Raw genomic sequence first — 68,338 nt, 5'->3', positions numbered from 1 at the left:
CAGTTATAGGCTTGCAGCAATAATGCCCACTCATTGGACTGTCACTACTACTATCAGCATCCTTGTTATGTTTGTGATGCATGGCCTCACCAAATGTGAGGAACATTGATTTTTATATCCCTGCTCCCAGCAAGGTTTGTACCACCTTTAGTCTCGCTATCTGGCCTTGTTTCTTTGCAGGGACAATCTTAATTGAGTGAATATGGTAATTAGGCGGTTAGCGCTTTCTGATAAACATTTGATCAGTAGTATGATAAACTGTTTCCCCTTCATGGAGTAAATATCCATCTCTATTCTGTTCAGTTAATTCCTGAAAGTGGCTTTCTTATTGCTGTCTTAATGGTTGTTCAATTAGAGTTTCCATCACTTTGAAGTGAAAGTGAATTAGCCCAATGATGTAGTCTATGAACTGCAGTCAACTCTTTACAGAGGGGCCATTCAGGACATGAAAATGGGTTTTACCTCCAGGATGAAATCAATGGGCTGTTACAACAATAATAAGAGACTCAACAGTTTCATCCACACATGGAGTGAAAGTCGAGGGACTACTGTATATGTGGACTCCAGAATGCTTTACCAACTCATGGATTCATATTGTCAGTTGATGTATGGTCATTTTCAAACTCTTTGGGTTTAATGTAAAACATTACATAATTTTGGAATCTATTTCAATCCTATAGAATCTTATTAAGATTTCAGAATAATCACAAATGATTGAATAAGTCTTTCTATTTGTGTCAGCTGTTCCTTCAAAGTTTTGTTATGGCCATTAGAAAAAAAATATTATTTTGATCCTATGTAGACTATAAAGTGAAAATCAATCTATATATTTAGAATAATATGTATTGGCTGCTGGTTTTATTTAGTTGTGTAAAGTTTTCTTTTCTGTGTCTATAGTTATGAAGTAGTATGTTTCTGTGAATGTATCTGTACAAGGAATGTGTTATTGTCTATGTATCATGTCTATTACCATTCAGTGAGTGTGCCTCCATTTTAATGTCACAATGGCTTTTACTTGTGGAGACAAAAGCAGTTTAATTTGATAGGACACACATTTTGAAGGTAAAATGGCCAAAGAATTTGTTATTACTCACTACATCCACTTTTGCACCATGAGGCCACCACAAAATATGCCCAGTGTTCCTTGAAGATTTCAAAGTAGTTCAAGCATCCCTTTAATAGCATCTTTACTGTAAGTGATTGTGTCCATCCCCCAGAAAAAAAGACCAAAGACTTCTTTCTAGAGTCACCACTGACATTCAGGGATAAATCTATTGCAGAGTAAGTAAACAGATCAATTTAACTGTAGCCTCAATGGACCTGAATATAATGCAGCCACAATTTTCATCTTTGTGGATGAAAATGTGGGACACAAGAGGTTTTTTTTTTTCTTTTTTTGATATTTCAATCAATGGCTCCACAAATCTGTGGCCAGCAGAGGCAAGGCCTGGATGATACATCCATTTTTGTTTTAGTTGTTGTAGAACTCAAAATGTTAATTGAATTGGTGCGCACATCAGATAATTAGAAACAGCAACCTTAAAATAACATATCAGTATGTGCACAGCAAAATTCTCAGAGTTAATTTTCCACTCTGAAGCAATGAATTTAAAATATGGAGTTGAAATGACACTGTTAAAAGCTGATTTAACGGCAAATGAGTTAATTGTGTGAGAGATGGCATCACAGATGTTCTATTTTATTTTATTTTATTTTATTGTACTTTATTAATCCCAAGCTGGGAAAACACACACACACATGCAACATACAGCAAGGGGGGGAGTGCATCATTAATCACTTCACCATACCCAAACTTTTCCTGCCAGTCCGCGGTGGAATCGAACCGGCCACGGCTGCTTGTCGTGTGACTTAAAATTTTGTCTCAATGAGGTTTAAAATAAAAATTCCATGCAGACAAAACTCTGCATTTAACTCTTCTCAAAGATTAAGTCAAATAACGAGAATGATGGTTCATCATGCACAGCACTATATGCCAGAGTACTTTCATCAGTAAGGAGTATGAGCTGTCTCTTACCATATCTCTCCTTTACTTCCACCCAAACTAAGTTCATTTTCCTTTTTTTTCCATCACCGTCTTTCTCCCTCTCGACCCTTCTGCGATATCCATCTATCCCGAACTGTTGAGGGACACACTCATTTCACAGGTCAATTAATTTTAATCAGAGTGTGTCAATTTAATCTGAGTTCAAACCGCTAGACGGACACTTTGTGAAAATCTCATTAACCTTCCCATTTCCAATCTGCTCACTTCATCAGCAGGGCAGAGCAGTGACTCAGTCATTTTCAAACCCGCGCTTTTTCTGTTGGTAAACAAACTCCTGAATTTGGATAATGTCATGGGAAAAGAGACGCCCGGGAGGGGAAACATCCTCTCACACCAATACTGACACTGACATTGGCTTAGTCTCCTCACGTAGGTGTTTTAATAGCAATAACACCAGCAAGAAAATCAATGTGATGTCAAGATAAGGTTAAGGTTAAATGATTGCAATGAGGATAAGGGATGACTGCAGCAGGAAGAATATCGAAAGCTCAACAACGAGAACATGTATTGTAAGCTAATGCAAGACATGGTGCAGCAGCTTAAACAGCTCGCACATAAAATTTGTGTTCACATCTGACTAAACCAAGAATTCTATACTGGCCTATACTATGTACACACTGCAGATCAAACTTTCCTTCATGAAACACATCTGATGTCTTTTTTACTATTGATTGGGGTGCTTTCCCACTTCCATCTAACACCCTGAATCGCACAGACAAGTGTTATTAACACTGTGTCCATTTGGCAAAAAATAAATACGAAACGTACAAACTTAACAGGTCTCTTGTTTGCAGAAATGTATCTTGGTGACTGGGCTTGGAGTCTGTACAGGCCAGTTTTAGTCACCTAACTGCTGTGTCAGCCTGCCTGACCTTTTGCCAGTCAAGCAGTACATCCCTTTTGAAATCACACAATGAGATCTTTCCAAGCATGACATTCTCTCTGGAATGCCATCCATCCAACACACTGCAGTTATAGACTTGCAGCAATAATGCCCACTCATTGGACTGTCACTACTACTATCAGCATCCTTGCTATGTTTGTTATATTTATTTATTACATCAACAAGTCAGTTGTCAGCCACCAGATAGACATCAAGCTCACAAATATAATCAGCATTTGTAAAGACTCCTTCATTGGAAATAAATTATAAGGGATATCTTTGAGTGCTTAAAAAATTGGAAAAACTAGCATCTAGATCTGTTTACACTAGCACTACTGAACATGGTTCACTGTGTTTAGCAGCTGGTCGTGTGATCTTGGAGCCAAAATGAACTCTTTCTGTTTCATGAAGTCTGTGGCCGCCACTACTGGATTTGATTGTAGTCTTGGTTTAAGCATTTGTGGTGCAAATCAGGTTCCCTCAGATTTAATTTATCCAGATACAACTATGTTGTGTTCCATGATGCAGAAATGTGATGTAGTTAACTAGGTCCTGTTGTGACAAGCACGTCTCACATCCCTGTAATACAATCTGGAGAGAAAAATGTGTGAAGAAAATGTAAATGAGGTGATTATACTGTACACCAGAGTCTCTCAAAATAACTAAAAAAATGCAGAATTAAACTGCTGCGTGTTGACCCCTGTATTTTTAAAATCACATTATCATCATTTTTATTATTCAAAATGGAGAAAAAAACAAATTCCCCTTTGTTATTAAAAAAACATGAGCTGTATTATTATCATAGCAAATACAGCAGAGCAGATGTGCATGTGTAGATAATGACCTCTTCATTATCATATTCACAAATGAAACAATACAGATGTGTATAAGGTTGGTCCAGTACTGTGCTGTTAGTACATGATTGTACTGCAGCTTTCAGTTGGTGGTCCATAGAATTTACACCAGACTAGAAAATGAAACTCTATGACACTACTGAAAAATGCTGTTGAAATATTCTGAATCTTTTATTCTGAATCTGCATGAAGATTAGATCTCCTCAGTGGAGGTTACACACACTTCATTAAGCCTGACTCTCAATGCAAATACGGCTTAGCACTTTTTATTCTAGAGGTTTCAATGGGCTTGACATACCAAATAAAGTGCATCAAACCACTATAGAAAAGCATTCATTATTTGGACTTGTCATATAGAGCTGATAAGATGCGAGGCCATTTGCATGAGAGCCGAGACACCCTTTAGAAACCACAGAACCTCTCACGCCAGCCGCTGTGGTCAGCGCTGGCCTGTCATCTCTCTCTGTCTCCTTTACTCTTTTGTTGCCTTTCTTCACGCAAACATGCACCCACATAGCCAGGCGCAAAAGAGTAATAGTTACACACTCCAAAAAATGACAAGATGAGCTAACAATTTTAAACGGCATTCAAGCCTGTCAGTCTCATTTTAAGATAGTTTCAGTCAACTCAGTGTCCCACAGTCTCCCAGCATAATGTGAATTGTTTCAGGATATTTGCATTAAAAAAGAGACACTGTCTCTGAGCTGTTGTTCGGAGACATGACGTTGATTATTTCTGAGAGAGGTCATCTGAAGTGAAACTAGTGGAATTCAAGAGGATGAGAGGCAGTAGAGCGGCAAGAAAATACCCTGAAGTAAGAGTGATAATTCTCGCTCCAAAATACAAGCCCATGCCAAGCTTGTAATTTTTACAGTGCTGGAATATGAGGACACGAACACTCACAAGTACATTCTCTCTCTCTCTCTCTCTCTCTCTCTCTCTCTCCCCCTCTCACTTTATCTCTCTCTTCCACATAAAGGCGCTCTCTGGCCTCTTTAGTATTCTGATGTGGTTCCTGATTCTCTGTCAACATTTGACTTCACAGGCGGTGGGGATCAGATTCATACAGAGAGAGGCCAACCGCCTGTGGCTCGCCACTGCAGAGGACTGTTGGTAGGGATTGCATGGACAGAGAAACAAACTGACGGAGTGACATACGGACAGACAGTGACTCTCTTTACACCTGGAGTTAAGGGGCATTATGTAATCTTTGACCTTAAATGATGTCTCTTGTCAGCTACAACAAAAACAATAAATAAAAAATAAAAACAAAACTGCAAGAAACAACTACTTGAACTGTAGCACAAATTTTTGACCCCATCTCCCGACACCTTGAGTTACAGTGGCCTGTCACAAAACCATAAAGGCAGATCACCACAAATAAGCTTGCTAATTACAGCAGAGGCCTTTATCAAAGCCCTGCAGATATATTACAGTCATTTTGTGCTAGGAGGCTGTAACAGTTTTGCTTATAGCCCCTTTAATATTCATCTCACACCCGGTTTGCTTCTGGATATGATTCAGCTGGAGTACATTTAAGCCTGACATTAAAATGCGGCTGCGGTATACACAATGAAATTGGATTCCTCTTTACCTCACCTAAATGCAGATTGTGTCCTTTGCGTCCTTCAGAAGTGACAGTAAATATCTCATCTTGCTTGTTGTTCACCCACAAGTATCCCATTTTTGACAAGTAGTTTACAATCTGAGCCGTCTGTCAGCAGTTTGATTTGTTTTATTTCTGTCTGTAGTTGGCTGTATGTGGAAAGGAGTTGTTTTACATTAACTATTTAGGCCACCTCAGGGTGCCTGGGAAGGGACATCCTGCACAAGCACACACAGGCTGCTCAGAGAAATACATTGATATGCTGGTGCAGGGGTATCCTGATAGTAGAGAGGTTGATAAGTAGTAGAGCTTGTGGCTAAATGTTGAATATTTGAACATGCCACATGTTTACTAATGGTTCAAACGTCTCGCAGAGGGTGAAGGGGACTGAATGGCGAGCACACTTCTTCCTGCACTTTCTTTCTGCCACTGAAGTGTCTCAGAGCACGGTACTTTGACGTATCTGGAGCAGGTTCTAATCCTTGTTATATTGCAAACTCACTTCTTATTGCAACCTTCTCAGTTGTTAGCTCAGTGGCCATGTTGACCTCTCACATCTGCTTCTTTTCTCCCAACTCATGCTTCTGTTAACTCATGGTACATAGCAAATATTGCAGACAAAAAGCTATGAATCTGAAAATATTAAACTATAGGCAGCGGGTAATTAACTTACCTTAGCATCTAGACAGGAAGCAGGGGAGACAATTAGCCTGTTTCTGTCCAGAGTAAAATATGTCTATCAGCACCTTTTACTAATTAAGGCAGAGCCTTGCTAGTTGTTTCCTGCTGCTTCTAGTCTTTATGTGGTGTCAAGCTTTCATAATCCCTTCCTGCCACTAGATTTATATCTAGTGTACAGACATAAGACTGCTATCACTTATCATCTCATCAAACTCATTACAAGCAAATGAAGCATGTTTCCCATATTGTTCAGTTATTCCTTTGAGGGTCTGGTAAGTCAACAAGGACTTATGTAATGCCCTCCAAACTGATAAAATCAATTTATGCAACAATTTACAACTGAACACACATATGCTGTTATAGTCTTTCAAGTATCAACTATCAGTCCTCTTTGTACCACTTTGAGTTGTTTTTTTAAAAGTTAATACATGGCTGCGAGACAAAATTCAACTAAATATGGCTGCCTTGACAGATATTGCTCTCTTAATTAGTTCAAAATTAATTATTTTTTATGTGGTGTGGCGTAGTGTGGTGTGTTGTGGAGATTCTCACACTAAATCGGTCACTGTCGCACTCGACTGAGCTCTGATACTTTTGTACGTCTCAACCTTTATTTTGTATCTGAGCAGCATTGGCAATGGGAATTTCCACCTTATTCAAGTACATTTACAGAGAAACTTGTGTAAACTGTGCCTAGGCTCAGCTGGCTAGATAAATGAAGGGTTTCTCTTCACAAACCCTTAAACAAAGTCTGCTCTCCTTTTTATCTAATTGACAGAAGTTAATCTTTTAAACCCGCAGCATTTAATGTTGTAGGGCACTAATATGTGTGCAAAAAATTCCTGAACTGCTAATCCTGCTATCAGTTCTCTGTATTGTGGGAATTTGATTATGTGAGGAAGCAAGAGTGAGAGAAACATAAAGAGAATATCAATGGGAACAAGAGATGTGTACTACATTGTGTTCACCCTCACAATTGTGTATGTATGGGATTTTTCATGTGTTTGCATACACATGTGTGTATGAGCTAATGTTATTTAAGATAAACAAAGCTTCAGGGACTTGATTGTGTGTGTGAGTGCTAACAAGGGGCAATGGAGGATGCAAAGGGATTTCTTCAGTGTTGTAAATAATTCATTAAAAATATGAGATAATAACATGATTTCAATCATCACTTGTGACTTGAGCTTGCCTCTGAAATATAATAGAATAGAATAGAATAGAATAGATACCTTTATTGTCATTGTAAGCACAGCAAATAACGGAACTGGGAGAGTAGCTCTGTTAGGTGCTTAAGAGCAAGCATAAACATACAGGACACAAAAACTAATAATAATAAAAATGTAGAAAACATACCCTGAGCATAATAAATGATTAGCAGTCTGTATTGCACATTAGCAATAAGTACTAAAGAGAACACTAAAGTTTAAAGTATGAGTCTCTGTAGACTGACTCATTCTCTCCTAAGATGAGACCTACACTGACGCATCTTCTCCTGAGATGAGACCTACAACAGTTGTATCATCTGCCAATTTTATGATGATATTTGATGAGCACGTGGGTGTACAGTCATGGGTGTACAGTGAGTAAAGAAGCGGACTCAGCACACAGCCTTGGGGAGCTACAGTGCTGGGTTTAATGGAAGCGGATGGGTGGGAGACAAGTTTAATACACTGGGAGTGGTTTGCCTGAAAGTACTTTATCCAGGTGCAAATGTTGGGGATAGGGCCCAAGTGCAGTAGTTTGCTGACTAAAGTGTCTGGGATGATCATTTTAAAGGCGGAACCAAAGTCAATGAAGAGCATCCGCACATAGCTCTGCTGGTGTTCCAGGTGGTTCAGTGCGGTGTGAGTTGCTATGGCGATGGCATCTTCAGTTGAACGGTTAGTTCTACAGGCAAACTGATGGGGAAATGAAAAGAGGGGAGAAGATTACTTTAATGCAATGTTGGACCAGTTTTTCAAAACACTTCACTCTGGTAGGGACTCCAGTGAGCTGATTAGCACAAGTCTGGAGTACTTTGCCTGACACTTCATCAGGTCCAGCAGTCTTCTTTGTATTTACTGATCTTGCAGCGTGAGTGTATGAGTGTTGGAGGCGGGTGGGGGCAGTGATACTGAAGCAGTCCTGCTGACGTCGGGTGGTTTAGCTCCTCCGCCAGCGAGGCATCAGCATCCACACTGTTGTTGCTGCCGTCTTTGTAATAGGTTATCTGTTGTATCCCTTGCCACATCCCCTGTGGGTTGTTTTGTGTTTGGTGGTCCCCAGTCTTCCTCTTATAGGCTTCCTTTGCCTCCTTGATGCCTATCCTGACAAAGGTTGGTATTTTGTACAATATTTAATATGCCATCTATCTATCTATCCTGTTTTGTTTTTTTGTTTGTTTTTTTCCTGCTTACTTGGGTACAGCAGAAATAAGTGAACACATCACTGACATTACAGTCCCATCATCCTGAGCTCTGCTTCACAACTGTCTCTGTGGAAATTTTTAAATGTTTGCATGCAATAATGTAGTATGTTGGCACTGTCATCGTGAGCATGTTAGCATGCTCAAAGCTCAAAGCACCACTGGGTCCAGTACAGCCTCACAGAAACCATCACAAAGTGGCCTCAAAGGGCTTTACAGTGGCTGCACATCTTACAGCAGCCTTTACAGCCTCTACTCTTAGACATTCTGAGACCTTGATTCAGATCAGAGAGAAAAACAACCTACATTGTTTTTTCTACATGAAGGTGTTGTATCATTGTGTCAGGCCGCCGCTTGCTGTATTCTCTCATGAATACCAAGGCCTTCAAGGCTGATCAGTGGCTCTGTGACTTTAAATTAGGTTTCCACTTACTATACACAGGGATTAGCAGATTAATTAATTTAATTAATTTGCATGCCTTAAAAGAATTGCTAATCCACCTAAAACACTTTCATCAGTATCAGTTTCATTGGAGAGTATCATATTTTATGGACTCTCTCTCTCTCAGTGTGTGTGTATGTGTGTGTGTACAAGCTGCCCCTATTATCTACCCCTGGTCAACTACCATCCAAAGGGATGGACCACCACAGCACATCATAGCCATCATATTCATAATGGAGAAAAAATTAATTTGCTTTCCCCTCCTTTCTCTATCTCTGCCTGCCACTCTCCACCTTGTCTATCTCTTGTTTCTTGTTCTCCCTCTTTCTTTCCCCTCCCACACTGTTCCTACATACATTTGTCTCTTAAGTCGACGTGGCTTGCTTGGTGCCATCTTCTCTCTCTCTCTCTCTCTCTCTCTCTCTCTCTGTCTGTCTGTCTGTCTGTCTGTCTGTCTGTCTCTTTCTCATGCTTTTTTTTCCCTTTATCTCTCTACCATGTTATAGCAGGCCAAACAGCAGAGCTTCCAGCCTCTATCTGTGTCAGGTTTATGGGCAGGGGGGATTTGCTTATGCATTATATGAAAATGAGTGTTTTCTAATCAACAGCTGTTTATATATAAGTTAAGAGCTGCACTATGAGTCTGAAGTATTTCACCCCTGAAAGGGATTGCCAAATATTCATTCAGTTCCTTAAGCCTGAGTAAACTTTAGTCACTGAAAACTTGGACCTTTCTAAGTTTCAGCAGTGAAGATGTGCATGAGATGAAAATGTATTGCTGCTTCGACATCATGATTGCTGACTTCACTAATGCTGAGAAAGTACTTGATTGGATTATCTGGTACAGATAACATTATCCGAATAAAATGCATGAGTGTCCGTCCTGAAGGAAAATTCCTCATTGGGTAGCTGACAGAAGTATATGCAAATAGTTCTCTTACATTGATGTGAAGCTCAATTCTGAGGTTGCTCTATAAATTGTTTTTAAATAAATGATAAATATAGCAACTTCAGATCTATATCAATTTCAAGCTTAAAATAACTTCGGTTTAGTCCTGACTAGTTCTGGTTTGAGTAACACCCACTTCTGGATACAGATGGAAATGTTACAGATAATAGTGTACATACTCATCCCTTAGACTTGACTAATTAAACTGACAGGTTAGGAGATCTTTTTGCTACACTAAAAACAAATTTACAAAGAATGTACTGCAGCCTCTAGCAGCACCATGAATTGTGACTCACTTGCAGCTGCTATCTGCCCTGTCTAAAGGTCTGATTTAAAAAAAGGGCACATCTTAGTATTTGTTTTATTTAATATTCCATATACTCGTAATTTCTATTAAGAAAATCAGAAGCTGAGCACTCCATGTTTGCTAAAGTAAATAGGGACCCAGTGCTGCCCCAGCACATTTACCCTTTTGCATCTATAACTGACTCTCAAAGGCTTCTGGGGCTCGCTGACCACTCAGGTAAGAAGGGGCTGTTGTTATCATCATCACAGAGTTGTTTTTTTTTTTTTTTTTGATGTGGATCACAGTCAGATACTTTTAAAAAGAGCATTTGATTATATGCTTGACCAACTTGTCAAGAATTTATGACAGTGCATTCATATTGCAATCATTTAAAAATGAGGAAATAATCAATGAAGACTTGAATTCTTGACGATATTCCAAATCAAATATAGCTCAAATAATGGCCTTTATTGTTATGTTGTGACATTGTTGTTTTTTATAAATGATACATGATCCAAGTGTCCTTCGTCTGCTCTGTTCGTCTTCATCTGGTTCCGCTAGTGCGGTAAAGAGCAAATAAGTCGTGTCTCATCTCCTCTTCTGTGTTCGTGGAGGGTTTTTAAGTTTGTCATAAACAGCCTGTGTAATATACATCTTGTTCATTAAACTGTGGTTCTGGCTTTGTGCATGTGTTTACACTGCTGAGTCCTGTCCTCTGGTACGCATTTTAAAGGAGATGCTTATTTCCCCAGTGTACACGTTTGCACACACTAGCCAACGTATTAGATGTAGCATGTTGGATAAGCAAAGCAGTGATATTCAGCATGTTATTTAGTTTGAAAAAATACTAGGATACTATGTTTGGCACAAATCCTTTTTCAGTCCTAAGATATATACTTCATATTCTTTTGGTGTGAAATGACAAATAGTTCCAATTTGGTGTTAATAATTCATCAGGATAACCTCTGGATAAGCCTCTTTTTCGTAATCTCGAAAAGAATGTTTGGCATAAGATTCCTGTGAGTTCAGATTAACTGATGTGTTCCTGAATTGAACAGCCCAGTATCCTTAACATATACTTTTATATTAGACAAATCTGTAACTCATGATTTGCATCCAATGCATAATCTTGGTGGTGGTTATACACATTCAACTGAGATTTGTATCCAGTCACAGCAGTTAATGGTCAGTGTTCAATGATCTTTAACCAAGTGATATTGCTACTTGACTTTTACAATATAGTCTTATTTTCCATAGCCATAATCTTTCCATAACCTCATTCATACTGTAGCTGTTACACACAGATATTGTAGAATTACATTTTAAAAAGTTGGCACTGGATGTTAAAAATGTTGAATGTAATTCAGGATTTTGCAGAATTGTCCAATTGCAAAGATAATTTCTGGTCATAGTGTCAAGGTGGCAAAACAGAGGAACTGGTTTGTGTTTTCTGGCTTTTCTGTGTTTTCTCAGTGATGAGTTTCCCCACCTCAGTAAGTGACATTGCACCCTCAAGAAAAAAACAATTTGTTGTAGCTTGTCTCCTCTGTGGTGAAACTAATGTCAGTATCCACTGACTTTGTGTGATTAGTGAAAGCTAAGGTTCCATTTACAGATGGCCCTGATCTTTACTCATGTATTGTAAGCCTGCTTCAGCTGAGGGCTTGTGGTTTCCCATTGTTATGAATCTACTGCCTTCTTTTTTATTACATCGTCCTTGAATACAGTTCACTGAAACACTGTTATGAACCTTCACAAACAGACGAGTGGTAAGTCAAAAGATTCCACTTAAAACAATAAAGAACTATCTGACCACCAAACTGTGAGGTGGAGGTTTTAAACTAGTAGTATGTTTCCATCCATCCTATTCCTAAACTAGCAGAACAATTCTGACTCACTGGAGGGTAGGAACTCTTCCTAGTGACCCATAAGCTGGAGAAAAAAAAATATGATATCATGTGGCTGTTGAGTAACAAAAACATGATTTACTCTGATTGAAAAAGTCTGCTTTATTAAAGTCAATACAAACCATGTCAGCACAGGAATCCTTTTGTGATCACCAACTAAAACAATCAAGTGTAATTGTTGATTTTAGATCTCTGTTGGAATAAATCAGGTTTTTGTCGCTTTAGACTTTTTCTAAATCAAATGGTTGACTTGCTGGGAGGATGACAGAGAGTTGATAGCAAGGCCTACTCCTTGTCCATCTACAGAATACCACTATACTTCATGCCTGAAACAACTACCTATCTATCTAATCTATCTATCTATAACTTCTTTGTCTTGGGTTGAGGAGATAGCTTTGAAGGATTCTGATGTGATGCACAACTCAAATCTTGTCTGAGCGGAGAGAAAATCATTTGATTGTACAACTTGAGTTGGCGAGGGGAAATGATAAGGGCAATCGGTCTTCATCATCTCTCCCTCACTCCTTATATAATAGCATTGCCATTCTGAATTTTGAGCACACTTACGTTAGCCTCCACAGCATGATACAATCGCACTGACCTCATGTGATTTTATGCAATCAGCCCTCACAGCTTGTGTGAAATTGTATTGTTCTGTTTCAAAGGAAATGGGGTATGATTCTGTAGCAATGATCCTACAGCGTCGCCCCAGAATAATTCTGCAGAGAAATGATGAGGGGATGTCATTAAGCAGACAGTTGCGTATGAAAAGCTTTTGGCTCCTTCAGGGATTGTGGAATGTGTTAATCATTGTGTAGAACAAAAGGGATTTGTAATAATTGAGGCTTCAAAGCAGCTGCGACAGGGCAGAAAATTCAGTTAGTTGATTTTTAGGTTTCTGCTTGACTGTATTTGACATGTTTATATGAAAATATATAAATATATAACATTTTGTTAATCTATAACACTTCAATTAGAGATTATTTGATGCCTGTCTGTGTCCTCTCTCTAACATAAAGTATGTGAAAGAATAGGAAAGATGATATAACATTACACAATAATGGTAATAATAGCTCTGAATGTTTATTAAAATATTTCACAATTTCATGAAGTGTACTTTGTGTGTATTAATTTAGTGATACATTTATTTATTACGAAATGTCCTATTTATTCATGTATTGAATATTCATCTCCTTGTGTCCCAGTCATGGACTACACTACACATCTGTAACAAATTTCTGATAGCTAAGAGGGTTTACCATTTGTTTTCCACCCTTTCATTAAATTTGGGCGTATTTATTTCTGCACAATTTTATGACACTCCTCTATCTTTGAAAAATGCTATGCTGTTAACATGATTTGCTGTGCCTAGCCTTTGATTTTGCTTGCATTTCAATTGCCATTACCAATCACAGACATTAATTTACCAGTTCTCATACTGCTCTTGCATTTAACTATGATATATTATACTTTACATGCCTTTTCAGAGCAGGCATTGTGACTGGTCAGCCACTCAGCCACTATAATAACATTAAAGGTCTATTCAAGTGAAACAGCAAGCCATGACAGCATTAAAGTGAGTCTTTATGCACAATACCTGAAATTGAAGCAGTTAAAGGAATTCAGTCATTCTCTCTCTTATTTACATGTGAGCTTTTTGCTACTATTTCATGTTAAATTGTCATATGTAAAAAGGGCCTACTGATATACAACTTTTCTTATCAAGGCCGTATGTTTCTGTAAATTTCATGCACACATTATTGCTTGATGTTTCACTACAGTCTGTGTCTTGTACTGTCCAGGTTTGTCCACCTCAGATAAACATTGGCTCATTGTTATTTCATGCAGCATGCACTAGCTGCCTTTCCATCTGTCGGCAACACTAAACATTTAATTATAAGCCTGATGGTACACAAAACCTGTGGTTAACACACACAATCTTAATGTAAGTAATCATTAATTTTTAAGATCAATTTAGAATTTTTTGAAAATATTGATCTGATGTGATCTAATTTTCCTTATTAAATATAAACAGAGAACTAGTATAATGTGTATGAAATTCATAAAATGAAGGTTGTCTGTGAAAATGGTAACATTTTAAACGCAAATTCAGTTGTCAACATCATAAAACGCTTTCTCTCTAGTTCTCTAAATCAAGGCTTTGTATTCATATGAAGCTGTCTCCCTTTTGCTAACCTTGGGATTCCACATAAATTTGTCTTTCCAGCCCTCTTGCTCTCTTGCATTCTCTTTCACCCTGCTTCTCTCGCTTTCCTTTGATCAAGTGCTTTTTCCCTCGTGTTTGCTGGGATGTCAAGCTTGACTGCTTGGCAGCAGCCTTCCTTTTAAATGTTGTTTCTATTGCTCCACTGTCACAGATCACTGACCAGAGACTGGAGTGGCAATGGAGGCTTCTACACCATGCACCACTTATACATTTCCCAATGATGCTCATTGAAAAGGTGATTTTCTGCCTGTCTGGAACAATAAGCCAGCTTGGCATATACAGCTCTGCTGGTATGAATACAGCAAAAATGAATCGCTTAAGACCAGGATTTCATGTGCAAAGTCTGATGAGGAAACAGTCATGTCTAATTTATCCTGCATCATTAAGAGGGCTTATTTCAAGATTGGTGAATAAGCTGGAAGGATTTTGTTGCAAGAAAAACATACTTTTCTCAGCTTGTATTACTTTGAGTAAAACATGCAGTGTGACAATAGAATTCTTTTAGAATGCAAACACATAAAATAGTATAAAAACAGATATAAACATATATGATATATGACAGCATAATAGGTTAACATATAGACCAGAGTATGACAGCAACATTTCTGAAACATGGTATCATAGAGCAGTAAGTGCTGACCAGTACAAGGAGTGGACACAGTAATATTAAGCCCCTCTGCTGTACTGTACAATGTAACATCTTAACTAACAACATCCTCAAAGGTAATATTCATGACACACCTATATTATAGTTATTTATTACTATTATTTTTTTATTTTGCTATTTATTTTCCTTGTACAAACCAAAGACTGTACAATAAAAACTGGACAGACCCGCCATGACTGAGGTAATAAATCAAGTGAAAAGTAGGGCCATTTGCTCATAAGCTTACATGCGTTCAGACTTCTTTTTGACACCAGTTGAGTTGCCCCCCACTGGCCATTAGAAGGAATGCATGTTCAAGGCACTTGTGTTCACTTTTCAGACCCAGAAGCTCCATCCAGTTATTATTCTGTCTATGGTATACAGTATGATCCCACACTCAGCCTGCCTGCTTGACCTGTCCTGCTCTTAGCGTTTGGATCAGTGCACCCACAGTTTTTTTCCAATGTCATATAGGCTACTCTGCCTACTAGAAAATTTGTTGGCCTCTATGTACTTCTAAATGGCTAAGTAGTTCATTGTTCCATGTGTGTTTTTATGAGGCCCATAGAAGTGAAGTTTAAACTGTAAATCGGAGCTCCAAATTAGGAAATCAGACTTGCAAACTCGACTGAAGCACATCTGTCTATGTACATATCAGCAGAGCTGCCATCTCTCACACATTGGGCGTGAAACTCACACAGTTGACACAGAGCTCTCTCTTATACGCCACACGTCGTTTCTCTGCCTCACTCCTGGGCGCAGCACTTTCCACGGGTTGTCCGTTAACGCACCATCTGAACCGCAAACAAGCAGTCAATGCGATGTGCGTTCGGGTGGTGTGCTGGCAACTGACAACGGAGGCGACTCACCGTGTATCATGTCTCAAATGTATTATTCCTGCTTTCTTGTCATAATGTAAATAATGTATTAGAGCTGTCGGTTTGACATCTCCTAATTAGCCCGATGAGACATCTGTTATGATACGTGGTCAGAAAGACAAAAGACTGATTTGGTCCCTTGTCTAAAGCCATTCTGTGGGTGTCTGTGATGGGAAGGGGATTTTGGGAGCTTTTAGAAGGGTCAAAGTTTATGGACGATTTAACATGTATACACTCTTTATATTCACTTTTTGACTTAATGGAAGGGGTATATTATGCCCATGCACACGGTTTGCTGATTTATTTGCCAAATCAATAATATTGTTTGATAGAATAAAATATTCATGTGATATTGTGTGACCACACTTTAGAGATACAGGCATATATATATATATATAAGCTATAAGCTATAAGCTATAAGCTATACTAGCTATACTAATTCTTCTATAGTTGGAGAAAGTAATCTGTGATTGAGATAATTCTGGGTATATACTTAAAAAAATAATAATAAATAAAAGGCTTCAGGAAAAGGTATTTACTGGTATTTTTTTCTTTTCTTGACTTTACCAGTAAATAAGTTTGTACTCTAAGAAGATTAATTTTTAAAAAATGTAATTTCTATTAATCAGAAAAAAGTTAATGGTTGTAACTCGACCCTGACGGATAAGCGGTATAGAAAATGGATTGATGGATGGATGGATGGTTGTAACGCTGTGTCTTGGGTAACAGTCAAAGTTTACGACAGTGTCTTGCTACGACAACAAACACAGTCGGTTTACGGCAAGCATGTGTGTTTGTGGAAAGCTTGTTGCTAGCCGGGATAACTGCTGAAGTGTACGCTTTCACTTATTTCTTAAGCTTGAACAAACATTTTTACAATTAGGTTTTTAACCCGAAGAAATGGATGTGGGAGAGCTCCTCAGCTATCAGGTAGATATTTAAATTTGCTCCTCTGTGTTAGGGAGCTCTAGTTCATTCATTGGGCTACATGCAGCAGCAGTGCTAGCAGTCGCTGATGAACGCAAGCAGACAGGCTTCAGTCTCGTTATTTACTTTTCTTTTGTCTGTTTACGATAGGTAACCACCCGTAAATCGCAGTTAGTCAGCTCGTGTAGCACGCCACGATAGGAGATCAGCCTAATTCTAGCTTTCGTATATCATTCAATAACATTAGCACTTAGCGCGCTAGCTGGAAAAGCTGCTAGTTATGTGTATGGCGTGAAAGAAGAGGGAGCCTGCGACACACACTTAGACTTGATAATTTAGACAAACATGTATGCATCTGTCCACCGACTCATTGTTTTGTCATAGACAACCAGATTATGTATCGTGACTGAGCCTGTCTGGTCAGTAGTAATTCTCGTAATTTATTATGTTTAATTTACTACACGTACACGTCAAATCACATAAAATACATTTTACAAATGGTTAGTAGTAATTCGCAAATATGGCACAAGAACGATCCTCTAAATAACACTTTGTTTCAATAAAAAATCCCCTTTTTACATTAGCTCAAACTGATTGTTGCAGCTTCTTCTGAAAGTTATTATTTTCCCAAAGTAACGAGTCACTTTACTTTAATCAGTTCGGCAGTTTGGCAGAATACATTTCTACTTTGTAGTTCCATACCATTTTATATGATTTATTCAGTTTAAGATCTGACAATGTGTGTCCGACAAGAGTAAATCATTACATTTGACCATCTGCTGTCATCTCGTAGCCTGACAGAGGAGCAAAGCGTCCAAGGGAGGAGGATGGAGGGGCAGCAGGAGGAGAGGAGGACTCCAGAAGAGGGAAGCAGCAGAAAGGCCTTGGTGCCAGGGAGCTGTCCAGATACCGGGAAGCAGCAGGAATAGGAATTGAAGCAGGTGGTGAAATGAGGGAGGCTGAGGATCTTACCGGAGACAAGAAGAAGATCCTGGAGAAACTGATGGACCAGGATGAAGAGGAACCTGAGGTTGGTGAAATTCTTCATTAAATAATTGTTACATTTGTTTTCTGTAAAGTGTTGTGTTTATTCAAAAACAATAATATCTAGTCTTTATTTGAAAATGTCTTTACTCTTTATTTTGTAGTCGTAAACAGTATATTGATATTGAAGTACAGCACCGTAATAGCTTGCTACTGTCACTGTCATCTCAAAAAAAGGAACACACTCACTCTATGATTTATTTCCACTCAGAATTTGTCTCGGCAAGACCGAATCTTTCTCTCATAAATAGCATTTATACTGTTGTCACAGGTATTATTTTATTTTTCCAGGTTTTTTATGGGGCAGAAATAGGATAGCTTTGAGGTTGAATTGTCAGCACTCACTTAGACTCATTATCATACCTATTGTTTCTTTTATAAGAACAGGCACTAGCTCATGTATGGTGCAAGGTGTAAAAGTTAATAAATGATTATTACTTATTATTAGAATAGAATCATTTTATTTGCAAGGGTATTTAGTTGCAGTATTCTTCGAAACACCACCGTGTGTTACCAGAATTACATATCTGTCTATCTGTTGTTATCTATTATCTAATCCCTATAAATTGAGTGAAGTATTTAAAACACACAGATGTGCTCTAATGAAACAAAGGTTAAATGTCCTATAAACAATTTATTTCTGCTGGCAAAATTTCAGTTCACAACAAAAGTTATCTCATGACACTTTCCAATTAGAACAGGTCTAGACCAAACTATTTACCGGTAATTAAATTGTAAAATAGAGAACCCAACATCCCCCCTTGAGCAAGCACTTGGCGATGGTGGTGAGGAAAAACTGCCTATAGAAGGCAGAAACCTCGGAGCAGACCCCGGCTCAAGATGGGCGGCCGTCTACCTTGACCGGTTGGGTTGAGAGAGAGAGAGAGGGAGAAAGAGGGAGAAAGATAGGCAGATAGACAGACAAAGGGGGGCGGGGCGTGTTAGAAGGAGCACACAAGCAAAGATGTATAGCAGCAGTAATAATACCAGAAGTATTAGTTTGAGTTCAGATCTGAAGCACTGCAACACTAGCAAAGTAAAAGGCACTGAAAGTAGAAAATCCACCAGAGACATCTGGACCATGAGCATTTCCGTGTGATTGTCAGTGCCAGTGTTGCCATGTTATGTCATGCCTTAGAAAACTGTACGTTTATTTTCCAGTTCTCATTATTCACCCAGCAGCCTTTTCAAGTATTCAGTGTGTCAAGAGCTACTCGGAGCAAAGTGCTGCTCTGTTCCATAATATCAGACAAGTGTCATTTCCTAACCTGTCATTATCTGTCCAGCACTTCACAGGCTTTTAAGCCGCCAGGAGGTCAAGCACATTCCCTTTCCAGTGACATGCGCTCACATTCCACCTGATTGTAGAAAATTTCTGGTTACTGTGCTCCAGTCACATAATTATGGTGACACTGCTATTTCTTTATTGTTATTGCAGCAGTTCCCTCAGTGAAAGACATTGCTTTCTTTCTCTCTTCCTTTATTAACCTTCTTCTGCCTTCTGCTTCCCTCATGTACTTATCAAACAGGCTGAACTGGTGGATGAGAGTTCAGTGAAGAAAATGATCCTGACCTTTGAGAAAAGGTCATACAAAAATCAGGAACTGAGGATTAAGTTTCCAGACAGCCCAGAAAAGTAAGCCCATTACTGATGTTTTTTGCTCTGCTGGTTGTTTATGTTAATAAATGTCGCATTGTATTTGAATTAAATGAACTTACTGAAGATTTTCTCAAACTTGTGCTGTGTGCTGTACATGACATTTTAAATGTGTTTAAAAAAAAAAGTAACCAAATTCAGTCTGAGTGCTAACATGCTAACTAAAATTTCCCGCTCCTTAAACCAGGTTCATGGAGTCTGAGCTGGATCTGAATGACATCATCCAGGAGATGCACGTGATCGCCACAATGCCAGACCTCTACCACCTGTTGGTGGAGCTAAATTCTGTCCACTCACTGCTGGGCCTCCTCAGTCATGAAAACTCTGATATCCTTCCACTACCAGATTGTTTCAGACTGTGATCAAAATGATCCATTCACCATATATAGAGTTTGATATTTCACATTGGTTTTATTGTCTGTGTAGCCAAAGCCTGATATAGCTTCTTTCTCTGTGTCATAGAGCTCCAAAAATGATGAAAAACACATCATGTTGAACTGGGTGACATGTTCCTTCATGATGATGAACATAGACACTGTGAGTTTTGAGTCAGACCCACATACAAGCGCATGGCATTGTAAAAAAAAAAAAAATCGAAGTCTGATAAATTTCCCGAAGCGACGTCAGTTAAGTTGGTTGGGTCTGAAGACGACTAGTTCGAACATGAAAAACATCTGGAGGAGTGGAGTTAAAAAGAAGTGAGCTTAGCAGTCCTCTGTGTGCCACCCTTCACCTCTGCTTGAGGTTAGTGGCTGAAGACTCAAGTGGCTCATTAGCCGCTACAAACATAACACACCCGGATCTCAGACTGAACTGCGCTTATTATCCTTAGCCTGACCCACATGTTGCCATAGCAGTGGTGGACCTGCTGCAGGAGCTCACAGATATCGACACACTCCATGAGAGCGAGGAGGGTGCTGAGGTACTCATAGATGCTCTGGTGAGTACATCGTTCTTTGGTTAAATTGATGCAGCAGTGCTGTGTGGAGTCTGGGCTCTTAAACAGGCCAAGGGAATTGATTAACTCTATTAACTTTTCAAAAACAAGGTTTCAGATGAGTTTTGGTGGCTGAAAGACATGCAGACATTTAGAGTAATTTGTATTTGGGCTACAAGTTTCTATGATGTTGCTTCAGGCCAGTGTTTGTCCACATTTAAAACAATTATATTGATACTTGATACAGTATCATACTTTCATACTTCATATGCAGGACAAATTATCAAGAGTAGAATGATATCAGAATAAGATAAAATGTAACATTATACAAGTTGTTCTTTTACAGGTGGTGTTATCATAACAAATCGTCCATTAACTCTTGAAACATCCTGTTAATTTAACTGGAACACAAATGTGCAGCCATTTTGTCCTTTTTGTCATAGATTAGATTATTATTAATGCACTTTTTAGCTATATGTCAGCGTAAGCTGTAGCTGCAATTAAATACATTTGAGTTTTAATTTACAAAGTGACAAGAATTTAGTCAAGGGAAAAAGTTAATTTCAAAGTGTAATGTCAACCATATAGCATTTCCTCTCGCTCCCTTTTCGGTTTTTTGAAAGCTTTCTTTTGTCACCGTCCATGGCGTCGGTTTTATGTTTAACATCCTCTCTCTCTCTCTCTCTCTCTCTCTCTCTCCTCTGTCTCTCTCTCTCTCTCTCTCTCTCTCTCTCTCTCTCTCTCTGTCTACCCCTCTCCCTCGTTTTTGTCATTGAGCCTGTCATGCTGTCTATGAACCAGGGAAGATTTTTGATGCCCCATTATGTGTGCTGACATTTAGAGTGACACAGACAAAGGTCAAACTACAATAATGTGCTGATATACCTATAATGGAACTGCGTGCATCACTCCTTCACGGTCGCCACTGTGACACATGATTGAAGAATCTGTTGGCTTGAATACTTTTTATGCCAGGTTACATCCTAGTGTCATTCATCATATTGGTAGTTGGTTCTTACTACAAAGAAAGAGTTTTTTATTTTTGCCAGATGTCTCCACTGCGACTATATATTTTACTCTGTAATTCAGCAGTTCAGTTATGAGTAGTTATTGGTAGTTATGAAATAGAAATACTATGACATTTGGAACTTTTCAGGTCGGGCAGGGCGTTTTCAGTGTGAGAAAATTTCCACTTTTAGGGAAGTACTCATGACCCAGACTGACCAATATAGAAAAGAACACGCTTAGTGTAATGCTGTCTAGGTAGCTGCCTCCAAACCAAAGCACTCTTGTATTAATAATAGTTAAAAATAAAAAAAACAAAGAAAAAGAAAGAAGGAAGACAAGCTTTAAAGCCCTCCTGTGTCTCAAACATGAACAGATTGTTGAATTGTTTAAGCTACATGTGTAGAACGTCTGACACTGTAACAGCATTAAAATTCCACATACATTTTCTTTATTATATTCCCGTGATATTGTTTATTGAATTAAAGGAGCGTCATTTTCCGCTAACATGGCAGAGTACCGGTAATGTCTTCAGAACTGCTCTCTCTCTGTAGCATTTTAAAGCTCCTTTAAAGTTTTTTTTTTTCTTTTTGTTGGAGAACTGGCTGGTTAGTCTCTGAAAGGAACGACTGTAGCGACAGTTGCACAGGAAGTCAAAGGTTTTGTGCAGGAAAATCAGATTTCTTTCCCATATCGGATGTTTAAGACAGACAGTCTGCACTGTTTGCAAGTTATCAGATCAGATTTTTGTGTCTGCATGAGTTGCTGTAGCAACAATGTAAAATGGACTGCATTTACATAATGCCTTTTTTAGCCTAACTCACCACTCAAAGCGCTTATCAACACAATTCTGCATTCACAACATTCGCACACTGGTGGCAGAGACAACCATACAAAGTGCCACCTGCTCATGCGTAGAATAACCCTTCACACACAGCAGTGGCTATGCCTTCAGGGGCAGCGTCTGTCCGTGGACTGTTCTGTGTTGTCCTTCATAATACTCTTCTAATAATAGCATGGATTCTCCTCAGCTGCTCTGATACACTTCTGTCAATTTGGATTTGACATGGTTGTTATGTTACGCAAAAGAGTCTTTGAGTCTTTGATTTGCGCATCCAGAACGTCTGGGCTGAGACACAGCTGTAGAAATCTATTTGGAATTGCATTTCAATCTAACTACAAATGTGGCTTGGATCTGATTTGCAAAATCATTTTTTTTTGCTGTCCAGAGTTTCTTAAATGAATCTGGATACATTCTGGATAGAACCAAAAATAGATCAGGACGGGCACTGTGAACACAGACCCTTGACAGCATAACTGAAGTGTGTGTGAATGTGCCTGTGGTGTGATGGTGGACGGGGCTGTAGCTCTGTTGGCTTTGCAGCAGTCTCGGGATAAATGCATGGTATAAATGCAGTCCATTTACCATGCAATGGAGCACCCACACTCTTCTTTACAGCTACTTCCAAGGGAAACAGTTCCAGGGCAGCAGGGGTTAGTTGAATCCATTTGTCTCTCCCCTTCACTGTAATGCTTCCAGCTCTTTTGTCCTTGTTGCCAGAAGGCCAGGTGGTATCCTTGATAAGATGAATCAAAATGATCCACGACAGTCTCTGGTGGCTCATGAGTCTGTGTCGACTGTCTGTCTTTTTTCATCTGTAATAGTACTTTTACCCAGCCAGGCAGCACTCCATGAGCTCTGTTTGGTTATGAGTCTCCGAACTTGACTTGACTGATAACACTTGCACATGTTCAGAGAAGCTCAGACAGGAACTAAGTTTCTACTGCCAAGACTGAGGCTTAAACGTGAACGTTTACACTGTCATACCTGTCTGTGCATTTTTTCTTTGTCAGTTTTCCTCTGAAATATTATGCCATTTTGAGGATAAAGGACTCAGTTGACAGACAGTAAAAAAAGTTGAAAGTTTCAAAATGATGATGATGAAATTTGTTTGGAATCATGTTCCCAACCATATACCCAACCCCTTTGGTCATATTACGCAGTAGTCATGATGAGGATGGGAAACACGTGCTATGTCATGTAAAATTTCATTTGAAAAGGGTTTTATAAATTTTACAAAAAATTTCAGTTCATTTCTGTAGCTCTACAGACAGTTTCTAAGAATAATACAACCTGTCTCTGTTGTCTACACATGAATAAATTGTTCTTTGTGTGTACTTGAGAAAAACTCTGCTAAGGTTTTATAGCACTTATGTAGATAAATGGAGTGTTTTATCCTTGATGGATTGAATTTGCGGGCGGCACGGTGGTGCAGTGGTTAGCACTGTCGCCTCACAGCAAGAGGGTTCCAGGTTCGAATCCCGGTCTGGGCCCTTCTATGTGGAGTTTGCATGTTCTCCCTGTGCCTGCGTGGGTTTTCTCCGGGTTCTCCGGCTTCCTCCCACAATACCAAAAACATGCACATTAGGTTAATTGGCTACTCTCAATTGCCCCTAGGTGTGAGTGTGAGAGTGTGTGGTTGTTTGTCTTTGTGTGTTGGCCCTGCGATTGACTGGCGACCAGTCCAGGGTGAACCCCGCCTCTCGCCCGTAGTCAGCTGGGATAGGCTCCAGCTCCCCCGCGACCCTGACGGATAAGCGGTATAGAAAATGGATGGATGGATTGAATTTGCTTTGTGTGGTAAAAAAACATGTCAGAACTCTGGCTTGAATTTCATCTGTGTGTGTCTTGTAGTTGGAGGGTCAGGTGGTGGCCTTGCTGGTGCAGAATATGGAGCGGCTGGATGAACAGGTGAAGGAGGAAGCTGATGGCATCTATAACACACTGGGTAAGGAGATGCACACCAACGCCTCAACAGCAACACTCAGCTGCTGTTTATCCTAAAGCTAATTGCTAGACTGAGATGCAGTAAAGGCGTTATGGACTTATTTTCAGCCAGTGGACCCACTCAAATATTTGCTAGTTTTTTTCCCTACAAGCTACCGTCACCTTTCCATTGTAGTCAACAGTATCTGAATCAAACAGCTCAAAACCTGGCATACTGTGTTCCAAAATTCATTGTGGTTTTAAGTGGATCCTAGACCAGTTAAACTTACCAACAAAGCTGGATGCCAGGATGAAATATGGAAGTATTGTTCACTGGTGAAAACTCAAATAACATTACAAGAAGTGCCAGTGTCGCACAGTGTCGTGTTATGTCATTTTTACACATTCTAGATATGTTTCTCCTCTTTTTCATTCCTTATGTGCATGAAGGTAGTCATTTTCACACATTTTCCAAGGTCGCATGACCTGATGCCACTGCATCCACCGCAGATTAAATCTTTTACACAAAGTTACCGGCATTGTCAATCAGTTCACAACTAGCTCAGTTACTTCATATAGCAGCAGTAACTTATTGTTTGACATTGAATCATTTAGAAAATGAGCCTTTAAAGAAGTGTGGATAAATTAATTAATCTAATTATCGAACTTTCAATTTCTGTCATTATATTGTTATATAAATAAACATTAGAGAAACACTAATACCAGCTCAGTCACCATGAATGTGATAACAGTAACATGACGAGCTGATCCCTGCGCTCTGTGGGAGAACTGATTTAATTAGTGTCACTGTGTAAGTCGTAGTTGATGTTTGTCAGACTGCTGAAAGTGGGAGAGAAAGTGCCTAAAATTAACTTTGGTATTGCATAACGCTGTATATCATATTAGAAAACTTGTCAGAGATTAGCTAAAATGGAGGAACAATTTAATCACAAGCAGCTGATGTGGGCCAACTGGCACATTCTCGACTTCTGAAGTAAACAGGAAGTTAAAAGACAATAGAGTTGAAGCACCAAATCCTACAGCTCAGCACCAAAACAAGCTGTTCCTATGAATAAAACTAAAGAAAAAGACTGGAAAACACTTTCAGCGACTGCCCGGCACGTGTATTCATTTTTATTCCAAACGTGGGACAAATACCTGGGACAGATTTCATTTCACTCTGTAGGTTCTGTAGAGACTCTCCTCTAAGGTTCAATAATGCACACGATTAAAAAGAACACTTGGATTAACAGAGCAGTTCAATATTTGAGTATTTGCAGCAAGCATAACTGATGATCCTTGTCTCGTTTAGTTATTGAAACATGACAAGCCTGTTCTAGAGGGAGGTATGTGTTTAAGGTGTGTATGAGCCAGTGTTCGAGTTGTGGGCAGCACAGTGACAGGGGGTCCGCCTGGACTTGGGTTTGACATTACACAAAGGACATAGACTAACTTTATTTGTATTCTTCAGGCTTTAACAGTGTGTCCCCCTGCTGCCAAGCGTCCTAGACTTTTTCACTGACAGCAAAAGGGAGACGTCAGTGACTCATTTAGATGTTTGACCGAGAGGATGCACTTTTATAACCGTCCAGAGTTTTATTTGAAGTGTGAACTCTTTCTCGAAATCAGGCATACTAGCGAATCGGAACCAGTGTTCATGGCCTAGATTTAACAGCATTGAAAGCAGACACGAGGTGTGGGAGAGGGTCAGCAGATAGTTTGAGAAGTCATGCTCTCTGTATTTAGCCTCACATGAATCCGACTTTTCTGCCTGTCAGCTCTTTTTGTGTTGAATGAGTCTACTGAGATGTTTTTTTTTCTTTGTTGCCAGATTGAGGCCGAGTGTCAGGAGAGCTGTTTAGGTGTGTGTATTTGGCTCTCTGTTTGTGAGTGTGGGTCATATTGAGTGAGTGGTGCTTGTGCATCTTCTATTCAAGTATGTGTGTGTGTGTGTGTGTGTGTGTGTGTGTGTGTGTGTGTGTGTGTTATCAAGGGAGCTCTCCAAGCTTGAATAAGCCTTTTGTCTGCTTTGGCTGCTCTCTGCTCTGAGCCTGCTGTCCTCCAGGATGCTGTCTGTCTGCTCTGTTTAAATCACTGATAAAGGCCCTTCCTCTCTGTCCCTCAGCACCCATCTTCTCTGTTTCTTTCTCTCAACATTTCTCTATCATCTGCAGACCTTCTCTACAGATGTTGCTTCTTTGTATTTTGTGTTATTTCGTATTGTTTGTCATGCTCTCGTTACGCTTTACTTCATTTTCTCACTCTTTGTGTTCCTTGTTCTTTCAGCTTTCCATCTCTCTTCTTTGACTTGTCTTCCCACCTGTTTGCCTCCCATCTACTTTCCCTCTTTCTATATTTCTATATTCTCCCTTCCTTTCATCACCACATCACAATCTCTCTCTCTCTCTCTCTATTCCTCTCTCTGTCCCCCTCTACGACAGTCTGCTGTGATGGAGATATCACGTGGCAGCTTTGTTAATCTTAGAAGTAGCTGGGACAGAACCCACTCGAGCTCTCTATGAAACGAAGCATGATGCATTTCATAGTTCTTCTTCTCCAAATGAGTTTGATTAAAGACTGTATCCTACACTGTCATTTTACTTCTCCGCCTGGATGTCCCCAAATTTTGCTTTTGTTGGTGTCGGAGTAGAACCATGCACTGTATAATAAAAAGCAGACAGAATCACTGCGAAATCACCCACAAGTTTCTGAAGAGCCATATCTGAAGTTCATTGTCAAGGCAAGCTGGTCATTGAAAAGCTCAAAGCTACCAAGCTAGCTAAGGCAAGTTAGACTATTGCTGTGTACGCACCATAGACTGTAGAGTAAATAGGTTTACACAGAATAGGAAGAAAATATTTGTCTTGTGTTATTCATTTGAGTTTGATTCTGGTATTGTGTTTAGTTGCGTTACTTGCGCGAGTTCGACTACAGGTTCATTTACTCCCAAAAGCCAGAATACCTTACCGTATATTAGCAGCAAGCTTGTGAACAACAGCAGGCAGCAACGGTGTTTGTGTCTGTGTTTGGTTTAGCCTTTGACTAAACGGCTGGAGACTTTTCCTTTGTGTCTTTTCTTCTCTTACATTCATGAAGTAAGGGATCTTTCCCCTCCATTCAGCAGTCAAATCTGAGAGAATTACGAGAAGGTTACATGGCATTGGATTTTGGCAGCTCCACGCCCACTGCTGCAGCGCTCGAGAAGCAAGAGTGCAGATAAATCCACTTCTTAATCCCAAAAATTAATCTCTGCGCTCTTTTTGACTTCTCACGTTTACTCCTCAGTAGCTCTGTCTAGCATCTGTCATTCCGCTCAGGTCTGTTATTACAATTAACCTCACAACAAGTCATATTATTTACCTGATTTGCATGAAAAAATCCACAAAGGCAACCAACACCATAAACATAGCTGAGAGGTCAAGTTCACTGTCTCTGCACTTTTTTGCACTTCCATGTTGGTCTCATATTTCAGGCCTGGAGTTTGCAACTGAAGTTGAGCATAAATTGTTTGGCAGCTTTGGAAAATTTACAGCCACCAAACCAGTGTGTGATTAACTATTTCTATAGATGTGCCAATCTAGCTTTTTCTGTCCAATAACTCAACTGAGAGTATACTGATACTGAGTTTTTATTGTTTTGCTCAAGAATTCTTTGACACCTAACGTGAAGGTTGAATTTAGATATTGTTGTTGTCCTCCTCAGCTATCATAGAAAATATGGCAGAGTTCAGACCCGGCCTGTGCACCGAGGCAGCTCAGCAGGGACTCATGCAGTGGCTGCTCAAGAGAATCAAGGTAAGACTGTGGTACTGCATTGGCTTTCATTTTAAAAACCAAAAAAGTTCATTTTAGAGCTGTAGTGATTGACTTTTCAATCAAGGGTAAACAGGGTAATTAAGGGTAAGGGTAAGTAAACAGCAGCTATTTTTAATCGATTGATTGTTTTAAGTCATTAATGTACAAAATCCAATTATGGTCTTAAGCTTTTGAGATGAGCCAATTTTGTTTCTTTCCCTTGTATTAATATTATAAACTCAATTGAATATTTTTAAGTTTTGGGCTTTGGTCAGACATTTTAGGACCTCTCCAATGGCTGTAGGACATTGTGATTAGCGATGTGTTAGTCGCGAACGATCCAGTTCTTTGAGCCGGCTCTTTTTAAGGAGCCGAGCAAAAAGGACCAGCTCTCTAAAAAGAGGCAGAATTTCCATTACTTGCTGTGATGGACATTTTTCATAACAAACTGTTTCATACCAAACAGTCAATCAGGAAAATAATTCCTACATACCTGAGTTGAATAATTGTCAGTTTCAGCCCTTGTTCTTTCCTAATGTTTATTGGAAAACCTTCAACACAAGTAACTGGCTGTATTATGAAATCAGAATTTTCTAAAACAAGCAAATAAAAATTAAAAGAAAAACTATTCTGCTGATTTAATTTCAGTGGTTTTAGTTTCAAAAATATGCCTGTATCTATGTAATAATATGTTTGTTCAGATAACCTGTCATGTAAACCAGCTGATGCAGAAATTAAATGATTGCTGTTGCCTTTTATACCACCACTAGAATCTCTGCTTATGGTTACAAAAACCCACACATTTTGGTCTAGCATAGTTGATGATTTTCTAATACTCTGTGGAGAACAGAGTTTCTCAGCATGAATGGCTAATTTGAATCTCCTCTCCTCTCAGGCAAAGATGCCATTTGATGCTAACAAGCTGTACTGCAGTGAAATCCTGGCTATCTTGCTGCAAAACAATGACAGTAAGTGTGTCTCAGTAAATGGTTTTATGGCTTCCAAATGATGCTAATTTATCTTCCACATTTCAGTCACCTCTCAGCTTTCTCAGACAGAGAGAAAATGCACTGTTTACTTTTTTTCTTTCGAGATTGATTTTCATCATCTTACCACAGGGTTATATAATGAGATCAAGTTTATATGCAGATATATATATTTCCATTTTTTTCGTAATTTTCTGAACAGTCTTTTTCCTTTCGTCCTCAATTATTTTTGTTCCATTTCCACTTTATGTCTTCTCTTTTCCCTTCATTCTTTTTCATTGTTTCCATTTTTCCCTTTCTGTCACAACACTGTCATTTACTCATTTCCTCTTCATTTTCCTCCATTACTCTTTGATTTCATGTTGCCTTTCATATTTGCATTTGTTTCCTTTCCATCTTTCCCACTTCCTTTTATGTCTTTCCATCTCACTTCTAATCGTCATCTCATCAATCGTCTACTTGCTGTCTTCTCCAGCTGTCCCTGCCTCACTAAAAGCCCGTAAAGTCCCATATAGCCACAGGAATATCAAATCCTTGGACAGCTTCACATTAACAGTACAAGTCATAGTTGTATTCAGTTGGAGTCATTTCTCATTTTACACTAATTGTCACATTCATTTTCTCCAGCTTACCATTCAAGTCCAAAATAAAATATACCAATAAAAAATGTTCTTTTTTTAAGCATGAAAATGCTGTCAGAGTCTTGAAGTGAGAATAAGGGAAATCACACTAGTTATATTGGTTAAATATAACCAATATAACTAGTGTGATGCAAACGTGCATCACACAGAGTGTTGTGTGATGCACGTTTGCGTCGCCTCGTTTTACATCATCTCATTGTTCCCTGCATAAGCTAGCAAAACTGTAACCTAAGAAGTTCTTCATTAACCTACTTATTGCCTTAACCCTAAGATTAACCCTGCAGGATACCTCATGTAATTGTAACTTCAAACAGAGATGACTATTTATTTTATTGTGATCACTGATTTATGAAGATAAATCTTTGTTTCTTCCCGGCGGGTTGTCTGCTATAACAGAAATACAACTAAATGGTGCCAAAGTATACTGATATTAAGTGGAGTGTGTCCAAAAGCACAGTCTGTTGAGTTGGGGAGGGGGTCTTTATTCTAATAGCATGTTCTGTATGCCTTAATACTTGACATGCGTCACATAAACTGATTTCACACTGTTTGTCTGTGTTATTCAGTCTAATTTACCTAATTTCTAAGCTTTAGAAACAACACTAGCCCATACTTATTTACTCAGTCCAGCTTCTCATTTTCATATCTAACATTAGCATGACTGCATAGTGCAAATTAAAAATAGAAACCTACATTATTTGTACAAAACTAAACTAAACTCACATTCATTGTGGGAAACTGACCGTCATGGAGCTGTTGAAAGCCTGCACTGTCACATTCTCCAAAAAATACCCCTCACTGGTGTGAAATGTCATGTTTTCAGGGATTCCCCATGGATCCAGATTTATCATGTGAAATTCTGCTGTTGGTTATGAACACTTATTTACCAATAATAACAAATGCAAAGGCCCACACTGATGGTAAACAGAGGCCTGTGTTGTGCCACTTATTGATCTCAGTTTACAGGACTTCTGAGTGTTGTGATTCTTAAATTGAAGACATTTTGCCCTCATAGTGATTTGGGGATGCTACAAAGCTGAACTGTATTGTATAATTTAAAAAAAAACATGGAATAACTTGTGTACATATATTTATATCAGTAGCCTAATTTTTCCTCATTTTCTCGCTCCCTCAAGGCCAATGTGTTTGTCACTGTTTATGTTCATGTATGCCTTTGTTGTTCTTCTGTCACCTCCTTCCACACTTTTACTCTTTTGCTTTCTTTAACCTATCTATTTGAACCTTTTTTCTCAGGTTGTTTTTTGTCCTCCCTCCTGCTGCCAAAATGTCTGTTTTTGGAAACCATTTCGGTTTAATGCCCTTGTTGTCTTGTTACTCCATTTTCTATCTCTTAGTTTTTCTCCTTCTTTATTTCTCATTCCCGCAGCTACCAGAGAACTACTGGGAGAGATGGATGGCATTGATGTGTTACTGCAGCAACTATCTGTAAGATTTTAGCTTTTAATTTCTATTTTCAGTTTGCTCTAACGCCACCCTTTAATGTACCTGCCATCCATTAGAGCCTTGCAGAAGCAAAGCGTTGTAATTTCTCCAACATGCAAAAATTTAAGTCAATTTGGGCTTAGAATTAACCTTATGGAGACTTAACCACAAAAAGACAAAAAGAATTGGACATCCAAATTGAATTTGTAGTTGTTGTATTATCCATATTCCTAAATTGCTTGTAGGAATATGGATAATACAACAACACACAAACACACAACAGTCATATTCCGTAGCCTGCTGTGTGTTTCCTTCTCATCCAAAAGCAACATGCCCACCTGGGTGTCCTTTGTAAATACTCCTTTCCTCAGTGCTCTGTTCTCCCACCTTCTCTCTCAGGTGTTCAAACGTCACAACCCGTCCACAGCCGAGGAGCAGGAGATGATGGAAAACCTCTTCGATGCTCTTTGTTCCTGTCTCATGCTGCCAGCCAATCGTGACCGCTTTCTCAGAGGAGAAGGGCTTCAGCTAATGAATCTCATGCTCAGGTGAGGCTGCACTACACTATAAGAAATGGCAATGTATGTATTTTTGTTATTCATTTTTCTGATAAACAGTTTAGTTTAATTTTTTTTTTTAGATCTGTAACAGAAACGCAGACCACACAGTATGTAGATTGATGCATGAAATGTGGAAAGTTAGTCACTATTGCTCTGCTGTTGGATATCTGAATGGAGGCACAGTGAATACGCTAACACACATTCAGTGGCATCAGCCAGATGAAAAGAAGCATTCCTCAGCATTCCTTATGCTTTTTCTGCTGCACTGAACCAAACTGCGACAAATGTCTCCCGTTACATCCCTCTTATTGTACATCTGTGTTTATTAGCTCACAGTCTTTGTTTTTGTTTGCATTTTACACACCATCCCAATTTAAAATCTGGGTTGTATTTGATGCACAGCTAACATGGTTTTGACAGCCACTCATCAGGTCTGCTATTGCTGGCCATTGTTACACTTATTGCATTGCTGGACATCAGTTGTTGATGCTAAATGGGTTACTTTGTTGAGGTAAACACTAATAAGAATGCTTGTTAGAGGGAAAAACCATATAGGCAATTGCAGACTCTTTTGCTATTTTACATTTTTGTTATGAAACAGATGAAAATCTTGAGGGAGCAGGGAGCTATGGTTGACAACTTCTCTTTTACATTTGTTTTGAAAAGTGTGTTTGTGAGCTTGAGGGGAGCTGTGATAAAAGAAACTTAGAAGTCAGCTGCCAAAGAGCAACCTTTTTGTTGCAAGCCGCTTTCAAATTTCAAGATCCCTGAATAAAAAGAATCTCTAATGTGTGTCTGACATGGTTTTTTCAGAAGAAAACTTTAATTACCGCATGACAATGGCACCCATTCTTTTTAAAATTGACAATCATTCTTATTGTATGTGCACTGGAGGCTTCAAGTTTCCACATCACACTTGTGTATGCTGAGAATTGGACCAGGACTGTCTTTGTGATGTCACAAGTCATGCTCATGATGCCCAGATTATATTTACAGTGAGGACAGAGAAAATTTACACTTTCAACTATTAATATAAAAACAGCCTTTTATTATCAGGCTGTACATGTACATCATTCTAAACAGGGAAGCTCAAACATTCAGCTGGAGGAACAACACAGAAAAACAGATTTTTGACTGCAGGGGACTTCAAAAATGATATAAGTATCTTCACCTGGATTATGTAAATTTTATGGGTGCATTCAATGCACTTGAAGCCAAAGTAATTTATCTTAGGAGTGACTGTATGCTGTGTCATTTTAGTACAAACGCAGTGTTTGCTATATAAGCACTGATCAAGCATCATTAAGCTCAAAGTTTTAATATTATTGCTCATTTATTTGGCACAGTTTTGGATTCAGCCGAGTTAGAAATGCAAGAAAATATTGCCGTTAATAACATGATGCAATCATTTAAGTCACTTAATAGGTTTGATTTCGCAGAACTTCTCATAGTTTCTAGAAACACAAATGCATTATGTATGATGTCCTACAGTAAGGTAGAATTTACAACAAATGGGCAATAAGTGCTTCACTGCTTTGAAAGATTTTCTTTAAAAGGGAAATATATGACACAGAGCCAGGTGCAGAACATCTCTTGATCTACTGTCTGGCCCCAGCCCCTTTCAGGGCCTTTTTCTTCCAGTGCTTTCTGTGCTATGAAAATGTGAACACTCTTAGCATAACACAGTGCTCAAAACAGCACTTTTGTTGGTTCTATTGCCTGGGGGGACTGTCAGTCCAATCAATCAACCGCAGGTGGGGCACAGCAAAGGCAGACGTATGACCTTAAAAGTCATAAAGACACATTAGACACATTTATGAAACCTTCACAGCTTCTGCACCCCTGCACTGATGATCACATCATTGGAGATGGAGATTTCAGCTTGGATCAATATCTCATTACTGAAATGCAAAAACGCTTTTCTGTTCAATCATCCACCAGGACAACTGAGAAAGAAAAAGACAGCAAAAGAGGAGGAGAAAAATCAGACCAAGACTTGACTTTTAGAAAGATGCAAGATTTTGATCCATTTCATTTTCCATAATAGTTTAAGTGCACAAAGTGCAGAGCTTTGTTTGAAACAATATGAACATTGGTAGTTGGATTTATCCCTCTGATATTACTGATTTATAGTTCAGTGTTGGAATTCACCTGTTGGTACTACTGGCTTAGAATGTCCCTATACCTTATACATATTTCAATTGGTACCTCCTTGATGCTATTGATACAAGCATCCTCTTTATTTAAATTAATAAATGATCACATGACATGGTTGGAGTTTGGTGTGAGTCCTGACCTCAACCCCACCGTTTGGGATGAACTGGAATAGAGATTGAGAGCCAGGCCTTTTAGTCCAACATCAGTGCCTGACCTCACATACTCTACTGCATAGATGGGCAAAAACTCCCACAGAAATACTCAAAATCTTGTGGAAATCCTTCCCAGAAGAGCGAAAGCTGTTATAGCTGCAAAGCTGTCTATGTATTTAGAATGTGAGATCATTAAAGCCCATGTTGATGTAATGGTCAGGTGTCAGATCAGCTCTTTGTCAGAGATGAGATATACTATGACCAGTTTTATTGACACTTGTCTAAGAACCACAGTTCATGGTGAGTGTAACTCAGGTAGTTTTGAAAAAATGTCTCATAATTTCAACATTTTTGTCCAGCTTTGCAAACTTTTAATGGGATGATGCCATTTTCTGACACGTCTGAGAGACCATCTTTGAGTAATTCAGTCTCATCCACAATTCAAGCTGAATCATAAACTACTGCTGCTGTCATGCTATAGTACCTGCTAGACATCAATGTTTTTTTTTGTTTGACCACGGCATTGTTCACGACATCAGGATGTTGAGTTAAGTCAGCTGTTTACCAGCTGAATTGCCCAGTTTCCCTTTAGAAAATACACAGTGTATCACTCCCCCATGGCCCCTCCAGCCGTCCATCATATATAATGTGTCTGTCTGGAGAACCAGACTCGACTGCCTGAAATATGTGTCCCTCCTCTGAGATAAACACTGTCATCTGTCATTGGAGGGAATGGACAAAGTGACATGGTGACAGACAGCTACATTTCCTGAGAGGAGGCGTGCAGTGGCGAGTGGGTAGTAGGGGTGTCGACAGAGCAGGAAACAGTAGGTCTCCCTTATCATGCCAATGCTTTATTGATGTAAAACAGATGAGTAAATGAACACCCATTTTCAGGCTTTATGGTGGTAGTTTGTCTAACTAATTTGTTTACTACCTTGAGACAAGGTTTGTTTTTTTTTTTCTTAAATCCTTTGATTTGTTGAACACATTGTGTGGCTTATGAGGAGGATAGTGTTCTCTGCATTTCAGTTAAAGGCACACTTTTCTCACAGTTCAGCTGTGAGTTGTGGGTAAGAGAACACATGGAGATTTTTTTGGGAGGTGCCATAGAAAAACATGTCATTGATATTTATTGCATTTTCGTGGAACTCATATTATTTCAACTACATTTTTTGAGCAGAGATGTTTGTGGTTCGCAGAATTTCATTGAATTTTTACGTGAGGTTGGTATCCAACCTCAGTGGGTCTCACAAAAGAACATTTTCTTGAACTTCTCTGACTTTTCTCTGTGAGGTTTCTTTTTATGTGTAAGGGTTTCAAATAAGACTCCCCAAACTTTCTTAACTGCACAAATTTGTTTTAAACTGCTTGATTCAACATGATAAATGCCATCTGTTCATGAGCAGTGCAAGCTTGCCAGATTGGATCATTTAGCATGTTTAATACCCCCAATATCAAGAGCGCTAGTTTCATTCACAAAAATTTCCCTAGAAAATTATACAGTATTTCACATCTTAAAGCTGCTGTAAGATATCAGCAGATGACAATAGAACAAGTGGAGCATTGCCCGTAGCATCAGGGGACGTAAAACAACTAGAAAATATCTTATAGTACAGCTGCCAACGGTGTGAGATTAGAGCAGAGCCGTACTGTCACAGAATTGAAGAGTGAATGGTTTGACTTAACACTAGATGCTATAAAATATCTCGTCATGGAAAAATGTTCCATGACTTAGATGGAAGGGGATGTGACAATCATGAAGCTACTAGATGAGAGAATATTGTAGGTGATGTTAAACTTTCAGATTCACGTCCTGGTATCACAGAGTGTTTCTTCCAACAGCGACCTGAATAAAGACCCCAAGGCCTCAAGGCTCAACCCCATCTGTTCATACAAGTCATTCTTACAAGTCCATTGTTTCGGAGTACTCGCATACTGTTTTTAGTTTCAGACTCTGGGGTCTATTGTTATTCATCTTCTTGTTCATTCAGTCATTGCCGTAACTGAAATTTATATTAAGAAATTAAACTGCTAGAAATGACAACATAAAACTCAGAGCTGAAATAATTTGTGAAGATAGCATTGTGTTATTACCTGTTCATTCAAAACACAAAAGCTTTATTGCAGATGTGTTGAAGTATCTCTGACTTCAGCATTGCTTTCTTTGTGTCTTTGTCTTTCTGCTGCAGAGAAAAGAAAATATCCCGGACCAGTGCTCTGAAAGTCCTGGACCATGCAATGATTGGACCGGAGGGAGCCGATAACTGCCATAAGTTTGTTGACATCCTGGGCCTGCGAACCATTTTTCCACTTTTCATGAAAACTCCAAAGAAAATGAAAAAAACTGGTACTTCAGAGAAGGAGCACGAAGGTCAGTCAATAACGAGAACAAAGCACTGGTAGATTCTGTGCACTATATCTATATCTATCTTCAATTCCACATCTGGTTACCAACATTCTGCATTCTACATTCTTTTGGGTCCAGCTTAATGTGCTTCATGTTGAATTTTAGACTCAAGATTTTCATGACAGCAAATCACTTTTTTGTGCAATTTCTTGCCATTTTTTGGCTAAAATGACCATTCAGTGTGTTTCCATTACATGGTTATCTCTCTCTCTATCTATAGTCTTTATTGGTTGTGGCGGGGTCTGCCTCTCCTGTGCGGGATTTAGACTGCCTATTAAACACAAGGGAATAACAGGAAATTGATGCATGCATGACATCTTGGGCAATTTGATCTAATAAAGATGCAATCTGATTTTTCAGCAGTAACTTGCAGAATCCCAGGATGTCACTGGTTTATAATAACCACAATTGTTTTCAGTGAAACATATTATATATAAAATGCACATAGTACATTAACAAAAATAGCACAGTCAAAAGTAGCACAGACATTTAAAGGTTCCATGTAAGCTGTTAGTGAAACTATAATATCGCTATACTAACTATAATATGAATATGATGCCCAAGGCAATGATATTGCAGATGATGATTGACAGTGTCAGGTCTGCTTTTATTTTTCAAGTAAAGCAAACAACTATTGTTGGCTGTACTAATTTAATTGCACTAATCATGACCGGGTAGATTCTTTCTTCTCCTCCTAGTTTTCTGCAGTGTGTAGTCACACCCGTTTCCTGCAGATGCACTCAATCCTAATCTGCTCATGTATCACGGTTTGCTGCCTCTTCGGTCTGTCAGTTTACACTATCAATCCAATCTTGATTGATTTTCCTGCCTGTGCTCTCGAACCTCTCTTGTCTCTGAGTGAGAGATAGGAAGTGCAAACAAGAGTCAGAGAGAAAGATAGGATGCCCACGTGATACAGGACGAGAGAATAAAAAAGAGAAGAGAATTAAAGAAAAAGAGGTACACACACCGTGCATTTTTCTGCTCTTTGTCTCATTATGTATCCAAAATGTGGAACCCCTCCTCCCTCTGTCTGCGTTAATTAAGTTTCATTCATCCACTGGGGCTTCCCTGCCCTACAGAAAAGAACAAATTGTCTTCCTTTAAGTGCCGTCTCACCGAGGGACTGGATGAATTAACCTTTGACCTTCTTGAGCAGCAGGAGGAAGCGTGGGGAAGATAACCCGTCCTAACAGTTGAACCTTTCCCCCCTGCGTGTTGAAGCCCCTGGCAAGACAGACACACTTAAAAGATGGGCTTTAAAAAGAGATGTGCAAATCCACCCTGGAGGTTCTTTCTCCCTGTGAAGTTTGGCAAGTGTGGTCCAGATTTTTGTGTGTTTCTAAACCAAAGCTGCATCTAGAAGTCCACATTGTGATGCTGGCCTTTTAACTCTGCAGCTCTGCTCTGTTTGTTGATACTTCCTGCTTTTGTGATGGAATTAGGGTGATGCAGTTTAGGGTACTTCAGTCTGTGTAAACCTTCCATAAATGCATGCATAAATAAGATTATTTATTTTTTAAGATTATTTTATTTTTATAGCGTATTGTTTGAATATACATAGATATAGATTATTTTGGCCCACAGTATGTGTATTTAAGAAACAAACTGCTTTCTCAGCAAACTTGTCCAAGGCATCTTTTGCATCCAACAAAGTTTAACCCAGTTTAAATCTTGTTACTCTTGAAATCACCAAAAGCAGGCTCACCGTATTTGCTGTTATCAGCTGCTCTAGCAGTAAACTTCAGCTTCAGAGAAAATCAAAAGCACAATTCGCAATTCAGTGTGCAAAGCATCCATGAAATCCTCATGCTTTTTCTAAGACCATTCTCTGTGCATAATGTTTCCAAGTCACAAAGAGGGCAATTCCACTTGTGCAAATTCATACATTTCAGATTTTTATCAAATTGTGTCTTTTATCTGATAACTGTGCAAGAAATCTTGCAAATTTGGTAATTTCTAATCAATAGCTAGAAAGTTATGAAGAGTAAGCCCAGTGAGGACTTAATACTTTCATATCCATCCTGTGGAGGTCAGATAAAAGCAGCATGTTAATTTAATTTTTTTACCCTAAAGCCATTTCAGAAATGTTATTGCAATACTTTATAAGCATTAGAGCTGCAATGACTACTCAATTAATCATTTGTTGCTGGAAAGAAGACTAATCAGCAGCCATTTTTATATTAAGTCTTATTAACTGTTAAGGATTTTTCAAGTAATGAATGCTGAACCTGATCATTCCGCTGTTTCAAATGGTAGTTTGATGCTTGTCATGAAATAATATTTAATATTTTTCAGTTTTGGACAGTAGATTGTACAAAATAGTACATTTAGTTACATCACATTGTTCCTTGGAGGACCGTAATAGACATTTATGCTGTGTTGTCAGATGCTACAGCAATTCAAACTTTCAGCACAGCAACACATGGCATGCAATGTAAATGAATTAATGAAAGTAATGTGTCCTGACCAAGACAACATTGTGCCTTTATTGTTAGGAACTACTACAGGTAGTAATTAAGCTACATGAGCTATCTTCATTTATTAGAGAGCGCCGTCCATACAAACACATAAATACTCACAGACACACATGAACAACATGAATCATTTAACGTTAAATAAAAAGAAAATGGAATAAAAACAAAAGCAGGGCTGCTAACTGATTAATTCAACCATCTGTGCTTTTTTGATAGGCCACATTTTGTTCAGTTGGACAGCAGTAACAACCGTGTTGCAAGTCCAGCACATGCATTATTTGGAGGATTAGTCTGTACTCAACCATACAAGTTAAAAGTTTTAACAATTAAATATGCAAATGTGCAACATTTCATTTGGGACTGGGTTTTCCATAATTAGTTCACATTGCTATTCATTGTGATGAGTGTGTCAGCCTTTATAGGATTTCCCATCATGTCTCCATTGATTCCTCTAACAGCTATGGGCACGATGAGATACCTGTCATAATGTGAGTCATATTGAGTGGACCCTCCTTCTCAGTAAGACCACTAATTGAAAACGCTGTGAATCAAGTGGTTCTCCAGAATAACACAAGAACACTAGATTAATTAACTATCAACCGCCTCAAACAAAAGTAATTAGGAGGTAGCGACCTGTCTGTTCCTCTGTTCTCAGTGCGCTCTCTCTCTCACATTCACTTCATGGCACTCTCTATCATAAACCTCGGTGCGAAGATTGATCCCCGTGAAATTCTTTCTGAAATTGACACAACCCAAATGACCAGGGATTGCCAGGCCATATTAGCATACAGAGCAGCATAATTAATGGAGACATTGTAAGTGGATCGGCAAAAAAAAAAAAAAAAAAAACCTGAAAGGAAAAGGAAAAAAAAATCAAACAACAAATTACATTTCTCTGCTCATGAATATTCTTGCTGTGACACTGCTGTTCACCTTGTTCTTGGGGTCTCAGTTTATTGGTTTATGTACTCTGTCATTACCAGTGAAATGAGATCGTATGATGGAAATTGGTGGCAGCCGGTTGTTATATTTAGGTGGCTAATGATGCGGTGAGCCTGAGAGGCAACAGAAGCAAACAACTAATTTACATGGTGAGGCACAATAGTCACAGCACCGTCTCCAGATCCAAGTTGGAAAAAGTATTTCTGTGTGTACTCTCGTTCATGTAGGTGTTTGTCTGGTGGAGAGAGGGCACTAAAGAAGGGAACGAAGGCCTTTATAGTTTATATTTTCAGTGTAGTGAATGCCCTTACTGTGACCCTTACGTGTTTTCTAATGAATGCATGCCAGCAGAAGGAGACCTGAATTCAAAAAAAACTGTCACATTTTGTGGCTCTATAGTTCTATTGAAAGTATGCGGGATGGGAAAGGATGGAAAAGCCCATTTAATGGAAATAGGATGCCTTTATTAAGGAAGTTTCATTACAAAGATAAAACATGGAGTTTTATCAGCCCATTACTTTATCACCAGTATCTATCCTCTGATATTAAAAAATGGATTTAGAACGCTTGGCTACATAGCAGAATATATGAGACTAGATAAGTGCCTGTAATAGAGAAACTTGGTTATCTGGATTTAATGATGAAATTTAGATCACACATTTCAGTCAAAAGCAGAGAATCAAATGGAGCTCTCATTTGATCATCCCTTCTCCTTGCTCAGAGCGCCTTTGGCACAGATTGAGATCAGTAAGACTTTACATGATACAAGTTTGATTGTAATCCATGTTTTCAGAGTCATGCTGTGTAATCCTATTATTAGTGTATTTCAGAGGCAGAGATTTGCTGTTAGATCCCTGCGTAAAGATTAGAATACCCACATTTGGTTTTTCCTGTGGTGGGGATTGATTGTGTTACTTTTCTCTAAATTTGAAATATGGTGCAGTATATTTTGATGTATATGATATTTATATATTTATATTTTATATTTTTTTCCCTGTTACAACGTGTTCTGTACTGTGCTTTGAAAAAAAAAAAATCTGAAACCAAAAGAGAGAAATTATCTGTCTGTCTGTGTAGACGGAGACCATGTTTTGATACAGCCAGTAAAATCTTTGCATGAAGCAGCAACATCAGCCTTCTGTCATAGGCAGAGCAGACCGAGCCACAAACTTTGAACAACAACCCACAATAACTTTCCTGCTAAAGTCACCTTCTTATCTGGCTTACACACATGGACAAATATCTAAAACTGACAACACCTTTGTAAAACATTTTGTTAAGTTGTGTACTTACATGGTCCCAAAGGCTTTCAACAATGTTCAGTTTGTAATTTTATCTGTGTAGTTTAGTTTAGTTTATCTGTATTGTGATGGTTCCGAGCCATGATTCATCCCTGCTCCTTGAGACAGTGGATGTAGTCCCTCTAACAGTAGTCCCTCTGACAGACTATCCTGTGGTGCAGGGAGGCTGATTGCTCTCCCCAGGACACAGTTAGTCCAGGTTCAGTCTGTCTCCCGGTGAAGCACCACCTCTCTGTTCTCGTCTGTCATGCACAACTGCCCTGTACTTCCTTCAGCTGTCAGTCAGTCAATGAATCGGGGCCATTTAGAGTTATTTGCATGTTAACTCAGTGCTGTGGATCCCCATGGGGCAGAGATGAGGCAAATGATTAGTGGAGGATGGGTCAATGGCCAACTGCAACTTTCTTGACTTGCAAAATTATCTTTGTCCTTAAATTTAAATTATTTGTCTTTCACCAGTAACCATAATGCATATTTTATTCTGAAATGTCACAGGAGATACTGAAAGGGGAGGGACTCTGCCTTTTAGTCTATTAATTATCAGTCTATCTTTTAAATACCTGACAAATTTGTGGTTAATGGTTTGTTACTGACAATGGGAACCGGATATGTAGAAACGTTTAACGCCATCCTTCATTAACATTGCATTAACACCCGTATTAGTATTAAGTATAGGCTGATCCAAGGTAAAGTAGCCTGCTCAGATCTGGTGGCATCTTTAACCAGTCTTCACAGTTGTTTGTATCTTGGCTATGTACATTTTCAAAGTAAATCTTTATTATGCGTTACTTTTTTCTTGTTTTTTTTTCTTTGAAAGATTCTGTGGTTGATTTTGCTGTCATCAAAGATATGATGGAAACTTTCGCTGTTTCTCATGTTTCTTGTTTTTATACTCAATATTGTGTAGTGTAAAGCTAAGCATGTAATTGAAGTATTGATTGGACACTTTTCTCAAGGCTCTTTTACTCTGCCTTGCCCTCCATCTTGTACCCACAATGTAATCTTGCCTCCACCCCTTCACAAATCTCAACTGAGTGGCCACTGTTTGGTTTTGAACTCTTTGGAGAAAACGCTTCACAGCCGGCGATCAATAGCTTCCCCAGCAGGGCGTGGAGGTGGCGACATCAATTACAGCTCGGATCAAGTTGATAAAGTAGCATCCCTTTGGAAATGGCAGTTAGCCTCCTTGTCATTGTGTACAGGAGATAAGCTTGTCTACGTTAAAACAAGAGAACCTTGGCCTAAACGTACCTGATGTACAAGTAGAGCACACAGTGTTAATAGCTATTATGCCAGTTAGTAACTTAGTCACTAAAACTGTTTAGTTTTTCTGCTCTTCTGAAATGCAGTAATATTCATGATTTTTGCAGAAATGTACAGAGGGAATTTTACTGTTAGAGACACTATAAAGGAAAACCCACCAGTTAACTCCTGCAAACACACCAAGCACCTTAATTCAGTTGAAGCAGTTTATTATTTTAGCCATAGAGCCATTAATTGGACAATACTTACATCTCAAAAGCCTCTTTTCAGGTGCCTCTTTATTAATGAGTTATGAGTATTATTTTAAAATGGTCTGAAGGACATCTAGAGTCTACATGCATGCTAGCAGCTCTGCGAAGATGAGCATTGCTTTGAGCTAAATAAGTGTTATATGCTAATATGCTCACAATTAAAATCCCAACAAGTTGGTTTTTGGCAAGTATGATGTTTACCATTTTCATAGTATGTTAGCATTTTCTAAAGACAAAGTACAACAGAAAGTGAAGGGAATATCATTAGTTTTGTAGGTACACTATATGGACAAAGGTATTGGAGCACCAGACCGTTACACCATAACAGGGACATTAATGACATTGCATCTGGGAAGGCTTTCCATAAGATTTTGGGTGCTTCTGTGGGAATTTTTGCCCATTTTTAGATTATTTCTGAGGTCACTGATGTTGGACTAAAAGGCCTGGTTCGCATTCTCTGTTCCAGTTCATCCCAAAGGTGTTTGAAGGGGTTGGGGTCAGGGCTCTGTGCAGGGCAGTCAGGTTCTTTCAGACCAAACTCATCCAACCATGTCTTTATGGACATGGAATCATCAGCTGGGCAGCATGAAATTTCAGTAGTTTAATTTCAATAGTTTCAAAGTTTCAATAGTTTTTCAGACATTTCGTTCTTGACCAAGGTGGGTATTACCATCCATAGAGCCCTTAAATGTACCAGACAGCTTAAAAGCAAACTTACACTGAAACCTTGATTGAAATCTAGGTTTAATTTAAGGATGGCTTTCATGTTGTTATCACTACTTAATCACACTTAAATCCCTCATAGATAAGTAAGTAGGTGGGGATGTTGTTTTATAAACTCTGATTGTTGCTAGATGTATATTAGTCACAAATATTTAATGTTACAGATACACCATTTTCAGGGGTTTTAATGACATCAAATGATGTGTAAGTAAATGGGTTTTACGATAGGTTAATCGTAAGGTCTGTAACGAAAGACCTAAATGGTCACTAGCAAGAAGCGAATTTATTTCAGCTTTTTTTTTCATGGGATCTTCTTTCTGAAAGGAACACACTCCAGTTTGTTTTGCATTGTGTTTCAGTGCTGCCAGTCACATCGGTACAATTCGGAAAGATTCAACGCCTTTAGTTTTCTCAGCCCTCGAGTCTTGTGAGTAAGCTTGCTGTGGGTCTTTTGGGATTGCAGAAAGGGAGCTGACAGCAAACACGACCCCTTTTTAAAAAGCAGAAATGGGATTGATTCCTGTGCTCTTGTTGCTTAGCAACTGCAAAGCCTTGTTCAGAGAGAATATTGACCTCTTGTTGATAAAGTCCAATTACATTTTTCCCCCCACTTTGTAGTAGATCCAGAGATTTTACAGTGTCGTATTCTGTTCCCCCTGTGTATACAGTGTATTGTTGGTTCAATATCATAGAGAAATATTATACTATGATTGTCACTGACTGGTACAGCCTGTCATTATTATGGTCTTTGAGTAACATAAAACATTTTACAATTGGGTTAACAATGTGCTCAATGAATCTGACTAGTTTTTTTTTGCTGATTTTGTCATTTAACATGTTTTAAAAGCTGCCTCTTTGTAAATTTCCTGCCACAGACAAATTTCTGTCACAGTGAGAAATGTAATATGTTACAAATGTTCCAGCATTTGCTTTAAAATGAAAATTGATTTCTAAATTTCATTAACTCTTTTCTCCCCTTCTTGTTCCGTCCTCTCTCTTTAATAACAGCCATGCCTAGCTGGGTGCGTGCTGTAATTGCAAATTATGAAATGCTAATCGATTTGTTCTTTTTGAAGGCTGTGGATGTGGGTGTGAATGAGGTGTGTTTGGAGCTAGTCTTAAGGTTCTCAGTTTAAACAGACGTGCTATCATGTAGTAGGCATGTACATATACTGTATGTTGAACATTTGTAGAGAGATGTTCTGCTTCTTTTCTGAGTTATTCCTTAAATATTGCACCCATGCATAAGAATCTTATTTGAGTACACATTCAGTAACGCTGTTAAATGGCAAATGTTTGAGGTATTGTGTCTTTAATGTAGGGAGGAAGTCTGAGCTTTACTTCTCACTCTTCTTTTCTTAGAACACGTCTGCTCCATCATCGCCTCCATGCTGAGAAATCTCAAGTCCCAGCAGAGAAGCAGACTTCTCAACAAGTTCACAGAGAATGACTGTGAAAAGGTTAATTGTTTTTGTCATCTTCTTTCTTTTTGGCACCTTCACATATTTACATGCACCAATTAGCAAAATTTGAATCAAAATGTGTTGACAATTATGAGTTTGTTTGCTTAGTTTGCCAGGACTCAGTCAGTCAAATTCGATCAGTGCACACCCACACAATCCTGATGAAGCAGATGAGACGAATGTTTCAGTGTTAAACTCTAAATAAATAATACATTTAAGATGCTTCTTTTTAAGCCTTAACTTTCTTTCTGACCAACTTTGTTGCTTATTTAGTCATTTAAGATGCTTTAAGTCAAAACTAAGGTCAAAGCTCTATTTATTTTTCATCATACCGTACAAACACAGGGTTATTTTTTGGTTTGTTAATTGTATGATTTTTGGGCTGAAACGGTTAGTCAAGCATGAAGATTTTCTGCTTGTCTTTTTTATGCGATATAATCTTAAACTCTTCGTCACTTTGGGCTTTGAGAAGTGATGATGGGCTTTTTTCATTGCTTTTTGAAGCTTCATAAACTAGGTATATATAAGGCCTGACGCTACTTTCTTAAAAATGTTAATATCTGATTTCCTCTTAAACTACCTCTTAATACTTTCTGAATCTTTATTAACGTCACTCTCTTCATGCATGTATGTATGAAGGCCGGCGTGCTTGTATAGGCAGGCTCCTGAAGACGTATAATATATGACAGGTCCGAAGTGACACAGAACACATATGGCTAATGTATTTTTATTTAGCGTTCTAATCTTCTCTTTTCCAGAGGCAGGTTAAATACATTCAGGTTCACACTCAGGTCACTCAGTCAGGCGTCTGCACTACTCTGTGTGTACTAAGTTCTGCTACATGTTTATGACAACTTGAGAAAGAGATTAAAATATCAAACCTGACACCTTAGCTGGATTTTTTCCCCCTCTACTCCCACAGTGACTTTGGGTGCACACACTGCATATCGTGCAAATCAAGCGTGGATGTCTGCTCCACCAGTAAACCATCCTCAGTCGTCTCATTTATTTCTCCATGATGTTTAATGTTGATAAATGTTAATACAGCAAATTTGAATCTTAATTATATATTTGCTCATCTCTGTTTTCACTTTATAACACCCACCCATAACAATTTGAGAGGATGGTTGTCAGTAAAAAAAAAAGAATCAGTCAATGATTAACATGAAGAAAATGAAAAGTATTTTTCCCATATTTGCCCTCTGAGTCTCATGTTGTTGTGGCTCTTCTTTGTGTTCTCTCCTTTTCCCCTCATATTTCTCTCATTTTCTCGTTGCTTTCTTGTATATGCTGCACCTTTCACTTTCTCTCTGCCTGCCTCTATTTCATTCTCTCTCCAGGTTGATCGACTGATGGAGTTGCATTTTAAGTACCTGGAGGGTGTTCAACAGGCTGACAAGAGGATCGAAGGAGAGAAACATGTAAGCATCTCTCCTTTTCCTCCCATCCCTCCTACCCTCTCATTCTGTCCCCTCAAGTGCTCCTGTCTGTGCTCTCTCTTTTACACTGGTGTATCTTGGGATGAATGTATTCACAGGAAGCATTGAAGCTTTCAGCTTTGTTCTGTTGAACACAAATGAAATGCCATCAAATAATCCAAGACTTTATTAACAACTGGGGTGTGCTACAGTATGTTTTTAATATCAGATCATCACATTCATCCTGAACCGATTATAGTCTGGGAAATCCTTGTCTGAACCTGATCTGAAATTGACCACCACAAAGCCCCATAGGAGAGACCAGACCTGCAATGTCATTCATGGTAGTGTTGATAATGACTGTCATTCAGCATCGGTATCGATCAGTTCTTTTCAAAAAGCCACTCTGATTTTATATTCCACTCGAGTGAATTCATCCATATGTCAGTGCCAGGCAACATTCCAACAGCTCTTATTCTTAATAAACCTTTCACATCAAGATGTTGTTTCGGTTTGTTGTACAAAACACGCATCATTAAGCCTGACACCTTTTAAACATTATGCCTTTACAATGAAGTTAAACCAGACCAATCTTTTTGACAGCAAGCCAGTGATTATGTTGTGTTTGTATTTTATATTCTGCTGTGATGACCATCAAGTGTAATATTTAGATACTGTCAAAGTGGACTAAAGCTACAGAGACCGTGGGCAATATTTCTATGTATTTATTTTTACCCTTTTAGGTGCTAAACATCCTAATTTGTCCTTTTACTACAGGACTGCCTCTTTGAAAGTTTGGTCTGTTTGAATTTTTTTTTTTTTTTAGGATGTTTCTATTTAGGGAAGCAAAACATGGGCGGAGAGAATGGAAATTTATAGGAAAGTCTGCTGCAGCTGATGGATCATTGCTGACTGACCACTACTGCAGAGTCAACTGTGCCTGAGATTTAATGTCAGGGAAAAGCAGGGTCTGCACTGTGTTATGTGACACACAAGGAGGCTTACTGGAGTTCTCAGTTCAGCACCACAACACAAGGCAAAAGGCAGCACTGCAGCAGTCTGTTACTCATTATGTGACCTTACCTTTCTTGACTTTCAACGGCTTATTGTAGCTCCAGTCCATTGATAGGTCCATATGATTACTCCATGTGATTGAAGCAGGTTGTTGTATTTTGTGTGTAAATAATCTAGTCAAAGGAGTTTCTGAAATCTCCCATTCAACATGTTCAATCGCTGATTTTATTTGTTGAGCTGACAACCCTTTGCAACTAAAATTTCCTCGTGATACAGCCTTCCTCTTGTGGGATGAATGGACAGTTTCAAATCAAAAAGTAAAACCTTCTGCTGGTATTCCAAGTTCAGCGGCGGAAAACACCTTTTTTGAGTCTCTTGCTGCAACACGTGTGTCAAATCATGTCGCCATCATATTTTATTCAGTATTGACCTTATTACACAGTGAAGTGACACAGTGCTGTTATGAATGTGAATGCGACTTTGTCCCAAGGTTAGCACAGTTAACATAACAGCTCTCATTATTGACAAGTGTGTTGTAGCCGATCACATAGTGCCTCTTAACCTGAGGGTGGTTCCAGTATGGTGATATTCCACTCCACCGCATCAGCAGATTGAGACTGTTAGACACTGGTCAGTGTTATTAATTTTAATGAGTAGTTTTTATTACTGGGTGAAATGTCCAAGTCGTTTAGTCTGTAATTAAGTCACGCAGTCTTCACTGCAGCAAATTCAACAGCATACCAAAGTGATGATGGCACTTTAACTTGATAAGGAAATCAAGTTTTGAGTTATATCGAGACCAGACATCATCTTAGATTTGGGCTGTTATCATGATACGTATGTGTTGTCTTTTTCTGATATTAAAGGCTGCATTACAGTAAAGTTTCTGTACGTTTAAGACTGTTCTAGATGGTCTAATATTTGCATTTACCCATTTTGATGATTATGTACCGTCTCTTTGTGTTAAAATTTATTTATAGTTCTTCCTCAGATCAAATACAGTATGAGCCATAACTTTCCATAGAATTGCGTACAGACAGATAAAGCACTCTAGTGTATAGGGTCGTATCAAAGTACCACATGCTCAAACAGTTCAATATCCACAGTATCAAAAGTACCAAAGCTATAAAACACAGCTCTCCAATCAGACTGTCAATTCAAGGCTGCACAGATATGAATGTTATTTCAAAAGTGTTGGTATGTGTTAAGCGACTTTTTCTGGACCGTACAGTATGTCGATAAAAAGGGCAAGTCATTTTTTAGAATGGCATTGCGCTGAAGTTTAACATTCTGCTTTTGTTAGAACCTCTCTAGATAGAAAAAAATTCAAATTGCTTTCTACGTGTTCAGATGTCTTACACAACCACTGTTATAAAGGGCTGCGGCATGTGATCAAAATGACGTCTCTTTTTTGGTAGATAAGATGAGCAGTTCCACACAGTGTCACATCCAAAGCCTTGCGGAAAGAGACCAAGAAGCCATCACAATCCTGCTGATAACAATGTGACAGTTTACAGAGGAATGGAAAGCTTGATAGCTGTATGTGAGGATCCTATTGAGCTGTCTGCTTGCATGCATGCATCCGTGTGTGTGTGTGTGTGTGTGTGTGTGTGTCAGTGTGTTGAGCTGTGGCCTAGACAGACCAATGGAGGGATTCAGATAAAAGATAAGCTTCCAGCCAGGGGATAATGGCTTCAACAGAGAGAGAAAGAGCATCCCGTTTTCGGAAAGGGTGGAAGAAGAAAAACAAGGCAGATAGAAATACTGTAAATATCAGAAGAGGAAATAGTGTTAAAATAATAGAAGTGGTTGGTTTAACATGGTAAATTCAGGGAAAAGGTGAAATATTACAAATAAGAGAGTGGGAGTTAGAGTGGAAGAGGAGATGTGGGGCCTGTGTGAGTGGAGACAGATCAGTGTAAGATTCCTATCTAAAGATGACTGAAGATTAATATCTCAGACAGACGTCGTGGTGGGATTGCCAAGAAAAGGCCAGACGGTTTGACATTTTCTCTCCTTTCCTCTCTTTTTCTCCTTTTCTCTCTCACCGTCTTTTTCTGTCACTCTCTCAACTCCTCCTCTGGGTTGGTGAAAGTATGACTTTGTGATAACCTGGTGACAAGAAACCTTGTCTGCGTGTGCCCGTGTCTTTGAAACCACACAGTCAGCCCTTCACAGTTTCAGAGCCATACGGTGAGACGAGCCCACCTGAGGCAGGAAGTGATCATATTTGAGGCCCAGCAACAATATTTTAATCAAAACCATTGCTCATGTTGTACCCGTCAGCGTTTCCAAAATACTGAACCGACAATATTTAGATTCAGAGTTAATTGTAATGCTGCATTTTATTGCTTTTTTCTGTTCTCCTCTGGGATAGGACGGAGGTGGTCCAAAGGCCTGGGGCTGTATTTTGCCCAGGTGTGGGTTAAATGCACAGGCATAAGTGCCAACTTATATACTTCATCTGAGTACATAGAATCATCTCATATAGAAAGTATTTAATGGATATTGTTGCCTTTGTAGAATGCAGCAGTATCCTCCTGTGAACACGCTCCTGATGAGGAGTGCAGAAGATGCAGAATTCACCTCTTAGGAATCAATGTCTCATTAACCTCTAAACTGAGCTGGTTATCTCATCTTTATCTTGAATTTCTGCAGTTTCAGTGCTTAAATCTTTTTTTTTTTATGATCTTTGAGGTCCAATAATGTTTCACATTAACTTCATTTTAAGCAAATTTCAAGAACTGTTTTCAGGGTGTTCTGTGTTGGTTTGTTGGTGGTTACCATGCAGTGGCTTCTTTTTTAGTGAACTGTGTCCAGTCCAGTATCACTCAGCGGATACTGTAGGTCTGCAAGAGTCAAAGCTTCCGCCAAATGTCACGTTATGTTTAATAAGGTGATAAAGACGGCAACCCAGTTCTGTCCAGCGCCTCAGCTGAATCGGCTGTCGTCAGCAGCGGTGTTTTATCTCTCTCTGCTGTGCCTTTTGGTTTCCCCTAGTTAAGCCTGTTTTTAAGGGGCGGTAAGCAAAATGTTTTTCCTCTGCAACATATTACCCACAGATTTCTCAGGAGGATAGCAAAGAAAAAGCTGCTGCTGCTCTTTCTGTGTCTCCAGCCCAGTCCCTTTAATAAGCTGCTTATTTTCCTCCTACCTTGGTATCTCTCTTCTCTCCTCTCTTTCTCTCCTTCTGATTCTCTCCTCCTTTCCCATAAAGCTGTTTTTACCCTCCTGCTATATTTTTCATTTCTGACTCCCCATGCTCTTTCTTTCTTTCTTTCATCTCTCTCTTCCTGTCTTTCGCTCACCCCTAGCATCTATTACTTTTCTCTTCTTTCCTCTCTTAATTGTCTAGTTTTTCTTTCCCTATGTTGTCTCCATTGCATTTGACTGCATTGTCCCTTCTTCCTGTACTTTCTGTTTGCTCATTTTTTTGCCCCCCCCCCCCCCCCCCCCCCCCCACACATTACACCTTCTGCCTGTCCCTCCTCCTCTTTTCCTTTCCCCTGTTTCTTCCCTCCTTCTTCTACTCTAAAGCGACCACTTTCATCTGTCTTTCTCCACCTCTTTTCCTTCCAAACCTTCCCTCTGCTCTCAGCTTGTTGGTAACAGCTCTCAGAGATTGATGAAGCTCAGCAAAACATGGCTGAAGCCGACCTCAATACTGTAAAATGCCTGAGTGCACTTTCCTAGCACCTAAGCACCTGGTTGCTCACTGTGCTTTGACAGTGTGTGTGTGTGTGTGTGTGTGTGTGTGAGGGAGTGAATGAGTGAGAGAGTATGTGCGTGTTTGGTTTACTGAGCTGTAGCCAGAGTGCACAGCAGGAATAGGCTGCTTTAGCATTGCTGACAGTAGACATTTTCAAAGGAGTCTGTGTTAAGTTGGAATTGGGTTTGCACCTGGATTTGATATATTTTGTTTTCTTAAACATCTTCCTAGAATAAATGCCCCCCCTCTCTCTCACTCACACACACACACACGTGCTTTAGTTGTTTTTCCCAAAAGTCTAGTTTTTATTCTTATTTCAATTAACTAAAATATTTTGTGCACATAGTTTTTTTGTTTAATTTAATTTAACTTAATAACCAGACACAGCAAGCACTTCAACTTGTTAACAGACAAGGTTCAATTTGGTCTACCATTAACTTGTTTAATTACTTCAAGTGCTTGTCAATTAAAACAAAGGAATCATCAGTCAGCGCCAGTTAAAACTGAGGAGATGCTGTTTTGTACAGCATTCTTTGAGAAAGAGTTTTTAGAAGATTTGTTACCGTGGGAACTCAACTGTGTATTGTTCCTATCTGAACCCAGATATATGCATGTATTGCCATATGAAGTCCTGCAGTAACACTCATCTCTCCTCCTAGCTGTTGCTGATCATGTTACATAATACTCCTGATGCTTAACAACCAATAAACTGACCAGTGATCTGTGACCATGACAATTCTTAGTCTTATACAAAAGCCATACAACAATTACTACTATCATCCTCCCTTGTATGATGCAATTCATCAGCACCACAAACCACAGAATAAGCTCATGTGGAACTGCTTCAACAAGAACCGAACATTCTGATAACCACAGAGGTGACATTTATATTTGTATTGACATATACGGCATTAGCATAAATCCCATCACCTGTCCAAATAAGTTTTCTGGTACATCTTCTTCACCTGCTTGCTTACTGAAGCTGCAGGGACCAAAAAAAAAACCTGAAAGTTGTTTAGAACTGCAGTGGGTGTGTTTTCCAGCACAGACTAAATGACATTGTGTTCATGGTAGCAAGTACCTCCTCCCTCCTGGTGAATCTGCTGTTTTGCTTTGCCCCACTTTGTGAACAAACTAATTGATGTACGCCCAAAGCAAGCCTTTTTCTGGGAGATTATCATAACTTGAAATCAGCATGTTGTCTGGTGCTCTCACAAAGTTCTAGTTTTTTTTTTTTCCTCAAAGTTTACCTCATTATCAACCTCTGTATCTCTATTTTTTTAATGAGGGTATCTAACCTCTCTCTTTCCGGTGTTTGTTTAAGCCTCATAAAGAGCATTACGCCCTGCACACACTCACACTCGCAGACACACGGTCACAGTGGGTTTTTAGAAAGTGCTGACAAAGAAATCACTTTAATCCTGCATCCAAGCATCCCGGCGGAATAGCAACCAATCACACACTCTCACATGCACACATGCACGCACATTATCTCATACACAGTTATACAAAACCCAGTACGGACACCCAGAAGGTTCTTGTTCAGTGATGCACGCACATTTCTTACAATCATGTTGTCAACAGACACAAACATGCCTACATGGTTTCAAGTATGCACAACAACACTAGCACTGCACACATAAGTCAGAAACACCTCATCACATAAACACACATGCACAATGTGGCTGGGTTACTGTAAAGGGACTGCAACTGAAAATCACTGCAAATTACTTTGTCTGTTCTGTAGCCAGGCTGCCAGGCTCCCCTGAGGTTGCAGTAATTGACTTGTCCAATCCCTCCTTTCAACACGTTATTCTTTCTCCACTTCCTCTGTCCAGTGTTTGCCAGAGGGACCAAGCTGCCACACAAAAGATATTGGCCGCAATGTCAAAGCTCACAAGTGGACAAAACTCTGCTGCTGTAATGAACACTGCCACATTGCCTGCAACGGGTCAGGTTTTAATATCCCAAATGTCCATTTCCACTGCTCACAATGATGAATATTTAATACACTTGTTGGGGTTCGAAACGCTCCACTCCTTGTAAAGATTTACAAAAAGTAACTTGGCAACTTGTTTAGACTAGCTTGTTTCGTCATCGTTCATCACGATGGCGGCACGCATAGACGCAGTGGCTTAGTGTTCTCTTTCCTGGTGCAAGGGTTACAGAATTATAACAAATGTCCTACCTAGGCAGTGCTTTGTGACAAACACCTCTGGAGCATTTTTATGGCTTTGATAAACATGAAACACAACATAACTGACAATAGAAAAAAAACAGGCATTTCCTTGGAAATTAAATTAGAATAGATAAAACTGATTGCAAAAGGATACACCTTTAATATTGTAATAGACAGATGTGTTTCTAGTTTCAAGAGAATTGACACATTGAGTGTAATTTAAATTTTCATCCTGGGTTCATTTACTTGCAGCTGATAGGAAGGAGTGACAGTCATTGAATTCTTGGACAGCCAGAGAAACATCGAGAAGACCAGCGACCATGTTTGAACAGGGATGAGGGTGACAGAGGCTGATTGAAATGTCATTAATTTTGCAGGTATTTGGTCATAAACCAAAGTATTGGATTTAAAACAAATTAGACACCTGAGGGATCATTAAAGTTATCAAAATTCAAGAGGTAGTGAACGTCTGTACCAAGTTTCTTGACAATCCATTCATTTGTTGCTTTTACATTTTGCCCAGTACTGTCTACCTCAAAAAGTCTGAATCACCAGTCATTCAGACGCTGGTCAACATTTCAGAATTTCATGCAATCCATCCAATAGTTGCTAAGGAAATTCAGTCTGGACCAAGGTAGTGAACCAACCATAGAGCCACTTCTCAACTATGGCTAGAAATATGTCCAGCATTGGACAGGCTGTTTCTTTTATGTCACATCTCTGCCAGTAGATTCTGAGCACAATCAATTCAAAAGCAAGATGTTTTGTTTTAATGTTATAATATAAAGTTAAAATGAGCATACACACCAATCAGCCACACTTTTAAAACTACCTGCTAAATATTTTCTAGGTCCCTCATTTGTGCTTCCAAAACAGCTATGATATGTCGGGCAAGGACATAAGACCTCTGGGGGTATTTTGTGGTCACTGGCATCAGAATGTTAGATCCTTTGGATCTGGTGCATTGAGGATGTATTCAGTGCATCCTGCAGATTCTTGGTCAGGTTGGGATCTGGGGAATCTCCAGACCTTTCTTGTGGTCCATGAGACACCTGGCATTTGTCAGATACCTTGATGAACTGTCTGGTGAGCTCTTTGGGAAAATCTAACACTGCTTGACTCCTGGCGAGTCACCATACCAGAGTTTCATCACTATGGGTGCATTTCAGCCCCTTTCAGCTCATTCAGATAAAGGCAACAAGGAAAAATGTGAATCTGTTCTCTTGTGTTTTTGCATGCTTCTGTTTTGTTTCTTGTTTCTTAGATCCTCTGTTGATGTAGTGATGTGAATTATATTGCCCTTCATTACCTTGACAAGCCACACTTACACCCCGAGACACTGACAGAATTATACATTATATATTATATTTTAGGTCTGTCTCCTTTATGCATGGAGCTAATGAAGCTCTTAAGACTATATTAGTCCCTGCCAAGTTAATACTTATGAGGAGTGTCCCCATCCCAACCATCTCTGATTCCTCCTCTGTCATTTCTGACAGCCACATCTTCCTCCCGGGCAGATTTTTTGTGCAGTAAATAAACCAGACAGAGCATCTGACTGCAGGGTCACACAGAAAGATGATGCCACTTGAACTTGCATCCAAATCCTGACACACTGAAACCATGTTGCATTCAATAGAATATTATAAGTCAGTAGCTTAAGCTAACAACAGAAGAATTTACTCAGAAGGGAGTATGTAAGACATCGGGAAGATGATAAGGTTTTTTTTCCTGAATTACTGAAGTTTAACCAGATGAATCCAGGCAGAAGCTAGTTTATTAAGGTTTCACTAATTAAATCTTTAGTCATGCATTGTAAGTCTAGATGAAGTGTGGTAGACTGATTAAACGAGTTTTTTTGCCTCTGCGGTTATACTACAGTGCAAAAAGTTTTTTGTTTTTTTTTTGTTGTTGTTGTTGTTGAATTGAATTGAATTGAAATGAATTGTATCATCAGTGTTTTAGTGGGGTTGCCCCAGTCAGGATTGAATTGCCTGCCATTGAAGTGGAGGAAGCTGAATCCTTCAACCATTTGTCTGTGACTTTGAGCTGTGTCAACAGGATATGGATTACTTTTAGCTGCTTGTTTCAGTCTTTTATCTGTTACTTTTTGATATTCATTAAGATGTTTATCTTTTAATTTAAGATAACTGTTTTAACTGTGTATCCATCACTTTTTATTTCAGTTTGTCCATTAAGATAAGCTAACTGTTCCTGAATGACCTTCCTGTTACTTACTTCAGCTGTTTATTCATTGATTTAAGGATATTGATTCCACTGTTTATCCATTATTTTAAGCTATATCAACTGTTTGTCTTGTACTTTTCACTAATTATTTTATCTGTTTAGCTCATTAAGGGCTCATTATTTCAAATGTTTATCTTCTCCCAGCTAAGTATTAAACCCTTTATTCATTACTTTTAGCTAGCCATTTAGTTCTGTGCTAGTGTGCTAACTAGTTATCATACAGTCTCATAGTTTTGCAGCTGGAGGTATGCACTGTGCAGTCAGATTACTGTAGCTAGTAGTTTACTAGTTATTGTGACAATACATATAATAACAATCAGCAACAGATTAGTTGAACCGCTTCTCAGTCATTCCATATACCCCAGCATAGAAATGAGGGAATCTATGGTCTCCATCATCTTCTTTTGTTGTCGCACATAGCACTGAAATATGTACAGTATTTTTACTGATTTTGTCAGTGCCTACATCGTAAACCAAAGAGCAGACACGTTTCATATGGTTTCATCCCTGCGCAGCTGATAGGCTATCATGGAAGCATGTGGATATACAGTAATTGAGCTGTCCAAGGGCTTCTCTGAAATTGCCTCCAGCTCTGCTTTGCAGTTGTAGTCATGAACAATAACAATGATCACCGGAAATACACCTGCTTCCTGTGTGAAACGACAAGAAAAAATGCCAACACCGGGTATATGTTGCATGTGTGCATGCTGTTTTTCAGTACCCTCAGGTGTCACATGTATGTATTGTGTTCTATCTGTTAAAGCCATTTAAGCCTACATCCTATTATCTTTGCTGACGTTGGATTGTGAGATTTGTGTAACTTTGCCGCAAGCTACCGCATTGGCTCAGAATAATGAGCAGAGTTGTCCTGGAAACTGAGATAATCTTTTTTTCCTACAGGAAAGAGAAACACAGTCTACATTCAAATAGCTTTGTTTCAAGTTTTTTGCATCTAGTTAACAGCAGCAAGGCGAAGCTTTGGGACTATTTTACAATGCGATAACTCTCCGCTTTGTAATAAAACAGAATTCTGTGTTTTACTCTGGGGACAGAGAAGAGACAAATGCTCTACATTCAATGGCTTTATTAAAGGTTCATGTTTTAATTATCTGCATTGTTTTGCATCTTTTACAAGCTACAGTTGACACTGTACAGTACGGCTTTGTTCTGAGGTTGAGTCTGCTTTGTCTTTTCTCTGTCAGAATGAGATCATTAAAGCAGGACATCATCCTCAGAATGCATTGTCTCAAAAATGGATGTGTTTTGCATCCCAGCTCTGCAGCTCTGAATGGTTTTCCCAGAGTAGCCTTGTAGTGTATCCTCAGGAGCTGCCCACTGATTGAGGCCTGTTAATGAGCTGAACTTCGGCTATAATTGGGTTTTACAGTGTAATTGATCTTTAAGGACAAGGCCGTTTGGAAGTTTTAATTTTCTCTGAGATTAAATCGTTGGGATGTAAATGTCATGTGTGGCACCTTTTAGCTTCAGGCAGCAAGCTATTTGTTGTCATTAGTAATGCTTTGAAAAGTTGCCCTTTTTCTTGATTTACTGTGTCACACACTATAGCACACTTTGCTTTTTTTGTGTGTGCTGGACCTGAAAGAGATACAGATTGAGCCAGTGTGATTGCGCAAGTCAAATAGTCAATACTAAAAAATTTTTATGAGAGGCTTGTGGTATGTAGGTTTGTCCTTGGTTTCTTTCAATCAACTCAACTGACTGGTTCAATTCTGTTGGGAAAATGCTGCTGAAGTGATAATACACGACACATTCTGTAAAATCCTCCGTTGTGTATGAAATGTTCAAAAAAAGTTGCATCTTCATTGTGTGTGCTTTGTTGTCCTCGGTGCAGCAATGCAACATTATGTATGCCCTTAACTTTCGTCCCTCTCTCCATGCATGGAAGTAAAACTGTGCGACACCAAAACACTTAACACACCGTCTGTATTTCTGTGCCACTCGAGTGGCTTACACTCCAGACTCCCCTCTCCCCCTCAGGTCTGCTTCTTAATCTCTAATGATGATTAATGTGGGCTGTGTGCGTATTGGCAGCTCTGTGTTATTGGCATACTGACAGGGTTGTTAAGATGGATAACTACGCTAGAGTGTGTATGTATGTGTGAGCTTGTGAGCATCAGTGGCGCAGCCTCCTCTTTTGCAGCTTAGCTGTGAAATCAATTGATTTGTGTGGTCAATGGAGAAAATGGATCTGTGGGGAAGAAAAAGAAGAAAAACAACACCTAAATTAAACTGAGTCTCTGAATTTGTGTTTGTTGAATCTGTGTTAAGTTTAGGGAAGCAATAGAAACCCTGCCAGGAACAGTGAATTGGGATTTATTTGCCTCACCATGTATAAAAACATGTTTTCTTTTTGAAGTGTTTACCTTTGTTTACATGTGTGTGTGCGCAGGAGATGGTTCGCAGGGGTGAGATCCTAGATGACAACATGGAGGATGAGTTCTACCTTCGCCGTCTGGACGCCGGACTATTTGTCCTTCAGTTGATCTGCTACATTATGGTGGAGATCAGTAACTCAGGGATATCACAGGTACACACACACAGACACACATAGTCCTCTGATTGTTTAGACATGTGATCAGACAAGCTATAAAACAGACAGGAGTCACATGGCTTTTATGAGCACTGCAGCCATGTGGCTCAAGCACCTGGACTCTGGCAGTGCTACTTTGAGTTTTTCAGACACCACAACACTTGCAGTATAAAAAGTACTTGTGGTATAAAAATCGACACTGTGTCAGGTACACTAACAGTTGAGATGTTTGATCTGTTGTGTAGATTGTTCCAATGTTTGTTTATGCATGTTTGTGACAACAGTGTTTAGGCTTCAAGTCTTTGAGCGGACGTTTCCCATGGCAGTGACTGACATATCAGTTTCTGTGGTGTATTACTTACTGGAACGTGTCATAGGTCCATATGGCCTATGGACGTCGATACAAGGCTTTAAATAATCCCACATACAGTGCCATATCTGTCAAGCGTTGACAGTCTTAGACAACTCAACCAAGTGTTCCAGGCTTTGAAGCCAGTTTGACATAGTGGCCAAACTGGGTCATTACAACATTATCTGACACACAGCCACATAAAGACCTTTTCCCCTAACCTTCCACTGTGAAAAAAGCAGCTACAAGAGTGGATACACTGAGTGCCACAACCCCTGTGAAATGATTAGTTACAGTATCAAAATTGTATCCGTTTGGTCCGATAACATTTTGAAAGTCTAGAAGAGCCTCCTGAACAAATCATTTAATTCCCATACAAATTTGAAGGAGGCTGATGATACTGATACTGCTTCCCTTATGTTTCTGCACAGTGTTTATTTGGGGTTTGGTAATTGCCAGTATGTCAGTTGTCGGTATGTCAGTAAGACTATCGACAGATCATTTTTACCTGTTAACATGGGTGCTGAAATGAAAAGCAACGGGTTCCCCAACACACATACACCGCTCACACAGACATTGTGTCCCAGGCAAATGCAGGAGGTGCCGTCACTGCAGAAAGATAAATATAATGTAAATATAATATAAACACAATATAATGGAAACAAGCATCAATCGTCATTTCTCAGTGAAAACACATTTTAATTTTAATTTTTCCTCTTTTTCTCTGCACTTAGCTGCAGCAGAGGGTCCATCAAATTCTCAACATAAGAGGAGGATCTGTCAAAGTAGTGCGCCACATCATGAGAGGTAAGTAACTTTATTTTCTTTAAGACCTTCATTTTTCAAATAAAATGCAGCACTCACTTAAGACCAGCTTTAGTTACGATTAAAGGCAATGTCCAAAAAAACAGGGGAAAGAAGTCACCAGTGCATCCATCCATCCATTTTCTGTACCATGGGGGAGGTAGAGCCTATCCCAGCTAGTACATGCATGGCAAATTAATCTTAATAATTAGCATCTTATCTTTTAACAACATAGTCAAATCATACGCTGCACAGTTGTTGATCCAATTGTCTCGTTTTAACAGAAACACTTTCACTCACTGATAAATGAATTCCAATCAATTGTACTCTGTTGCCTTCTCTGTCTCACAAGAAGGGATTACACACTGCTGGAACACACATACACTGTGTACACACTGCTGGATTCTCTTCATTGTGAACAAATTAACATAACAACTGGTGAATAAATGATTATGATAAAATATACTTATAGAATGTGTGAATTAGAAATAAATCCATGATTCTGTTATAGCCTGTTTCAAATAAAGGGCTTTCTTCAGGGAAAGCACAGAACAAATATTAAGAAATTTTTTATATATGATGTAAAACATGAAGTCACTCAAGATTTTTCAACTTGGATGAAAAAAAATTAATGGATTTTGCGCTATTAACCAACCCAAGTGGTACTGTCTGAGTAAAACTATGAATCCCTGTCGGATTTACAGGTTGACCTGGCCCATGAACACAAATCCCTCACATCTGAGTGAAATGGGACAAAATAAGAAAAGTTAGATTTATTTTGGCAAGGCAAAAATACCCATAATATCTACAATAGCTGCCCCTACATCTAAGACAATTCATATTACTTTCACTGAAGCATTTTGTTGACACATTTGTTTTAAAATCCTATTTTCACTGATTCTGGCCCTGGTCAGAAGCAACATTTCAGGGGGGAATGTTGGTATAGTCTTTGCTCTTTGGTAGTTTTTGTTTGATAGCAAGCCCATGCTGTTGGCCTGCCAAAGTGCTGGCTTTGGAATAAAATAAAATGCTATGCATAATGTCACTCGTCCTTATTTCGTTGAACAAAGGAAAAAGGGCCTGGACAAACTTTCAGTGTGTAGCATGAAAATACAACTGTCTTTGTTTTGTTTTTTTTTTGTTTTTATCTGAGTTGCTCTTTTTTTGTGCATGTTTCCGTCCAGGAATACATAACACACACAGCTTTTAAAAGCTAGTAGCTAGTTCTGTCAGTTGGGATATTAGGAGACCTCCGACTCGAGGGGTAGATGGATAATATTATGACCTGGAGTTCCTGAAGGCCATTAGATATAAAATGCAGGTGGAAAACTAATTTAATTTTAAAGTTATGGCAGCAATAAATAAACCCAGAGTACAACCCAGTATATGACATATCTCGATAGCAGCACAGATACAAATATTTATCACTTTTTGTTCTCATTAAATGTGCACAGATGGTAAAACAATATGCAGAAATGCCTCCTGGCTTGCAAGTGTACGTTGTAATTTAATCACATTGTCATTTTGAGAGGAGCAGAGACTGTCGGTGTGTCCTTCATTGTTGTTTTTTGTTCCCTGTCCCAAAGATTTCCTGTCCTATTGTATTTGTTTTCTGTTTGGTCTTCAAAGACCTGGCAGGTGTGTTATTTTCTTCCTGGTGTGACATCCATCCTTCCTGTATCATTGTCAAGTAAAGCCCGAGGACGAGCCTCCGTTCACACACCCTCTGACTCTCGATGGCATGTAGCACTGTAGATAGAGCCATCCGTCACGCATGGTGGTGCCAGCAAGCGTGGCAATTCTCCAGTCCTTACTGAGTGTGTGTGGGAATTGTTGTGTTCCACTCATCTGTATGTTTGCATACATACACACGTGCTGGGTAGTTTTCGCAGTACTTTTTTGCTTACTAGTATGACGTTTTGTTTGTGTGTGCATACAATGTTTGCCTTTAGCCTGCCTACATATTTATGTGTGCATGCGTGTCCTTGCTTGCTTCCAACTGCATGTTTTACATTTTAAAATATCATTGAGAGAAGGTCTATGCAGGTGTGTACATGTTCATGCACTGTACCCTTGCATGTGTATTTTTAAGTCCAGCATTTTATGCATGCTAATTTGCATGTTGTGTGTCCTTGTATGATCTTGACATGACTTATTTATTTATTTGTCACAAATCGTGTTTGTGTGTATGTGTGTGTATGCATCAGCACTGTGTAATGTCATTGCGCCACTGCTTTCTCTGTGTGTGTGTGTGTGTATATGCCATCACCCATTCCTTTCCTCCCTCTCCAATTTCAAGTGCTCTGCCCGCCCAGTGTGTAACTGCAGAAAAAGGTTAAGCACATGCAGAGTGTGTCCCCAACTCTGTCGTCTTGACCTCAGTTGGCTTTAGTTCGCTGAATGGGAAGCAGCAGTAGGAAGGAAGAACACTGATTTCACTACTGTTGTAAAAACCAGCTGTGAGGTTTTCTACTCCAAAAACCTTTGGCAGGTAGTTAGACTTAAAGGACCGGCTGTAAATGATGACACTGCATGAAGCCTTTTAGATAATATTAATGGAGCTCTGAGAAACGACTGTACATGACAAGAATAAAAATAAAGCACAGGCAGGTGATGAAATTTCTCGCTCATTGCAGTCCGCAACTCTGGGCAACATCACAAGAACAGGACTCAGGATTTTGGCCAGTGACAAGCTAGATTTCTTCTTTGCCCTAGGGTCATGTGATGCTCAAACAAAGTGTTTTTCCAACCTCAACGGAAGGCAAAGGACTTTATAGCTGTTCTATATGGCCACACCCAAAGGAAGAATAAAAAGCCAGCTGCCATGGCAAGAGGAGACCTGATATCATTTAAATACTTGTATAACGCCGCACATTTTCAGACAGTCCCTTGTGGAAGACGTTCATAATGTTGCACTCGGTTGTTCACATGAAAAGCAACAGAAATGGGACAGGGGAGGCTCCTTTCCCTCTCTCTCTTTCTTATAGTTGGCAAAGCTGTGTGAAGTGGATGTGAATGTCGGAACGTCCGCTTCGTGAAGTTGTGAGCCAAAATGCAGTTATAGTATTGAGGTACTATATTGCAGTAGTCTTTTCTGAGTTGTTAGTCACTGTTAGTTTTGTCAGGTCAGTTTCAGACTGGTTTAAGAGTGTTTTAAATGAGTCATGGTGTCCCAGCTGCAGCTGTAATCACACTATAAGTCCTACAGTGTGTCCCCATCCTTGGCTGCTGCTGCAGAGACCGCTCCTGGAAATGATTCTCCTTGTACTCATGGCAGATCAGTCCCACTCACTGACCTGAGTAATGGCGATGCTCAGTACTGTATTGTCCTCTGCCGCGTTGCCGTGGTGACAGAAGGAGAGAGTACCAGCATGCCAAAGAAAAGGTTCTGCACAGAGTTGAGGAGTCACCGAATCTCTGACCTTTCTGTCTGTGTGGCTGACTGCAGCACCATTTATAGACATGGTCGCACACACACACAGGCACAGTGACAGGCTGGCAATGAAAGAGGCTGCCGGTTTTCATGTTTTTGTTGTGTGGCTCTCTTCCTGTCCTCTTACCTGCTTTTCTTAGTCAACCTTAAAATTCTGGCATTTTTTTTAGTTCAGCAACATCTCACACCTCAAATTCAAATCCCTGGTGCTGCCATTCAAGGCTGCTGAAGAAGCTGCATGTCTCTGTGCAAACCTACATCTCCATTCCTCCTGAGAGTGGTCCAGCTTGTGGTTTTTGTTAGCCCAACTCTCCTCAGAATACCTAATGATGGAGTGACCTCCTGTGTCCCAAAATGTCTTGGTATGGTGAAGCATTTAGATTTTACCCTCACTGGCAGTCAGGGGCTGAGCGCAACCCCTGAAGAACAGCCCCATACCACACCTGAATACAGTAGTAACAGGGTATGTCTGAATATTTTTATCTTTACAGTATAATTAAGTACATTTTGACCCTTTGAAGAACATCTGGACTACACTACCAAGCTCCTTTTTTCATTGCATGTTTTCTTTGTTGTATTGGTATTTAAAGAAAGCATCTTCCTCCACCTCTGCCATAATTCAACATTATTCTATCATAGGTATGAATTCGTAATATTAAACCCTAGAGATTTTAGCTTTTTTCATGCCTAGAGGAAGAGTTTGTATGGAAATGTAACATTGTTGGCAGCTGAATACCTTAAAGAATAATTAGGGTTCATTAAAACCTGGATCTTGTTGATGGTTTTGACTATCATGCTTAGTGGTAATTACAAGGCTGTTAAGTAAATAAGGTGACAATATGAGCAGTACGAAATCACCAGTTAACAAACCTTCGTGTTATCCAAAACTTATTTAATAAAGACGAAATTAAAGTGAACAGGAAAGCTGGGTTCAACAAGATAGCTGTGTGCACTTTCTGTTTTTCTGTGCATGACGATTGAGATGCCCACACTTTCAGCTTCAAATAAAGTGTAATGTAATTCATATAATCAGGCTAAACTGGTGGCTTGTCTACAGCCTATTTGATCAATTATCTGGTTGTACGTTTCTTGCAAACTCATACTTAATTTAAGTGTTTTCGCCACGTTCCCAGATCTCTGCAGTTAATTTGGTTTGTACAATTCCATCATACAAATGATGGGCACTCCAGCATTCATAAAGACAAGCAGTGTTCATCCATAATTTCTCTGAAGTGCCTCCTGACTTCCATTGTGTCTGTCAGCATCCTTTATGTACGATCTAATAACATAACCCCCCTGCCTCCTCCTACACCACCCTTTCCCAAAAAAACAAAGTCTTCTCGTGTCTTTGACATCCATGTGTCATCCATCTAAACCCTGTGGACTCTTGTCAGGAAAGCCCCCTTCATTCTCCTCTCTCTGCAGAGAAAAGTAGTCTTTTTCATCTCTCTGTCTCGACATCCCGGGGTTTAATGTGTAATCCCTGCCTCAGACGCTGGAGATGGAGTGAATGCCTGGACTCCACCGGGGCTGCAACTTTCTCTTTTTGCATATTAGACCCACAAATCCTCCGTCTGACGGTCTCTCATGGCCTTGTGTGGGAAGCAGACGCGTGAAATGAAGAAAACGTTCAGAAGCACACAATGAAGTACAAGCACTGCTCAGTACACCTGAACTTGTTTCCGTTCACAGCCAGAAGACACATATATATATAAGCATCTCTCCAAAGAAACATTCTGGAATTCGACTGATTGTGACAACGTTATGGACGGACTACAGACGGTCTAGAAGAGAGGGAAAGGCCTTTTGAATAATGTTAGCTCTTTTTTGTCCATAAAAGTGCATTCAGTTCCTTAACTCAGCTGTAGTGAGCACCCTGAATGAAAATGGTCCTCTCTTCTCTGAAGTTACAGCATATTTGACTCCATTCTCTGGTTGCTTTATTTTAAATGACAAAAGGAGAGAAAATTGATTTAAAATTCCCACTGAGGTACTAACAGGATAAAGAGGGCGACTGTACTCAGGCACTTTGTGTTTGTGTGTTTGTGGTTAACATACATTTGTTGGTGAGTTGTAGGGGTGTAGGTATATAAATGCAAATACATTATCCAGTCATGCACAGATATTGCGTTCTGAACCAGATACCAGTCTCTCCGCTGGCACAGTTTACCTCAAATGTAACACATCATTATTCAGTTAAATCTAAACAGACACACACCTTAATAGTTTTGTCAGGGTCTCAAATGTCCATCAGAGATAGCCATCCATAAATCAATTTAGAAATCAGATGTAAAAATAAAAGAAAGGATAACCACGAGTGTTATTTTTATCTTGTGACCTGACCGAGACGAGTCAGGAAGCGTCACGATAAGTGCATTAGGAAGGGCCAAGGGAGCTTTTTAGATCAGTAGATTTATATGGGTTTTTTTGTTGTTGTTTTTTTGCAATGATCGTTCAAACGCTGTAGAATTTTCATCTGGACCTTATTCTTCCATCGCATGCACAATCTCCTTTTACCAACTGATCTATTATGGTTTCGTTTTTTGTCAGTAGTTTTCTCATTTTTCAAAACAGACAGTTCAGAACAACTTTGCATTCATCTGGGTCCCCTCCTGTTATATACAGAAGAAAAAAAGAAAATGTTGCAAAAAAAAAAAAGCCCACTGTAATTCTGACAGTGTATTTTGTATTTTTCAACTACACTCAGCAAAAATGTAAACAGAAGGCTTTTTCATCCCCATTTTTGTTTGTTTTTTTTGTTTTTTTTTACAAATGAGTTTATATTTTTGTTTAACAACTTCCAGTAGAAACCACATCCACAAATATCCACAAATACTCCAGCTTCTCTGTGAGGATTTGCTGCTTTTTGTGTTTTATATCATTGTAAACGGACTGCATTTGGATTTAGGGAGTCTTGGTCATGTTCAGCTGCTGTTCAAATTTGTCTTTATTTATACATAATCTTTCTCTCAGGAGGATTTTGCTGTTCAAATGTATCTTCCATTCAGTACTTTGGACTGATCTTGTGAATTTCTGGCTTTAAGGATGTTCTCTGTGATCTCTAAGGTCAAACAAAAGGTCAAAACGCCTCTTTGTCTTTTGCAGAGTACGCTGAGAGCATCGGAGATGGGAAGAGCGATGAGTTCAAAGAGGCTGAGCGGAAGAGGATCATGGACCTTGTAGACAACTTCTAATCTGACTTTCTCTCTTTTGCTGTCTCTCTCTCTCTCTCTCACACACACACACACACTCACTCATACACAAACGGCACATTCTTACAAATGAAAACACTGAAACCCCACTTTTCCAATTTGCAACAGATGGACTGATGGTGACTGCGACCTCAGACTAAGAATTTAAAGGCAGTGGTTTGCTTTTCCCTAACATGCTGTAACTGGGTATGTTTACATGCACAGTAATTCTGTGAGAACCAAAGCAATCATTTGTTATTTACTTATTTTCATAGTTCAAAGAAACTCTTAAAATAACCCAGTTTGCTGTGCCACTTTTACCTTGCCTGCATCTTTTACATTGAAATGTTTAAAAAAAAAAGAAGAAGAAGAAACTGGAGTTTATGGAAATGATCATTGATAATTTGTATTTTTTACTATCTAAGAAGCACAACCTGTATGTGCCAGAAACCTGGTTAAAATTCAGCAATTGCTGTGCGTGTTAACATGCTGACTGAGAGCAGAGGCATTGTAGCTGGACTGAAACGCAGCGAACATGAGCTGTTTATTTTCCGTACTGTGGTGTTGAACACTGCAGGGTAATTATGGACAGATTTTGCATAGATTAATATCTTCTCCCTCAGCGCTCCCACTTTACCTGGTTTGTTTGTTTTGGGTTTACATGTAATTTTTTTTTTCTAATAAAACATTTGGTAATAAAATCTTGATTGCATGTTTGGTTTGTTTGATGAATGTCACCGTGTAGTGAGCAAGATTGGCACAGCTCGTTGATAACCGTCTGTCTACGCTTGGTTACTGTTGCACAGAGCCACAGATGGAGACGGCAAACCTGTATCTGCAGCTTCCTTTGCAGAGAGAAAGGGAGAGACAGAGAGTCCTCATAGTGTCTGAACCCACCCACTGCTGGATCTCAGCAGCCTCCCAAAGCTCTCAGCCCACTGCTGTTTTTCTTTGTGGTGCTGTTCACACATATCAGTGTGGAGGTATGTTATGATAAAGCTGTACACACAAACCTACTATATTATTCTCCTCGTCCTGTGCACAATACTTTGACTGTTCACTGTCTTCGCTGTCTTTCTACTCAAGAAAAGGAAAAAAAAAAGATAATAATAATAATTCCCAATTAGTAGTACATTTTGAGTGTGTGAGAGTGACAGATTAGTGCACAGAGGAAATGGAAGAAACTTGGAAGTTTTGCAGAAACTTGGAATGAAGAGCTTAACCACTATTTTTAGACTGTCTGACACCTCCGTATGGTGTGAAAATAAAATAAAAAAAAATTCATGGAAAATTGTCCATGAGGAAATGGTTTTCTAAACCTATATATATATATGTGTGACAGTAGTACACTCATCCCTGGCTCATCGATGCACAAAAAAGATGCTTGACTGTCTGATCCAGAAAGGAGGTTAGAGGGCAACGTGACAGGACAGAGTGGTCTAAAATGCATATTATGGTAAATGTACAGCAAGTGTATTTTTTTTTTTCATGCATAAAAAGAATAAAGTGTTACCTTTACATGCTGTTTTTTTACTTTTGCAGTATAGGTACTTTAGTATTACGTACAGTAACACTGTATATATGTATAATGTACAATGGGGGCTTTTATAGTGTATTATAATACTTCATGACTACATTCATAAAACAGTGTTTTCTGATGCATCATATCAACAGCCGTGAAACATTATAGATGTGACTCATAATGAATTAGTTGATAGCTCTTATGAGTGCTCTTGACTTCTGTATAAACAAGAATTTGACTGGTGGGGCTTATAGTTATGATGACCAAAACTCATCTGTCACCACCTCAACAATCAACTGTAGTAAGAACTCATAGTTTATACAGTAGTAAGTTATCATTGTATGTGTTAAGTACATATGGATGCATCCATAGTAACTGTATGTGTCTTTGTAACTTTTCATTTTTAGTGTTGAGTGTAATGCATTTTCATTTAAGTGATTATTATATGAGATGCCAAAATGCAGAGAATTACCAGTAAAGATTTCTATGCTTTAGGATTGGAACCCTAAGCTATAAAACCTGTATGATACTGCATATTCAAAGTAAGCATATTCAAGAAAAATACATGCATACAATACAATTTGTCTGCTTTACTTTCACTGTGGGATGTAAATAGTGAGTTGGTGTTCTAACAAATCATCAGTAACTGTATGTAACCTCTGTAATAATTAGACTCATTACAATCTCATTCACACACTCAAATTGTGATTGGTTGGTTTAACATCTAGTTAGATTAATTGGTTTTTATACTGTAATGTGATTAAAGCAATTTACTTCCAAAATCCAGCTAGTTTATTACAGTAATGTAGTTCTAGTCTAATACTACAAAGTTTGAAATATCTACAGTCCATCATAACGGAGCAAACTTCAGTGGCTGATGAAGACTGTTTGATTTGGTGGAAATCTCCAGAATAAGAAGGCCTCGACAGGAGATTATTTTGTCAACTGCTTTTTTTAAGGTCAAGTATAAAATGAAAACATTTAGGTAGGAAAGAGAGTAAGAGTGTGCACCTTATCAACACTCTTTTCAGCATTTTGACCTGAAGTAATGCAGAAATAATGTTTCATTTAAGTTGATGTTTTACAACAAATTACCTATGTATTGCTAAGGTGAATTCATTTTGTACTCTCCATGTCTAAAGGCTATTATGAACAGACATCTCTTAACCGTCTACTGTACCAGATGCAGC

The 68,338-nt window shown here is 39.1% G+C and overlaps 1 protein-coding gene across 1 annotated transcript; it reads left to right on the top strand.

The window, feature by feature from the left end:
- The first annotated feature begins 16,574 nt into the window (after positions 1 to 16,574).
- On the top strand, positions 16,575 to 67,728 carry ctnnbl1 (catenin, beta like 1). Its single transcript, XM_046396827.1, has 16 exons — positions 16,575 to 16,761; positions 17,552 to 17,788; positions 19,332 to 19,438; positions 19,647 to 19,786; positions 20,302 to 20,399; positions 24,097 to 24,190; positions 27,871 to 27,962; positions 28,858 to 28,930; positions 30,977 to 31,035; positions 31,432 to 31,580; positions 36,094 to 36,275; positions 44,631 to 44,728; positions 46,072 to 46,152; positions 57,709 to 57,846; positions 58,933 to 59,005; positions 65,541 to 67,728. Exons 1-16 carry the CDS (start codon positions 16,732 to 16,734, stop codon positions 65,627 to 65,629), a joined length of 1,740 nt encoding a protein of 579 aa, XP_046252783.1. The 5' UTR covers positions 16,575 to 16,731; the 3' UTR covers positions 65,630 to 67,728.
- Positions 67,729 to 68,338: the final 610 nt, after the last annotated feature.

Source organism: Scatophagus argus, chromosome 8 (genome assembly GCF_020382885.2).
Source record: "Scatophagus argus isolate fScaArg1 chromosome 8, fScaArg1.pri, whole genome shotgun sequence".
NCBI lineage: Eukaryota > Metazoa > Chordata > Actinopteri > Scatophagidae > Scatophagus > Scatophagus argus.
Note: the sequence above shows the minus strand (reverse complement) of the source record. Positions and strands in the feature narration are given on the sequence as shown.

Bases quoted from the DNA above. Each gene is read 5' to 3' on its own strand.
- ctnnbl1 (XM_046396827.1), top strand. From the start codon at position 16,732: ATGGATGTGGGAGAGCTCCTCAGCTATCAG. The intron at 17,789-19,331 runs GTTGGTGAAATT...CTTATCAAACAG, and splicing joins AGGATGAAGAGGAACCTGAG to GCTGAACTGGTGGATGAGAG. The intron at 19,439-19,646 runs GTAAGCCCATTA...TCCTTAAACCAG, and splicing joins TTTCCAGACAGCCCAGAAAA to GTTCATGGAGTCTGAGCTGG.